The 72,089-nt window shown below is 41.0% G+C and overlaps 1 protein-coding gene across 1 annotated transcript; it reads right to left on the minus strand.

The window, feature by feature from the left end:
• Positions 1-15,225: 15,225 nt before the first annotated feature.
• On the minus strand, positions 15,226-40,286 carry LOC148511436 (sterile alpha motif domain-containing protein 9-like). The gene is made up of 2 exons (XM_088442226.1): positions 39,995-40,286; positions 15,226-20,073 (listed from the first exon to the last, which is right to left on the minus strand). The coding sequence occupies exon 2, from the start codon at positions 20,046-20,048 to the stop codon at positions 15,297-15,299; it is 4,752 nt and encodes a 1,583-aa protein (XP_088298352.1). The 5' UTR covers positions 20,049-20,073; positions 39,995-40,286; the 3' UTR covers positions 15,226-15,296.
• Positions 40,287-72,089: the final 31,803 nt, after the last annotated feature.

Consider the following 72,089-nt stretch of genomic DNA (forward strand, 5'->3'; position numbering starts at 1 on the left):
TTTAGATTAAGCATTCATTACAATAAGAAGAGTATTCATCGGTGGCAGGTTTAGATACAGAGGTACAATGTTTTTGTTCCGTTCATTCATGTTTTCCATTAAACCTTGTGAATGCCCTTTAGATAAGATAATTATTTTCCTATTTCCATGCACCCGATTTCCTGAGTTTTGCTGACTGTTAATCCTGCTGCTTGCAGTTCATCACAAGAAAAGATAAAGAAAGTACTAGGGAACAATAAAGATGTGCACTACAGGAGACGAACACCTACCAAGAGCAATACACAGTACAAGGTTACGATTCTTCATTTTTCTCTTCCCCTGTAGGTAGCATCATGTAAAGTTTTGTAATCAATGTGCTCTACAAATAAATGAGTCTGACTTGCTTTTATATCGATGTAGGCAGTGTACCGTATTCTTTATTTTTTAGAATGAGACAAGAAATTGCTATGAAATTATAATTTTGTAGAAAAGTAAACGTAATCGTTTTCATCGAACTTGTACTATTGACCATTGCAGTGCATAAAAATCTGAAACAGCTAATTACTGCCATCAAGTGGTAAAGATGTAGAATGCATGCACTTGAAACTTTACCTTGACCTTCATGTATGCAAGTATATGGATAAATAAATATATATATAAATGTGTACATGCAATGTTTATGAAAGCAGGGTTCCTAATGAAAAACATGAATATGTTTTCTCTACACAGGAAATAAAATGTGCTGTTTAAAGTTCAACCAATCATAAAAGAAATGAAATATAGGATGTAGCTCTAAGTTTTAATCAGACCCAATGAATTATTAATCTGCATACCAAGTTATTTGATATCATACAATGCAAACTAGATTTTCTTTCAGAATGAAATATTAAACATTTGGTTTCCATAAAACATATGCAGCATCTATAGAGGAATAATCACAATATTTGAAGCTTAAGGCCTTTTGATTAAAGGCAGCAAATAAAATAATGTGATCAAAGAATACATAGTTTGGGGCTATACAGCAGGATAATATAAATGCTAAACATTATCATGTTAAACTATTTCCATACAATGTTCTGAGCATATTTAGAAATAAAGTTGTTTGGGCTTTTTTTTTACTTTCCTTCTGTATGATGATAAATGATAAAGTATGTGAGTATAGGTTATTCCAAACAAGGAACATTATTTATTTGCATATTTGTTTGTCACTTTATCTCCTCATTCCACTCCACTTGGTGTTACAGATAGGTAGCAGTATAACATTTATTAATATTATTACTGATGGCTGATATAATGATGGGTCTAACATGAGCAGGGCCGAATTAAGGGGGGGGGGGGCGGTCGTCCAGGGGGCCCCCACACACAGGAGGGCCCCCACACACATACCCGGCTGGTGACGTGGGGACTAGGGGCACATGCAGACTGCTGCCTGCGCTGCTGCATGATCAGCAGGGCGCAGGCAGATACCTGTAAGGGGACAGGACAGTCCGGGGGATCCGCATCGCTTAGTAACTTTATTGAACCGGCAGTGCCAGTGGCCGGTGCAATAAAGTTTTTTTTGTTTAATCAGTGCAGCGCTGCACCCATTGAAAGAGCAGGCATCCGAGGAGCTGTGCTGCAGTGAGCAGCCGACAAACAAATAAGGTAAGTGTGGGAGTGTGGGAGCTAGGCGCTGGGGAGGGAGACGCAGTGTGCCGAAGAGACAGACAGGGTCTGTCAGAGTGTCATCAGGGGGAAGAGGCACTGTGGCTGTATTGGAGGGGGACAAGGGCCCCCACAATTTAGTTGCCCCGAGGCCCCCACATGACTTAATCCGGCCCTGAACATGACTTCATAGACTCTAGTGAACCCGTAAGACTAAATCAAAGTTAAAGGACCGCTAAAGCTATCCTACAAGTTGGCGGACATAAGAGAGCTACAGATCACAGTCATGTACACCTTCCTACCCTCGCGGAATGGCCAGAGGCTCCCAAAAATCGGATGGCACTACTGGCTGCCCAGAATAGCAAGGAAACCACCTGCACCCCCGCGACCCACTTACAGAGCACAAGTGGGCGGTCCAGGGGGGGGGGGAGCATGCTGTGATTTGTGCTGAATCATGCCAGTCTAGCCCATGCCCCCCCCCCACTATATGGTGCTTGTTTTCTCAGCACTATTTAGAGATGCGATTGTGCCACCACACAGCCCACTTTTGCGGCCGCCCATGCCCCATCTGTGCCGATCTGGCAGCAAAGTCGACAAGCATACAGTCATATGTATAAAAAGTTGAGAAAGGTGTTGGAGGGAATATTTTGCCCAACTCATGGCCAAATCGTCCCTTTCAGAAATCACATTGAAGGACACTGCAGGACGTCACTCTTCTTATTTTAACTTGTTGATAAGATAGAGCAATAGTTTGAAATCATTTGCACATCAAGGGCCTGATTCTGAGCCGTACAAAAAAACGCCCTCAAGTGCAGATGGGCATGGAGCCCGATTCACCACCTTATGCTGCTACAAGTATCCATCTGTCTTCAAGCTGCACTGTGTTTCCTTTCACAGACACAACCATCATCGCTGATATCAGCACTTACATCGACCCCGGGCTGGGTGCAAGAGATGGTCAGAAACAGGGGTCCCTCTGCTGTATGCGCGACTCAGACTAGCACAGAAATCTGGCTACACCACATACTTACCAACTCTCCCGGAAGTTACGGGAGACTCCGGATTTCTTGGGCAGTCCCCCATAACCACCGGACGAGTGGCCGGATCTCCTGCTATCCTTGTGAAGTGGGCAGGATGGGGAGAAAATACCGGGAGTCGCAGGTCCGTATGGGGGACGGGGCTAAAATAAAGCAACCACAGGTCCTACTGACGTAAATAGCTCAGCACCACCCCCTAAATGTTCAGCTGCATCTCCTCTCCAGACACTTCCATGACACTGCCATGGGCAGGGGCGCATCCAGGGGGTGTTGATCAGTTTGATGATCTCCCCCATAAGACTTCTCCCCTACCCACTGGCTGCTGTATAACATCAGCAAAGAGGCACAGCTTGTAGGGTGAGAGAGAAGATTGCCGCAGTCTCCTCGGACCTCCCGCAGACCAGACCAGCACACAGCAGCAGGTGATGGGCTGGGTAGGGAGGTAGCTGCAGTCTCCTCTCACTCCCTGAAATTTGTGCCGCAGCGCTGCTATACAGCGGCCAACGGTAGCTGGCAGGGGAGAGGTGTTACGGATGGGAGATACAACACTGCCCACTGAACGGATCTCTTGTGTGTTCCCACAATTCTCTATTTGATGCTGTATACAAAGTTGAGTGCAGAATCAGGCCCCAAATGTACAAGAGATGTATAACACAGTGTATTGCACTACACATCCAGCTGGCTTCATGTGTGGGGTTTACAGCCATAAAAAATCTTTCCCCATTTGGATGCATGTTGTCCTAATTTGAAAACTGTAGTAAACGACTCATGAAACAGTTGGCAGTAATAAGATTTATGAGGGTCGCCAAGTATGTGTTTGTTTGTATATAATTTATTTAAAACATTATGGGTAAATATCAAGAATCTTGTATATTTCTAATAAATATCGTAAAAATAATAGTGATAAATGCAGCTAATCACAACAAATAATCTATTTAATAGTGACACAAAATAAATCACAACTTTAAAATCCAACAATATACACGGAGAGTTTAAAATGTAAAGATCCTCCACTTATCCTACCAAACAAACACCCTATACTTTTATAATGGTGCAATAAATAATGGGCTTCTTAAAAAAATCATATACAGTCCGGTTCTGCAGAAGTATCATCTGAAAAGGTGTTTGCTTGTTTAATATCTGTGACAAAAAAAGAAATTCCCACAGCCGTGTGAAATTTGGGCCTGGTTCAGCACATACTTGCCGACATTCAGCTCCCTTCTTCCGGGAGGGAGCTGAATACCTGCATATAGCGGGGGGCGTGGCCGGGCAATGACTCCGTATTGGGGTGGGGCCATGGGCGTGACTGCACTATACTGTCTTTGTGTCCCCGCCCCCTCTTCACAATGGTGAAAATAAAGGCATTGTGAAGCAGGGGGCGGAGCCACGATGACATCATCGGTCCCCCCGCTGCGGGGGTTTCTAATAGTAGTTGGGGGGGGCTTGCCTGCCTTTCCGGGGTTTGGGAGGCTCCTGACCAAATCGGGAGGGTAGGCAAGCCTGATTCAGCATGGATCGCTATTGCAATAGCATACGCATGCGTACTGCGCATGCGTATGCACCACAGTGTGCGTGAGTGAGTTAGCATTTCGATTGCTCTGCGTTCACCTACGCAGGTACAAAGCCATCGCAGACAGAAGGACGGGACGTCAGTATTTGGGGGTGGTGACGGGGGTGTGGTCGGAGAAATGCAGGCATTCCAATCCATTTGAACACTGTAATAGGGGCGTGCATAAATTAGCCACTGTGACGGCATATGCAGCTTGTGTACTGCGTGCGAGGAGGTTAGCAATTTCTGAGTAAGGTCAGACCTGCTGTAATTGTACGTGATGGCCCAAAGTTACTCAATGTTCCCGATGTATACGCAGGACTGCTGAGGTATTACGGATGTGTGATAGTGGTAGTGGTGTTTGGGGGTGGTGACGGGAGGGTGGTCGGCAGGGGCATACATAAATTATCCACTGCGAAGCCGTACCCAGTTTGAGCTTTCACTCCGTGCGATGAGGTTAGCAATTCCTGTGTAAGTGTGCGTGAGGCTGCGATGGTACTCGATGTTACCAATGGTTTTGCCGACTTGCTCAGTTTTACGGATGTGTGTAAGGTAAAGTGGTGTCCTTATGTTAGGCTGCGTATGGCATTGCGATTGCAGTCATTAGCATATCTTCGCAGTGAGACTGCGTGCGTATTCCCTATTGCGGTTGCAGTTGCGATCCGTACTGATTCAGGCCCTTAGATCGGAAAGAAAATTTGGTACTTGTGTACTTTACGGACTCATTGCAGAGAGAAACCAATTAATGTTTTAAATGGTACTTGGTACTTGATGTCAGGGTCCTCTCCATGAAAGGGATTTAGACATTACCATGATTGATAATAATGAAGAGGACCCTGACGTCATCAGCCAGTGTCCAGCGTCATTCCCTATCATCCAAGTGGGCATAAAGGGGGAATATAACCTTGTGGTGAGCGTAGCGAGCCACCGAGCCCGAAGCGTAGCGAGCACAGCGAGCCCACGAGGGGACAACTTTCTTCTTTAGGTGGGGACAACTTTCGGTAGTTGTGTTAAAATTTTTAAATCCTGGATAATATTACTTGAGATACGGTAGGTGCGGCGGTGTACATGACATGTTGGAGTGCCCATGTGGCCTCCAGTATGTTGTCCACACCATCCAAAACTTGAGCATTAGATGGGCGGAACATATCCAAAATATTAAAAGAAGATTAGTCACCCATAGCGTATCTAACCTGTATGCTTTAGCTCATAATGGAGATCCCTTCCTTCTGAAATGTATAGGCATACAAGTAGTACCAAGAAATTGGAGGGGAGGAGATTATATATGGCCTTCATCTCTAAAGAAGAGGCAAGATGGATATACTGGCTGAAACCTCTGCAACCCCAATGCTTGAATCTGGATTTCGATTTGGGCTATTTCATCTGATTATTCACGACAATGATTACTATTCATTTATCTAGCCTACTTCCCTGCTTATGGACTCTCAGGGACTGATTCATTAAGGATCGCAACTACAATAGCGCTCGCAGTTGGCCGATTTTTGTGTACTGCGCATGCGTATACACCGCAGTGCATGTGCGTGAAGGCACCACTGTGATCATGGAGACCATGCAGAGTGATTGACAGGCAGTGAACGTTTGGGGGTGGTGATAGGAGGGTCGTCGGAGAAACACATGCGCGCCTGGCCGTTTGAACGCCGTTGCACGGACGTGCATAAATTAGCCATTGCAATGGCATACGCAGCCTGAGTACTCACTGCATGCGAGGAGGTTAGCAATTTCTAAGTAAGGTCAGGGCTTCTGTAATTCTGGGGCCGATGTAATCGAGGGGCCGATGTTACTCGGTGTTACCGATGTGTACGCAGGGCTGCAAGGGATTACGGATGTGAGATAGCGGTAGTGGAAGTCAGTGGGTGTCTCTGTGCTGGCAGAGCGACGGCAGTGTGATAACAATCATTAGCATATTTTTGCAGCAGACCTATGTGCGATTACGGAGCTGCAATCGCATTAGCGATCCATGATGAATCAGACCCTCAATCCCCCTTCTAATATTCAGAATCTTCTATCCCCACACACACACACTTTTCCATACTATATGACAGAAGGATGTACATGCATCCATATGTCACTATAGATTTACCGTAGAATGTAATATACACTGTAGCTCCTACTGGCATTTAAGGTTGTTTAAGTTATGTTTTTTCTTAAAAAAATTAAATAATGTATTATATCCTGCCTAGCTATATGGATATATCTTAATATATATTTTGAGAAATTGTTTTATTGTTTTATTTAAGAAAGGTTATATATAATTATTATATCTATACAACATGCTCCTTCCTCCGTTTACCCCATCTGTGTCACGCCTGTTTGTCTGCCCCTCCCCTTTAGAATGTAAGCTCTTATGAGCAGAGCCTCTACCCTCTTGTGCTTCTCCTTACTTTACTTTCACCTACTTCTTACCCCCCACCAGGGCACCTAACACTTGGTTGCTTACGCTCTGTTGCATATCTAGGTGTTATGGTCACTTATGTATCAATGTACATTATCCATGTCCTTGTCCTATTTTTTACTGTAAGTCCGTTGTCAAATTATTTGTTTATGTACTTTGTAAGGCGCTGCGGAACACTTGTGGCGCCATATAAATAAAGTATAATAATAATATACATATATAAGTGGTTTTATAAATCGGGGTTCATATAATTCTGAATATTTTGAAAAGAGCTCCAATTGCTCCGTTTTTAAAGAAGAAGGTTCTATAAGATATATACCTGTATATAGGGATAACTAAATAAAGAAACAAGATATTTTTTATTGACTGCACAAAGTAATTGAATCATCAATGTCCACCAATGATAACAAGGGGTTAAAGTCAAGAGAAGGATTTTAAGCGAGCCTCTGAGAACACTCCTACATTCTCTGACGAAGCCCAGTATGTGTGAAACGCAATATGAGCATGTAGAATTGATTTACGTGGATACACAGGAGGAGTCCTTTGTTACATCACAAAGAGCCCCCACTCATGTGACGAAACATCGCCGCACAGAAGAACACAAGGGTAAGCTGGAGAGACACAGGGGGATGGCGTTGGAGTGAAGACATGGTAATGACACTGGTGAAATACAGGGGGTGCTGATGCTTGTGAAACACAAGAAGATGGTGCTTAAGAGTTGGTGGGAGGATGGCAGTGTAGAGATTCAGGGAATGAAGCTGGTGAGACGCGGGGGGGGATGAAGCTGGTGAGACGCAGGGGGATGAAGCTAGTGAAACACAAGGGGGAAGCCGCTGATGAGTAGCAGGGGGGGGCACTTTGGAGATGCAGGGGGATAACGCTGGAGAGACATAGGAGGATGTTCTCTCTTCAGGGTGTTTGATCAGGGAAGTTCACATTTTGCCCTACCCCAAAATTTCTATTACTATGTATTACTATGTATTATCTGGTTGAACCTCTTGTACAAAGAAGAAATATCATTACTACCCAAACAGAAACCAGCATATAGGTAAAAAAAAGACTCAAGCGCAGACGTTACATAGGGATTGCAAAAAACATGGGGAACCCAAGTGACATAGACTTGTTTGTGGGGACCCCATAAAAAAACTCAGGCATGGCAGACATATAATAAAGAGTTACACTGATGACTTTTTTTTCTTTTTAAGTGACATAACATTGTAGTCTCAGGTGATGGCAGGAGTGCTAAAAAAGCATCTAAAATGTATTTTACATGGTCATAGCCCCCAAAGTTTCTGGGGATTAGGGTTAGGGCCCCCGGCCATTCACTTTAAAGTTTCCTATACACAACAGTGTGTGTTTAAGTGTAAAGAACAGTTTTCACAGTTGTTCTGGCCTCTCAGAGTAGCTCCGCCTAGCGTGGAGGGGGAGGGATGAGTTCCAGCACCTCTCCATGACCACTTTAAGCCCTGGGTCCAAGGTGAAGGCCCTATCCTATCCTAAGATCTGGTTTATGTAGCAGATGGATAGAAGGTCATATAAAGACCTGCCATACCCAGGATATGCCTGTAACATACCACCCTGGTTATCGAGCTAGTGAGAAGACCCAATTGAGAAGGATTAACAAAATGTGGTCCATTTTCCTTATATTAATTGTAGGGGTCAAACCACTATTTCCTAATGAAACGTCCACCGGCCGTGGCGTGAATCCGGTGATGTGAGTACAGAGACGCACCATCGGACACTGCACCTGCCTATGTCAGTGCAGAATGTCTGCAGGTCTATGGTCATCGGTGTCAGTGAAACATGCCTCCCTCCATTATCCACACCACAGTTACCGCACAGGATTGCTCATTGAAATTGCATGTTCCCCTCGGTGGTAACCATCGAGACACATGCGCAGTGCATCTTGGACGCTTGCACAGAAGTAAAACATCTAACTCTAAATCAGGTCCTTAGTCTCACAACCTTACTCCAGCTTATAGTGTCCTGTTACATTGATCTCCTTCTGTGAATGATCCTTGGCTGTATTTGGGACCTCTTCTGCATTATCCCTGTGGCACATCTGATATTTCTCTAATGTACAAAACTTTGGCCCTCATTCAGAGCCGTACGCTCTGAGCAGAGCGCACGCTCTGAATGAGGGCCGCCCTCCATGAAAATGGAGCGTCCTCCTGGATGCTCGTATAGCTGTGGGTCACCACCCACAGCCTATACGAGCGTGCAGTTTGATGGCCGCGATGGTCTTGACCATCGCGACCATCGAAACTGCGAGCCGGAGCCTGTGGTTGAGGTTTTCAACCGCAAGCCCCGGAGTGATTTTGGCTCTATCAGAGCCAAAATCACTCCCACTGACATCACTAGTGATGTCAGTGGGCCGGCTTCTGGCGGGAGGCGTTCCTGTGGGAACGCCCCCGTCAGGGAGGCACGCCCCCGGCACGCCCACCAAAGGGGGCGTGCTGTCAATCAACATCGACAGCACGCCCCCTTTGATCAGACACAACGAACGAAGGACTTTCCTTCGCTCGTCGCGTCTGGCGCATGCGCACGACGGAGCTCCCTCCGTCATGCGCATGCTCAGTGCAGAACATCGACCCACTTGCGAGCGGACAGCCGCTCGCGAGTGGGTCTGAATCGGGGCCTTCCTGACACTGCTTTGCATAGCCCCTATAGCAATCCATGACCTCTCTGTGTATGACCTCTGGCTTGAACCTGATCTTCCTCTGAGGTAACTGTTATAGCTGTGAACTCTAATGTACCAGAACCCAGGTTGCTGACTTCCCTCATAGTTTAATAATCATGCTAGGAACCAGTGCAGAGGGCCGTGACCTAAGTACAGAGAGCAGAGAAGTCCAAACCTCCTTTCAGGGTTACCTGGAGAAAATCACTGGTGCACTTCTGATACAGGTAGCCAGTGCTTAAAGTGGTCCAAGAGACGTGGTGGAACTCCCCCCCTCTCCCATACTCTGCGCTTTTCAATAAAGGGACAGTACACGCGCCACAAAAAAAGGGGTGTGGTCTCAAAAGAAAGGGGCGAGGTCAAACAATAGTATCCCCAATTCAAATTATGCCACACAGTAGCACAATCTTGCCCCTGATTCACATTACACCACATAGTAGTGTCCCTTATTCATGTTATGACACAAGGTAGTGCCCCTTTTACACAATGCCCATATTAGTGCCCCTTATACACAATACCCACAGTAGTAGTGCCCCAATACAAATAATGTCCACAGTAGTAGTGGCCCTAATACACATAATGTCCACAGGAATAGTGTCCTTTACACATAATGCCAACTGTAGTGGTGCCCCTTATGCAGCGCTCCCAGTAGTGGTGCCTCTTATGCAGTGCCCCATTAGTGGTACCCCTTTTGCAGATCCCCCTATGCAATGCCCCCCATTAGCAGTGCCCCCAGTAGTAATGTCCCCAGTAGTAGTGCCCCTAGTAGTAATGCCCCGTGTACTAGTGCCCCCAGTAGTAATGCCCCATTAACAGTGCACCCAGTAGTAATGTCCCTAGTAGTAATGCCCCAGTAGTAGTGCCCCCAGTAGTAATGACCGTACTAATTGTTTCAAATTCACATTGACAATAACTTTATACGTGAAAAACACCCATTAATTGGGCTAAAATTGATGTTTCGTTCGTTTTATGTTTTCATTGCCTCATAGCCCCTAAAAAGTATTGCATTGTGATGATTTATGTACATCACAAAAGATATTTGTCATTTAGAGTAGATCAACAAGTCCAAAAGTCTGGCCACCCCTGGCATATGGTAATCTGTACTTTCTTGTCCAGATAAATTATATTCCGCCCTATGCCGGCCCAGACCAGGAAGAAGCTGAGCGCACTGGGGTCTATGTACTAAGCTGTGGAGAGAGAGAGAGATAAAGTGGACGGAGATAAAGTGCCAACCAATCAGCTCCTAATTGTCACGTTACAGGCTGTGTTTACAGTTAGGAGCTGATAGGTTGGTACTTTATCTCTGTCCATTATATCTCTATCCAAGGCTTGGTACATAGACCCTTTTGCGCCATACCTCCTTCTTCAAGATGTTCTGTAACATTGCTTTTGTTTTGCAATAAATTGGGTACATAGGATTCTCCCAGCATCTACAGAGATTTAGGGGGATTGTATCAAGCCTTGGAGAGAGAAAAAGGAGAAAAGTTGAGCAAGGTAACCAATCAGCTTCTTACTGTCATTTATCCGATTCATCTCTCACATCTTCCTTTTGATCTTACACTGAACATAATCGGAAAAATTGATCATTCTATTTTCACATTTCTGTAGCAATAATATCAAAATAAATTGAAAATAGTATCAACATTTGTTAGTTAAGAGCTGTATTGCAACATATTTTAATGTATGGAGATGTTATGTTACAATTTTGTTAAAAGACAGTTGGAATCCCCCCAATTAGAATTTTACTATTGTTCAAGGTCATGATCCCTCCTCCCAGGGGCGTTTTAAGAGAGGAGGGGGACAGTGTGCAGACTCGGTGCCTGATTCAGCAAGGATCGCAGTTGCTAATACGTGCACAACGGAGGATTGTTGCGTTCTGTGCATGGGAGTGCATCACAGTACGCGAACCAGTCACTGCAATCGGGACTGCGATCGCAAAGGCTACGCAGACCCACCGCAAGGTGATTGACAGGAAGTGCCATTTGTAGGTGGTGATGGGGGGGGGGTCGGCCGAACGCAGGCGTGCCAGTGCGTTCGCATGCAGTTTCAGGGGCGTGCATAAATTAGCCACTGCTACAGCCTACACAGCCTGAGGTCTCATAGCGTGCGTGGCTGTTAGCAATTTCTGAGTGAGTTCAGGGCTTGTGCAAGTGTGCGTATGGGTCCGATGTTACTCAGTGTTACCCATTATTTTGCTACATTGCTAAAGTATACGGATGTGAGTAAGGGGAAGTGGGCATCCTTATGTTAGGCTGCGATCACAATGCGAATGCAATCATTTGCATATCACCGCTGATATTAGCAACTGCGTTGCATGCGTATTAGCATAATAGCGATCCTTGCTGAATCAGGCCCTCTGTGCAGGCCCCCTCCTCTCTCCGGAGGTGCACTGGGTGCAGCAGATTCTGGCTTAGTGCCAGAATCTACTGTGCATGCGCCGGTCTCCATTTTCTCGGGGACAGCAATACTGCCCGTGCATGAGTCACCCGAAAAATGGCCACCGCACTACCGACACGTAAGTATAAGACTGTATGGGTGCAGGGTGTGCGGTGAGGGCCCCCTTGGACCCAGAGGCCCATGTGCACCGCACACCCTGCATCCATTATAGATACGCCCATGCCTTCTCCTCTTTCTCTGTGCCCGCATGTACCTTCCGCCACATCTAAATAGTTTAGGGACAGGTCATACCTTCATGGCCTGGTCCTTTACTAAAAATATACGGTGGGGGGAGTTAATGGGGGGGACAGGCCAAAAAGCTTGTTGGCAAGGGGAGAAGTGGGGTCGTGGGGGGTTAGTTTTGGGCTGTTCCGGGAAATGGCTGACAGCACATTAAGCAGTCATTTACACAGGGTGAATTTTGGAAATATTTACAGAGGGGTACATTGTAAGAAAAGGGTTTTGAAACCTTTGTATATAACATGGACTTTTTATTATGTAATGAATATGCAATCAAAATCATGCGAGAGCCATAAGTGCAGCCAAGTGCCGAATCTGAACCTGATGGGATAAAACTAGGGATGTGCAGGCTCGGATTAGTTCAGATTTTCCTGCCAAGTTCGGATTTTTCCAGCCAAAAATTGGGTCTCAGAAAGAGGCAAAACGTCATCTTTCATGGACAAACATCATCTTTCATGGACTTTTGTCCAGGAATGATGATGTTTGAATTTGGCGGGAAAATCCAAACTAATCTGAGCCTGCCCATCTCTAGATAAAACCAAGCAAGAACTGAGCCACTCATCTCTAGTTTATAATAATATATTTGTAACTACAACTATTGGTGATTTGAAGAATTGGCTCACATGTACTATAAAACAAATCATTTTGTATCTTATATTTACATGGTACCACAGGAGTGCGCCGTACATAGGGGTAAACATACAACAAGATTACATAGATATATAATTACAACTCACAAATTATATAATTATGTAGAGAAGACAAAAAGAGGGAGGGACCCGCTCTACGGACATAACATGAGGTTGCCATTAGAAAAGGGCTTCCTGATCTTGATGCTGGGGAAACAATGGAAGGTTTTTTTTGTATTCAGTAGTATTTTATTGATTTTTAAAAATATACATATATATATCAATACAAGAAATAAAATAAAATAAACATAGAGAAAAACTTGTAGCATCGCCAACTTGTAATCCAGTGTCGATTGACCAAGGATGTTCACAGAGGAAGTTCACAGTATTTACAATGAATTTGAATGAGCACACTACAAAAGTGTTTCACTGTAACAATAACAGACCTATCAGAAATGTACCACTGTGCCTGACAGGAAAACAAGCTCACTCCTATCTTGGTAAAGAGCTGGCTTAACTAATCTTGACCTTACCATGGTCTGACTCCTGACCAGACTGAGTACAAATGGTGAATCTGTTCATCAGGATCACACACGTTCAAAATTTATTGGGCGATTTCTACTGGTAAAAACAAATACAATAAACAATAGCCTGACCATAGGGAGCCACACAGACCATGGCTAACATTAGTAACTTGGTAAGGTAAAAACGGGTAGTTGTATTCATCTGATCTTCCAGCTCAAGACCAAACATATGTGGCCGGTGAAGGAACTGAAAACAAAATACCTGTTAGAGCAATATATTGCTGAAGTTTAATCCAAAAAGAGAACTGCCATACCAGAAATTCCCAGTTGTCTCCCCATATACACATAAACATAGTTTGAAGAATCCTGAATTCCTCCCTAAGATGCTCAAAAGGTGGGAAAACCTGAATACAATTGTCCCAGAGAAGAGACATTTGAGAAGATGCATCGAGTCTAACTGTCATTTCAAAGGCTGTGCTAGAAAAGGACAGAAGTCGATTGGATGCTTTGGCCAACTTCTCCTCTTTATCTCTGTTCTAGGCTTGATACATCTCCCTCATTATATCGTAACCATAAGTCAGATCTCATCATAGACAGCATTTCTCACAAACCAACATGATCCCACAAAAGAGAACTAGGAATAACACCGCCTCCTACCATGTTATGAACAACTTGCACACCTTCACCGTCTGCTTGCACAATGAGGGGGAACCCAGCCGAAGCCTTATCCACTATGTAGGAGGAAAAAAGTGTGCAGGACACTACCCCATGCTCAACCAGACCATGCCCACTTCCTATAGTAGTTTACAGGACTAGTGATACATTTAAATATGTAAACTGTGTTGAAGTGAAAGCAACATCTCAACATAGGGCCATAGTATGGCGCATTGAACCTTCACAAGATAGGTCTCACTGATGCACAGGTGCTCACTGGTTGGGGGTTCCCATTGCCCAGCACCCACTTTATGTTTTTAGTTCTGAAAGCAAGCATTTGGAAAACCATGGGCCTGATTCAGAGCCGTTCGCTATTTGCGGTCGTTCGTTCAAAAACAAGGGGTGGTTATTCAAATGATCAGTTCGCAAATTGCAGTCTGTTCACACCTCTAAGTCTGAATGAGCGAGCAAAACATACGCTCGTTTATTTGTTAAAAACGCCCCCTGGCCGCACGCACCATACGTCATGTCCGCTATTTATTAGATTAATCGAGTACATCGACCAGCGTATGAACTGCTCGCTATTCTTGTGGTTGGTTTTTGCTACCACAATCTTGCGAGCAGTTCTGGCTATAAAATAACCCAGTGACGTGGTCAATGACGCTGCTGTATTAATTATGCACACCCATAAAACGCCCGTTTTGACCTTTAAGCACGCCTGCGTTCGGATCTCCACTCCCCATTTTCAAGCACCTTCCCCTGTTACCACCCACATACGCCTCATTCTGTCACTCAAAATAGCAGGCATTCGCTATATTGCGAGCACATGAATTTCGGCCGCACTGACTGGTTCGCGCATGCGTATAACGATCCGTACGCATGCGCAGATGTGCAAACATCGCTCGGAACGAGCGTACTGCCGCTAGCGAGTGGCTCTGAATGAGGGCCCATATCCCTTGGGGGATCCAGCATTTGCTCCTGTGTATGGTTAGGCTGGAGGGTCAATTGACCAGATGAACCAGATAGGCTCACCACGAGCAAGAAAACATTATATTCAATGTTAACATAGTGAGCTCCACCAATTTCAAGGTTTTATATTTTGTGTGGAATACTTCTTTGTCTAAGTGAACATCCTTGGCGTGTTCATATTCATTGGCTTGCAAAATAAGCTGGTACATTTGAAAAGCTAAATATATTTATTTAGTAGATACAATATACAATGCATGCCAAATGTCAATGGTACAGCAGTAATATAATAATTCATAACATCCTTTTGATAAATTGTTAAAATTCAATGCAAACCCATGCAAATCATGGGTTTAATATACTTTTATAATGTTCAACTTCTCATGTCTTTTACCACCACATTTCCTATTTTCTTCTATATACTTTGTATATCATTAATGATTTGTTCTCTCTGTATTATCTAAAATTTCTTTAGTGTTTAGATTATAATCCCTACACACCCCAAACAACGACTCTAGGTCCATATTAGTCCAATCAGGTGAAAGATTTTATAGGCTTTCGATGTTATAAGCAATTGGACCTCCCATGGAAAACCCCAAGAAAAAAGACACTCGCTCGATACTTTTTCCACTTCTCAGTTGTCCAAGGTAAACAGGTCTTACTGAAATCTTGGTTTCATTTTCACACTCTACATAGATTAGGCCATTTTCAGCTCTGCCATTTAAAGATAACAGTGAATTTCTGGTTTCTGCTTCTTTCCATATCTCCCCACTTTGCCAGAGAGAATTTAAAACTGACGCTTGAACTACAGAAAAGCTCTTGTCAAGTTTCCCTTTGTGAATTAGTCTCTTCAGGCCAGCATTTTTGCCGAGATAGAAATGAGCTATGGGATGTTTGGAACGGCACATGTGCCGATACTCATTTTTAAAAGATTTTCTCATAGAGTTGACATATTTTTCTATATTTTTAGAATCCGGATCCAGTTGGTGAATGTTTTGGGGCCAGAAGAGTAATGAGGCTAAGAAATAAGGTTCTGGGTACTTGTGATCAAAACCACAGATCTGTAAAATCTCTCGCAGATACTGTTTCAGTGACTCAACTGGTACAATGTGGGTAGAACTTGGAGAAATACAATGAAGCACAATATTGGCCAAAATTAAATTTTGTTTATCTCTAAGAATGAATTTGTCTGTGCGATTCTGTAATAAAAACGTGTAGGCTTTGACAATGGCTTCTAGTCTTTCAATATCTTTTCCATGACCTGTGAGGTATTCCAGGATTCCTGAGAACTTGTCAGCTTTGTATGACTCCAGACATAGCCTGAATTCCTCTGTACGTAGTGAAGGGCTCTTCTTTTGTGCTACCGTCTCATCTGTTATTTGCAATAGATCATATTTGCAGAACAACTGCATATATTTTTTGTAATACTCTGAAACTTTTTCACGTGCTTTATATTCTGTGCTCTCCTTCAACATGTTCCTTTGTTTTAAGTACACAAAATAGTCTTGGAAGAAATCAAAAGCCTTCTTTAAATATTTTTTTAAGTTGGTTAGAAAAATTCTAGAATCTTTAAGAACTTGATAAAACTCTTCATAGTTTTTGCTATTGTTATCGACTGAGATGTCCCATTTACCAGACAAGTACTGTGTCAAGTGTCTTTTAGAGATCTTATCTTTTGAACTGAACCACGGTATCTGTAGAAGTATATCTATTGTATAAAGACAGACTTCAATCTGACCCATGTATCCTGCTGTATTGTACACATGATAGCGTCTGGCCTTTGTTATCTCATATTCCTCTCTCTCAGATTCTGACTTTTCTGTTTGTTCTTGACATTCCCTAAAGGCCATTGATGCAGAGTTAGCAGTTTCTAGAAGGGTGTTTAATTCCTCTGCTGATAAAGGATGTTCTTTGTTGAATTTGTCCATCATAGTCTTTAACTGAGTCTTATAGATCTGACCCAAAGTATCTAATACAAATGAATTTTTTGGCGCAATTCGCTTTGCCTCCTTTGCCCAATGAAAAGCAGAAGGGAATTTTTTCTCTCTGATATAGAAGTGTCTTGCTAAAGCCTGGCAGATGTAAGGATTCTGCCTGAATCTAACTGTACCCTCATTCAGAACTTTTTCCACACTTGCTTTACCCTCCTCTTTTTGAATTTCCTCTATTAAAGGAGAAAAGAGAGTGTCTGTTTGGTCACCATATTGTTTTCGATGTCTTGTGACCAGCATACTTTGCATATTCTGAGTTAAAATCTCTCTGCCAATTCCACTGTCATGGAAAACATTGTCCTGCAACAAGTCCAACATGATACTACTCTGCTGTGTATCATATGTGCTCTTTAACTCCTTTATGCATTGACATGCAATCAGTGGGTGGATTATGCGTAGCCCTTCATATCTACCATATTCTTCCACTTCTGTACGAAGCATTAATGTAAAATAAGAGCCCATTGTATCTTCTATGCTCTCATTGCCCCAGAAAGTTTTTTTCACTGTTATGCCGAGGAACTGCTCGCACATTGAAGCAGAAATTGTTGAATCTTTTACATATTTGTTTAGAAGAGCCAGAAAAGAGATGAGCTGAGCTTGTTTGCTTGCGTTGTTTAAGCCTTTTAGTATATTTTGTACAACATTTTCAATATATTTCTCATCAAAATTGCTTTTCATGATCATAAATGAATAGAAATCCTCTGGCTTTTCATACTTCTCTTCAATCTCCTTAAGTTTTGTTTCAAAAGCTCTTTGCTCCTGCACAGAAAGTTTATATGTTAAAGCGACACTGTCCATGCAATTTGATTTCGAGCTTTGCTCTGGGTTCTGAGATCTCATGCAATTTAAAATGATCACCACTGGCTTCTCAAATCGTATATACCGTTCTGCGATGGCTAACTGGATGTCGTTCTGTAAAATGGATACAGTTTCCTCCTCTTCATAATCATCCACTAAGAGCAAGACAGGATAATAATCTGTGCAAGTAGATGATCCATGAACAGCCAGATTGATAACTTCTGTTGAGATATCTTTGAAGCCATCTGTCTTTCTCTTTAAAGTTGCACATCTGAATGTATTTCGCAGTTCCCAGAGGACATGCATTGCAGTAGTAGAACCTCCACACCCAGGGTGATGAAAGAATGTAATTACTTTTACACTTATTTGCTTGTCATATTCAAACCAAGATGTTATTTGTTCTTCTAATTTTTTTTGGATTTCTCTTTTTATAAAAGGTCCTGCATGGCCTTTGAATGAGAAGTAGAAATTCCACCATGTTGCTTTGCCTCCTCGGTAGAAATTTTCTTCCTGAGTTTTCATGAATGTATTAAACTTAGATTTATTGCTTTCGATTTCTGTATCATGACATTCATTTACACAAACAATATCTAGAGATGTCAATAGATCCTCATCTTTCCTGCACAGAATGGTAGAAGAACCACCATGAGATGGCAGGAAGCGATTAGAGGACTGAGTATTAGATTTCAGTTTAAGAATTGTACCATTTATATTCTCAATACCCAAGTAATAAATACATCTTTCTTCCATTTCCTCTTCATTTATAATTCTACTTTGTAAATCTCTCCATCTCTGAAAAGTTTGTTCACTTTCACAAACACATAAGATGTCAGTCATACCACTGAGTTCCTGGTAAAATGCAGTGAACATTTCATTCATAGGATCCAAACTGTCTTCAACGGGGGAAAGCAATAAAAACAGAACAAGGAATTTCCCTTGTTCCAATATATCCTTCCTGGAAAGGAAAGACACGAGCCGTCTAACTTCAGCGGCTTTCTCTTTCTGCCAAAACTTGTTATTTAATGGTTTATACTCTTCACTGTTAAGATCCAACCTCCCGTTGCAGAAGATCCAGCTTGGCTGTTGATATAGTTTAAGTTCTTCAATCTTTTCATTTGTGACATTATCCATATTTCTGTATTGACTTGGAAAATGCAAATTCGGTTTCCGTTTTTCCTGGTAAGCTTTACATAAACCATTTGTGGCTGACTCTGGATCAAAATCCAAAATGGCAAACCAGTTTATTTCATGCATGAATTGTAGATGGCTTGTATGGTTTGTCTGGCATTTATTAGCAACCAAAATGTACCATTTATAGTAGGAATTGTCCAGTGTGTCTCGGTTTCCAGTTATTAAACTCACAAGTTTGGAACCATGTTCTTGGGGTTCCCTTTGCTTTGCTTTTTGATTGTGTTCTGCTTTTTTTCTAGCATCATCTCTGTCTTTTGTTTGAGTATAAAACAATTTTAAATCAGTGTCATTGTGTTGTACATTTGCTAAAATATTTCTTGAGCTCGCCCCATCTCGAAAGAAGCAATGTGGATCTTTACTCTTTTTCCAAGTATTGTCAGTGAGAATAAACTGGTATGTATGGAATATCTCTGATTCACAGTAAGCGTGTTCAGGAACCACATCCACTTCTATAACCACTAAATCAGACTTTACGTTTTCTTGAGACAGTACACTGACAAAACGAGGTGGACGAATGCATTGTTTTGCTACTTGTGCTTCTTTTTCCTTAAAGTATTTGTTCATCATTTGATCAATATGCCGGACATAGGTTTCAGTGTCGTCTATGTGAATTCCAATAATTTCACCATGTGGTTTGTCACGCACTCCAAAATGAATGGTGCCATTTGTACGGGTATTCATGCATGCTGCTGCAAATCTGAAGACTTCATTGCAAAACTTCATTTTTTTACCTTCTTCTGTGGCATTTGCTATGTTGGAAAACTCCTTGTACTCATGCACTGGGTCAATATAATTGGATGTACCGGATTCAGGCTGAAGAAGATGGTGTTGTGTATAACATTTGCTTTCATGAGTGCTATCAAAAGGGTAAGGTGTTACTCTTACATGACCATAATCAGTCTCAGAGCAGGTTGCTTCTAGATTCTCTAATTCTTTGGGTAGATTTTCTACTGTATTAGCTTTAGTCGTGTCTGTTTTATCTTGTGGTGTGACACAACTGTTCTGGGCTTTTTGAGATTTATTTTTTTTTGTCTTTGCACTTGTTTCACTAATGCTTGTAGGGTCTTGTTGGAGATTCTGGGTGCTGGGTGCACTCATTTTTTTAAAGGAATGAGCCAATATAGCTGCCGGTCCATATTTAATTCCCATTTCCACAAAGTCATTTTTGGACAATAGTTGCAGACTCTCCCCTGTCACTTCTTGATTGTATAATATGTTTCCAATGGTTGAGTCAAGTTTAAGTTGTACGGTCACCCAAAGTTTTACGTGATCTTTTGTCCATTCATCAACATTTGGAGGCAAATTCAATGGATTTTCCATTTTAAAGATGTATTCTTTTAGATATCTAAAAAACAAAAACAAAAATATTTTGTTAAAAATATTCCATAATAAAGGATTTTTTCTTAAAGGCCATGGCCCCAGCCTCTGTTAAAAATATTTAGTGATAATGATGATCCCTTGCAGTGTTCTCCCAATTGGTATCCCCAGGGACAAATCCTGTCTCTCTATAGGAGTGTTTGCAAATGCTTGATTTTAGAGTGAATGTGAACAGCCCATTAAGAGGCATAATTAACTATAGCCTACCACATATAATGTATAATATATGTAATACTTTAAACATATCCAGGGTCAGCAATCACAGTAAGTCATTGGATGCAGCTCTATGGCCAGCAGGAACTAAATGTTCTTGTTTTCCGGATGTGGGTTCCATTCCACAATCCAAGTATCTTGTTCTGCATAGTGTATGTAATACAGTATTAATAATTAACACTATAGATGGTCTTTAATATAGACTGTGGTGGAGAGAGTATAAAAAATAATTTTATCAATCATATTTATCTTAAATAACTAACATAAGTGGTCTCAAAAATGTTAAACATCATATAATAAATGTACAGTACATTAATAATATAACCAGTAAGAGACAGAACTGAGATCTCTAAATCCACCTCATGGTAAGATGCCTGTCTCTTATTGCTGCCAGCTGCTCTCTAGTCTGGTGCACTGATTAAGTGCTGAGATCCACACACAGCAGACAACAGGAGAAGCTGCTACCACAGGGCATGTGCAGAGGCTCCTCTCTGTCCTTTATACTGCATGTTGTGGACATAGTTTAAGTAAAATCATATTTGTCATTCCATGTCAAGTCAAGTGATCCAGTGCAAATTACCTTACCATTTACTATTTGTGTTGGTCTCTGCACACATTTAATGCTATAACAGAGTGTCTAAAAAAAAACACCAAGGTAGGTTTTAAGTTATAAGGGTTTGAAAATGTTATAAATCCACAAATGTTTTCACTTGTAAGCACAAAAAAACCTAATTTTCTTAGTTACATGTTTAAAAAAATAATAATAATTAAAAAAAACATTTTGTTCAGAACTGTGAAAGACTAATTTACAAGAAACATATTTACCTAATTCCATATTTACATATGCTGTATGCTTTATAATGAAACAGTTCATGAAATTCAATATGCCTTTGCACATCCATTTTGCTTTGTGCAAACTCACATTTAAATGGAGAAATTAGGTAAGGTGTCTTTAAGGCTGCTCCCAAGGAAAACTGTTTATCTGTAAGAGCGTACAAGAGCTTGTCCATTTATTTATAATTTTGTCTGAGAGAAACATTCAAACCAAATATAGGGATGCAGAACACCATGAGCATCTCATAAAGGAATTTACTTTCTATTCTGATTGCCAAGGAAGGGCTAACAAGAACAAACTTTGTCTATCTGATAATGTCAGTGGGTGTACAGGGGGCGTAGTACCTGAAAACTGTAATAGAGGGTATAAGTACTCTGTAACAATGTCAATGGGTGTCGATTGCTGCATTAACCCTGGGAGACATGTTCTCCCAGTTAAAGGGCTAGATTTATTTATTTAATTAATTAATAAAATGACAAATTCTTAAGTATACTGGATTGGACTTTATTACTATATGCAACAATGGAACATCTGATAAAAGGCAGACTTCAACAGCTGGATGCACTTGCTATTTCTTTACGACATCTACCTATGCACCTGTCAGGTTTCTTCACTACCTTAACAAGGGGAGAGGAGTGGCTGTACCTGCTGTCTGGCCAGCAGCTGGGACATCCAATCTCCAAAATCTTCGTGAGTATCAGAAATAATTATATATATACAGTATGTGTATATTTATGTATGTTTCTGTACTCCGAGATATTATGTAGAAGTGAGCGAAGACAGGTGACCAGTGGGTGTAGCTAAAGTTGAACTCAGAGATGATTTTACATTGTGTGTTGTTGCATTTAAGTAATATTGCTAAAAATAGAGTTAATTGTATTGAGATGCTGTAATAATTTTAGACTGTGGACTGATCACCCACAGTTCAGGTTAAAAAGAAAAAAAAATATTTAGAAGTTTTGTATTTAATATTTGTGTAGTGAAGAATATATGATTATGAATATAAGAAATGTGGAGATGTACCTGTATTTCGTTAGACAGACGTGTCGCAAGAGGTAATACAGGCTGTAAAAATCAGTGCTGGTATTTGCTTGGATAAAAACAGGTGATCATAGAAAGCATATTCTGACTATGTGCGTTTCTCTATGATGAGTGTTAAAATGACAAGAGATGATAAAATGTGTATTCCAGTGGATAGAAATAATTTAACTAGGGTAGAATAAATAATAATAAAGATAAATAACAGTTACATCTTTTAAAAAAATGCGCAGCGTAAAGTGTGAATTTGTAATGTTTACATAATTGGTATAAGTAATTCTAAATTAAATGCAGAGATCAGCCCGCGCGCTTGCGTAATTCATGTCCTTAAACTCTACACTTTCTTAAACAAATGCATGGTGTTGGGAAGGGCACAGCAGACTGCGGGCTGCTGCTGCTATTCCTATGATTGTGTTTGTAATGTTTAAAAACAGTCTTAAAATCTTTAAAATAGTGTTTAGTATCTGTGAAAACACTCTGTCACAGGGGCCTATTCATTAAACATTAAAATTCTCTGGAGATAATTAGCTTTAGAACTTTCATGGAGTTCTAGCTAATTATAGGTGGAATTCATCATTCCACCTCTCCATAAGTATCTATTCCGAAAAGCTGTCATTTTTGCGATGACAGCTTTTCGGGAAATAGATACTTTTCCCTGCCTACACTACCTTATCGCATCTGGAAACAGTGCTGCGCATGCGCTGTTACATCTGTAAAACCAGCGCATGCGCAGCACTGCCTAAAGATTAGGGGTGTGCACCGGCCACTTTTCGTGTTTTGTGTTTTGGTTTTGGATCTGGATCTTTCTTCGTGTTTTGGATCTGGATTGGTTTTGCCAAAACCACCCTTCCGTGTTTTGGGTTCTGGGTTTTGTGTTTTGGATCTGTATTTTTTTGAAAAAAAGCATAAAAACAGCTAAAATCACAGAATTTGTAGGTTTTTCTGCTCCTATGCTATTATTAACCTCAATAACCTTAATTTCCACTCATTTCCAGTCTATTCTGAACACCTCACACCTCACACCTCACAATAGTGTTTTTATGTCCAAAAGGTTGCACCGAGGTAGCTGGATGACTATGCTAAGCGACACGAGTGGGCGGCACAAACACGTGACCCATCTAGGCGTGAAACTGCAGTGGCAGACAGGATGGCAGTTTGAAAAACTAGGCCCCAAACTGTACATAATGCAAAGAAAAAAAAGAGGTGCAAGATGGAATTGTCCTTGGGCCCTCCCACCCACCCTTATGTTGTATAAACAGGACATGCACACTTTAACAAACCAAACATTTCAGCGCCAGGATCTGCCACACAACTGTGGCTGAAATGATTGGTTCGTTTGGGCCCCCACAAAACAAGCTGGCAATTAATCTGTCCCTGCACAAACTGGCTCTACGGAGGCAAGATGTCATCCTCATCCTCCTCATCCACCGATTCCTCACCCTCTTCAGTGTGTACATCCTCATCCTCACAGAGTATTAATTCGTCCCCGCTGGAACCACAGGTCCCTCTGTACGTTCTGGAGGCTGGTCTCCCTGGAAGAGTTGATAATTCATTTTATGAACATCATCTTCTCCACATTTTGTGGAAGCAACCTCCTACGCCTTTCGCTGACAAGGTTCCCGGCTGCACTAAACACTCTTTCGGAGTACACACTGGAGGGGGGGCAACTCAGGTAAAATAGAGCCAGTTTGTACACGGACCTCCAAATTGCTTCTTTTTCCTGCCAGTACAGGTACGGACTGTCTGAAATGCCTACTTGGATGCTGTCACCGATGTAATCCTTTAACAGACAGACGCACGCTTGTCGCTGCTGCTTTGAGGATGCAAGTGCGGCTACAGCCCACACAATTCACAAAGACAGAAAAAAAAAAAAGAATATTTTTATTGTTTGTGGAGCGCACTTTGAGGGTTACACCACCCTTTAACAGACAGACGCATGCTTGTCGCTGCTGCTTTGAGGATGCAAGTGCGGCTACAGCCCACACAATTCACAAAGACAGAAAAAAGAAGAAGAATATTTTTATTGTTTGTGTAGCACACTTTGGGGGTGTCACCACCCTTTAACAGACAGACGCACGCTTCTCGCTGCTGCTTTAAGGATGCAGGTGCGGCTACAGCCCACACATTTCACAAACACCGGAAAAAAAAGAACAATATTTTTATTGTTTGTGTAGCACACTTTGAGGGTGTCACCACCCTTTAACAGACAGACGCACGCTTGTCGCTGCTGCTTTGAGGATGCAAGTTCGGCTACAGCCCACACAATTCACAAAGACAGAAAAAAAAAAGAATATTTTTATTGTTTGTGGAGCGCACTTTGAGGGTTACACCACCCTTTAACAGACAGATGCACGCTTGTCGCTGCTGCTTTGAGGATGCAAGTGCGGCTACAGCCCACACAATTCACAAAGACAAAAAAAAGAAGAAGAATATTTTTATTGTTTGTGTAGCACACTTTGAGGGTGTCACCACCTTTTAACAGACAGACGTACGCTTGTCGCTGCTGCTTTAAGGATGCAGGTGCGGCTACAGCCCACACAATTCACAAAGACAGAAAAAAGAAGAAGAATATTTTTAGTTTGTGTAGCACACTTTGAGGGTGTCACCACCCTTTAACAGACAGACGCACGCTTGTCGCTGCTGCTTTGAGGATGCAAGTGCAGCTACATTGCACACAAGTCACAAACACATTAAAAAAATAGTTTTTTATTTTTTGGAGCACTTTGAGAGTTACACCACCCTTTAACAGACAGACGCACGCTTGTCGCTGCTGCTTTAAGGATGCAGGTGCGGCTACAGCCCACACATTTCACAAAGACAGAAAAAAAAGAACAATATTTTAATTGTTTGTGTAGCACACTTTGAGGGTGTCACCACCCTTTAACAGACAGACGCACGCTTGTCGCTGCTGCTTTAAGGATGCAGGTGCGGCTACAGCCCACACATTTCACAAAGACCAAAAAAAAAAGAACAATATTTTAATTGTTTGTGTAGCACACTTTGAGGGTGTCACCACCCTTTAACAGACAGACGCACGCTTGTCGCTGCTGCTTTGAGGATGCAGGTGGAATCTAGACGGGATTTGGAACCGGGGACACACTACCTCCATCAATTGTCTAAATCCCACTGCACTAATGGCGGATACCGGACGCACGTCTAACACCAACATAGCAGTCAAGGCATCAGTTATACGTTTTGCTTCAGGATGACTGCTGTCGTACTTCATCCTCATCGCTGGGGACTGTTGGAGGGTCAATTGTTTAATAAAAGTAGTGATGTTCCTACTTCATCTCTGGGATGATGAACAACTCCCAGCAGCAGCAATAGCACTAGGAGGAAGTGGTTCTTGATCTTTCCCTATTTTATTTTTATCGGAGAAAGTTTGGTCCTCCATTTATGTTATATTGATATATACGTGCGGCTAAAGCGCACACAAACACAGAAAATATTTTTTTATTTTTGCTGGAGAGTAGTGCACTTTGTGGGTTACACCACCCTTTAAGAAATGAGCCAGCCGGCTCTTTACTTATGGGACACAGGCGCACGCTTGGCGCTGCTCCTTTGTTGATGCACGTGCAGCCACAGTGCACACAAGTCACAAACACAGAAAATATTTTTTTTTTTGGTTTGGAGTGTACTTTGGGGGTTACAGCACCCTTTAACGGTCAAGCCAGCTGGCCCTTTACTTATGACACAGGCACACGCTTGGCACTACTTTGTTGATGCACGTGCGGCTACTGCGCACACAATTCACAAACACACAAAAAATATAATTTTTTTAGCACTTGGGGTGAGCACCCCTGATGGACAGAGCACCCCCTGACAACACTACAGCACCCCTTTAGGACTGGGACACTGCACAGGACTTTGGAGTGGACACAGCCCCTATGGAGAACTGACTGCACAACACAGTCCAGCCAGCCCCTATGGACTTTGAAGTAGTGGACACAGCCCCTATTAACAACAGCAGCACAGCACAACACAGCCAGCCCCTATGGACTTTGAAGTAGTGGACAACAGCAGCACAGCGCAGCACAGCACAGCACAACACTACTCTGCACTACACTACACTACACAGCCCAGCCAGCCCTAACTCCCACCCTCCCTCTTCACTGTCCACAGCCGAGTGAGAAAATAGCGCCGACGCGGATACCTTATATAGGATCCAAAACCCGCGAGACTCGGAAGGCGGGATGATGACGTTTTGCCTCGATTTCAGATCCGAGTCAGGCGGGAAAAGTCGAGCCTGACTTGGATCGGCCTCGGATCGGGGGGGCTCGGGGGGGTTCGGATTTCAGAAATCCGAACCCGCTCACCCCTACTAAAGATGCGTTAAGTTTCGTACCCCCCCACCCCCCTCCCCCCTCCGCTCACCTTCTCCCCCCTCCGACTTACCTGTCCACGCAGCAGCCTCCGGCTCCGTCCTGCTGGTCTGTCATGTGGTTTCCCAGCAGACCACATGACAGATTAGAAAAAATTATATATTTTTTTTCTTTTTCTTAACTTTCTTGTGCTCTGCTGGGGAGCACACATGACAGACCAGCCTCTGGAGCCTGAGGACGGAGCAGAGCGCCGGAGGGACTCGTCAGGGGACCTGCACACGCTGATACAGGTAAGTGGATTCTGCTATTCGCCACCTCACAGTGGCGAATAGTAACTGCATCAAATTCCGAAAATTTATAATTTTCGGAATTTGATGAATACCACAATTTCCACATCCCCATACTAATGTATGGGGAGTGTGGAAATTACCGCAGGGGAACTTAGCAAGGAGATATCTGTGATATCTCCTGTGTTAAGCCTGTTCATGAATACCAAAATAACGTTATTTAAGGAAAATGTCCTTAAAAACGTTATTTTAGTGTTGATGAATAGGCCCCACAGTATCTGCGTCACTGTAAATTAAAGTTTACATGGTTAAATAGAAGATGTTGAGGAGGGAGAATATGCAGGCTGAATTTACGTTATTGTTGCCAAGAGGAAAAAAAATGTTTAGAAGTTCAAAAGGCCCCAAACAAATGACAGAGTTTACAAAAGCAAGAGAACTATAAATGCTTATAGATTTGTTACATTGTCATTGTTACTTGAACCTAAGAAAGTTTGGAAACAGCTAATTTTTAGAAATGTGATTTTTTAGATAAATAGTGTTGATATTATTACTGACCATAAATCAAATGTTTAATGCTACGTTATACCAGACTAAATAAGAAATGTTTGAGACAGTTGCTGATAATCATAAAGGATTCAACAGCTGGAGAACGAAGAGATTATTAGAAAATCTTAAAGATGACATAGGTTGCTTATATGATTAAGGGACTTTTTAAGGATAGGTTGAATGATGCATAACGTAATAGGGTGGTAATTTAATATCTAGAGTGAGAAGAACAATCCTTTAACATAATTGTTAACTTTAAAAGGGGGATGACAGATGCAGATCTTGTGCAGAGCGGAGATGTCGGGTTGGAAGATATTTTAAGATAAGTGAAGAGATGTATGTTGGTGTGGTTTGGTTAATAGCTTTATGTGTGAGTGTAAGTATTTTAAATTGAATACGGTAGAAGACAGGCAGCCAATAAAGGGACTGACAGAGTGGATTAGCAGACACTGAACATTAGGTGAGAAAGATTAACCGAGCAGCTGCTTTCAAAATGCCGTATAGTGGGGACAGCCTGTTTTTGGGAAGACCAATAAGCAGACTATTGGAAAAGTCAATGCTGGAAATAATGAGTGCATGGATTAGATTTGTTGCAGTGTCTTGTGTAAGATTTGGTCGAATTTTGGCTATGTTTTTAGATGTATGTAACAGGATTTAAAGACAGATTGAATGTGGGGAGCAAAAGACAGTTCAGAGTCAAGGATGACACCTAGGCAGCGAGCTTGTGGGGTGGGGTTGATTGTCGAGTTGTCAATAGTTATAGAGATATCAGGTTGGTAACTACTATTGGCTGGTAGATATATCATTAATTCTGTTTTGGATACATTAAGTTTGAGGTGGTGAGATGACATTCCAAAATGAAAAGGCAGAGAGAAATTCAGTGGCACAGACGAGCATATATGGTGACAAATCTGGGGAGGATAGGTAAATTTGAGTATTGTCCACATACAGATGATACTGAAAACCAAAAGAGCTAATTAGTTTGCTAAGAGTGGAAGTAGAATCAGAAAAGCGAACAGTGTAAGAGCGATTAAATAGGTAGGATGAGAATCAAGAAAAGGCTGTGTCTTGAAAACCTAGGGATTGTGATGTTTGTATGAGAAGAGAGTGTTTAACAATGTCAAAGGCAGCAGAAAGATATAGAAGAATTAGAAGTAATTTCCTTTAACCTTGGCAGTGACCAGATCATTTACTACCTTAGTCAGTGCTGTCTCTGTGGAGTGTTGGGAACGAAAGTCTGACTGAAGTAAGTCCAGTAAGTTGTGGGTGTTAAGAAATTGTGTGAAGCGGGTGTAAGCAAGTCTCTCCAGTAACTTGCAGGGGCAAAGGAAGCTGGAAGATAGGATGGTAATTTAAGAGAGAGTTAGTGGGGTCAAATAAATATCATCCTATATACTTCTTATGTACAGAGCAGGATTGCTAATGTAACTGAAATGATAACTGTTTAACTTGTGCTTTCAAAATTTTCGGAGTAAGACTGTATGCTCATTATGTCAGAGCGAATGTGAGTTTATCACTCTCTCTGTATACCCCTCCCAGATCGAAGAGCTGCACCGAAAAGGAGAAAAAAAAAAAAGTTTTGTTTCAAGTAGATGAAATGCTGTAACTATCTCAGAGCATGAGATTGTGCCTGTATTCTTACATTATAGGTTTCTTGTATACCTGAGCCAAGAGTACTGATAAAAGAAGGTTATGAAATAGACTTTTTAGTAGATACGCTGTATCTATATAGTGTCTTAAAAAGACAGGGGTGTTATTCTAGGGAAAAAAGTCACAGAGAGTTTAGAATATTTGATGAATAATCTTATTTTTTTTTGTTCTTACAGATGGCTCAGTCCTTATCTAACAATGATCTGTGGTTATATTCAACGTTATTTTAGACTTCACTAAGAAATACTAAACAATTGTGTTTTCTTTTGCAGAAACAAGTTAAAAGTTTAATGAGACAAAATCCAACTGTATACTGATAATTTTAAATATACAGGACGTTGTTTTCCAGCAGGTTGAAGACATTTATATCCTTAAAGGATGGCATTAATTATTAAGTTGAATTGCATCTATTTGTTTTACATACTGTTATTCAGATATTTGATAATGCTAAACTTAAACATGTTCCTACAGACAGATTTTCTCGATGGGGAATAATATTTTAGACTCCTATCAATTTTACAGATGTCATATTTTGGATTGTGCTACATTGATCTTCTTTATCCTCAACAGGGGAGAATATGGTTGATTATGGATGGTGAGGAAAAAGGAAGACAATGAATATGTTTGCAATAATGAAATATAAAAATATTTTTCAGTAATGGAAAGTTTCATTAGATAATCCTGACTTAGTTCTCTTTACTGATGATAGCTGTTTCAGACAGATACATAATGTTTTTGATGACAGGGTATGCATTACAGTAACTACCACATTCAACGTAGTTAGCTGAATGTAATGTACAGCATTGATTATAGCAATTGGAAGCATAGGGGTTACCGCATAGTTTGAGGAACTCTCATTTTACATGCATAAACAGTTAAAGAAGCAATATGTTCACTAAAAATAAGTTGCAGTAATTAAGTGTCGGGCACATACTAAAGAAACTGATATAATTTCCATGGGTAACATATTAACGGACAGGGTAATATGAAAGGTAATTTTAAGTACATATGATGAGCCAGCTATAGAAACTCAGTTGATGTTGTTTAAGGATATCACAATTTGACCAATTGAGACAATATCAGGAAAATACTTCTCAGAATGAGGTCAATGTTTGGAAATTAAAGCATTGTTACAAGAGAAGATGGTAATGGGTATTTCAGTGAAATTAAAATTATTACAAGCCTTATAGAGGTTGTTCATGGGTTAGTACATTTAAGAGCAGACAATATGAATCGCATTGTACAATCATACTGGTATGCTCGAGCCAGAAATAAAGTGAAAATGTGAATGTTTATGTAATTTGGTTGATAAACAATGTAGAGAAAATGGTACCTACTAAAACATTTTCAAAGTACTATTGATAATTGATTTTATTCAGTTACCAATGAAGAAAAAAGAAGGATTGAAGTATGTTGATTAAAAAGAGGATTAAAGTATGTTCTTGTTAAGGTTTCAGGATGTTTTAAAATATAGTGTAAGCATGTTTTTAGATATTGCAGAGTTTATTGAATTTACAGCTCCGTAATGCTAAGAGAAAAGATTTTGGAGGAATTTGTATTTAAGGTATAGTTTACTTACTGTAAGTGTTATTGAAAGTTACAGGGAGAGTTTTTCAAATAAGTGAAATGATGGAAATAGAATCAAAGTTACACACAATGGTGTTATAAGAAATGGATTAGTTAAACTTACAAAAGAGACAGGAATGTCATTGTTTGAAGGCCTACATATGGTGCTTCATAGTAATAGAATCACACCTGAGCCTTATCTCACTCTCTCCTTATTAATTGTTTTTTTGAAGTACAATCAAGATGTGTTACTAAACCAAAGACTGATTTGAAATGACAACATGATTTGATTGTTCAATATTTTATACAATTGTCTAAGCAGCTACAACAAGAAGACTTTCGGGAAAGCTCAACAGGATATTCAACCAAGACCAGCATTTGGTCCAGCAGATGAAATGCAGTCTAGAGACTATGATGGTATGATGAGAAGTTTGTTACATTCTGGTTCCCTTACAGATCAATGGGATGGTCCTTGGCATGGCAAAGTAATGTTGACAACAAATAAAGCTATAAAGGTTGCTGAGAAGGACACCTGGATCCATGGCTCGCATTGAAAAAGGTCAGAAAAAGATCCGAGCTTAAAGGGGACTAAAGACTCAGGAGCTCATTCAGAGTCAGTCGTGAGTGCTGAGCGCTCACGACCGACTCGATGTTGCCCCACAGCGCATGCGCACGACGGAGCCGGCTCCGTCGTGCGCATGCGCGAGACCCGGCTAACGGCGGGTGATCCATCGTTAGGGGTCTCATCGTAGACGGGGCGAGCTGTCGATGTTGAGTGACAGCTCACCCCATTTTCTGGGCGGGCCGGGGGCGGGCCTGGCCAAACGGAGGCGTTCCAGTAGGAACGCTTGCCGTTTGGGGGTGGCCCCACTGACATCATCAGTGATGTCAGTGGGGAGCTTCCTGCTCGATCAGAGCAGGAAGCTCCCTGGGGCTTAAGGTTGACGAGACCCTACCTTAGGGTCTCGTCGTAAGCCTGATGGTCGCGGTGGTCTTGGCCATCGCGACCATCACCCTTGTCGGTAGTTAGAGCTGTGGGTGTTAACCCGCAGCCTAACGACCGTCATGGAGGCGGCCGTTCAGGATGCAAGCGGCCGCCCTCTTTCAGAGCGACCGCTTGCATCCTACGACCGCCTCTGAATGAGGCCCTCAGACTCAAGTGCTGAGATATAAAGACTGAGATATAAAGTGCTGATATAAAGACTGAGATATAAAGACTAATAGGGGAATTCAATATGGAGCGAAAACTCAGTTTTTGCGTCAATTTCGCACCTATGACGTCATTATCGCAGGTTTTAGTTTTACACCGTATTCAATTTCAAAGACTTTTCACAGGTTTGAAAAGTCTTTGATAAAAGAAAGGGGATAACTTTTCACCATTGAATAGGTGTCGAAAAAAAGTGCAGAATTGGGGTTTAGGGGTGATGGCTTAAAAAAAATAGCCTGCACCCCTGGGAATGTCATTTTAAAAATAACTGTGTCAAAAAAAGTTTTTCAAAAAAATAGGGACACCCCAAAAAATGTATTAAAAAATTGGGGTGAAAAAAAAATGGGAAGAAATTGTTTAAAACTAGAGAAATAGGTTCAGGGCTATTCTGCAAGTATGCAGCAGGTGTATTCTAGAATAGATTTATAGCGGCAGGTGCACAATTGCAGAATTTTAAAAATCTTACTTTAGGGACATAAAAATATGCTAGTACCCATTTTCATGTAACCCAAATTTGATGGGACCACTTAAAAAAATGAAAAAAAAAACCTAATTCCTCTTCTGCATCACTATTTCAATATCGGGAAAAAAGCACCTGCCGCAGCTATTTAAATCCCCGACTTTCATTTGCAGGCTAAAACGGGGGTACCCATAGTGATCCCCCATGTTTTTACAACTTTAGGGGGTCTTACAATTTTTTGCAGGTAAATTTCATTTTTTTACGCAAATCCCACTTCGCAGGTTCCCGTTTTCTGAGGTTTTATATTGAATACGGGGATAAAGCGGGCGCGCGCCCGAAACTTTATCCCAGAAAAATCTCTGATGTGGAGCGAAAAGTCCAGAACTGACTTTTCGCTCCCATATTGGATACACCTCTTTGTTGCATTTATGAGAACTCTTCAATCAAGATGGAGATTATTGCTTAAATTAAACTATGATATAGACTGATGACAAAGAAAACTTTTAATTTTTCTTAGCTGCTTGATGGAAATAATCGTGTTTATTGCAACATTGAGATTTATTTATTTTTTTGGAGAGAGTGCGAGCGAGGGTTCATGGTCTGGTATGATTACACATCCAGTAGTGTGGATGATGGGGTTATTCTAATAAGTCCTTTCCTTCCTCTTTTCTAAGCAGGTTAAATGATCAGAAATCTGATTTATCATCTATTGAAAAGTACATTTGCATTTACTGTACTAAGGTGTATGGATATTATTCAAAACATTATCCAATTCTACAAAAATATTCATTGATGGGTAAAGTATTAAATGCTACTAATTGTTGAATTTGTGCCAGAAAAATTGTTGTGTTGAAATATACTGAAATTACTAAGATAATTAACATAAAGACATGTGAGAATTGTGTAATTAAAAGTTGAAAAAAAAAGGAAAAATGGGTTACTGATAACTATAACTTGACAAAGCCGCTAATAATTGTGTTATTTTCATATGTAAGTGAACGCATTCCATTTTGTTTTTATAAGAAAGTATATGAAATGAAGCAGACTACCTCAGACACCTCAGATTTGAATAACTACAGGAATGTTTCCTAGTCCAACACAAGTAGAAAATGTTGAGTCAGAATATTGTAATAAGATCTTTAATGTGTACAAATTTAATGTTCCTTGCTATAATGAACAATGTAAGGAAGATTTTAAAAGGACTAAATGCTAAATGTACAATGTATTTTTACAATGAGGCATTTAACTATACACTGCATGGGGCTCTATTTATTAACATTATTTTTACTAAAATAAAGTGAAAAAGGGTGTTTTTACACCCTTTTCACATCATTTTAGTTTCACCTGTAGATATTACAGGGCAATTGGAGTAGAATTAGTAAAATTCTACTCCAACCCCTAAGTATCACTTATTTTTAGTAAAGCAGATCGCATTTCCCATAATTGTAATGGGAAATGTGTTCCGACCAGAGTTACTAAAAATAAATTGTAAAAAAATACCGGGAGAAGCCCTGTGATAATAACGCCACCTGGAGGTGGCGTTATCCAGGGTCTACCCCGGTTACCGGGCTCCCACTCTGCTCTAATGGGGAGAGCAGAGGCGGGAGCCAGTACCAGTAATCAGCTGTGTGGTCTAAACAGACCGCAAGCTGATTGCTGTAAAAAAAAGAAAAAAAAAATTGAAACATTTTTTTTTTACTTACCTGAATCCAGGAACCGGTGATCGGGCCTCTGGTGATGGCTCTTCTAGGATCAGCTGGTCTCCCATAGTGCACTGCGGCCCGGTCATCAGGTGATCGGGTCCCAGTGCAGTATGGGAGATCACCTGATCGGGAAGCCCGGAGAAGATCACCGGAGGCCAGAAGGATGCAGGTAAGTGTAAAGAAGGGAGGGGGGGGTCGCGGGGGTCTGTGATAGCAGGGGGCGGGGCTTATCATCGGTGGGGGGTAGCAGCAACGGTGGGTCGGCGCATGCGCGGGCTCTTAGTCGCGGTATTTTTTCCGAAAATACTGCGACTAGAGTGCGGATGGGATCCACAGGGACAGAGCTTTATCACAAGCTCTGTCCCTGCAAGGGATTTATAGTAAATCCCTGTGATATTGCCTGAATTCGCAATGCGAATTCACTCGGTAATATCACACTACAATCCGCATTCAATATGCGGATTGTAGTAAATAGAGCACTAGGGATTAGTTCCAATAGTGAGTGTTCCAAATAGTGATACAGATCATATAGTTCAGACATGTTAGGAATGTTAGATACTACCATGATATTTAGGATTTGATGTTCTTTTCTTGTTACCAAATGATCTTTATTACCTATGTGGAAAGTATGCTTACAAATTATTGCCAATTAATTCAGAAGATATTTGCTCTTTAGGCAAACTGATACTAACGTTTTATGTTATAACTAATAGTAATTTGTGATAAGTTATTTTGCAGGATGCCAGACGTTTTACAAGAGATATTGATCCAGTGAAATAAAAAAAAATTTCCCTGATTGATACTTCAGTGAGACATCATGTTAACATTTGCTAACAAGTTACGTATGATAATTGGGGATAATTGGATAATCAACATAAAATTATTGAACTGGACAAATTTATTGACAATGATACTGGACTTTATATGATAAGACATTCATATATGTTGGACATTTATTAAAAATATTCCGGAATGAACTATTACTACAACACCGCCCATAATTGATTGCTTAATTGTACAGACTGGAGGATATTGTCGAACTTTTTATACAAATCTTGCAATTCACTGTTGAAGTTATTTGTCAATTAATACTACAGATGAAGAAGCCATTATTATCAATTACATAAATGAGGCTTATACTATAAAAGAAGAATTTCTATTAATACATTATGATAAAGACTCTAAAGTGATTTATGATGGTCATGATTAGATACTAGTTTTTGATTTTCAGTTTTAGAAAAGTTTTTAACATATTTTATGTACAGACAAAGTTTATTCTTGAAATCTTAATCCTGATTTTTTTTGAATTCTATAGAGTTGGCCTATGCTGTATTCAGATGGCTACTTTAAAAAAATGAAAACATACAAGAGATGGAGATGAGATATAGCACATGTATGTTATAATGTGCTTATCTAAGGGTGGACTGTGAAAGACTAATTTACAAGAAACATATATACATAATTCCATATTTACATATGCTGTATGCTTTATAATGAAACAGTTCATGAAATTCAATATGCCTTTGCACATCCATGTTGCTTTGTGCAAACTCACATTTAAATGGAGAAATTAGGTAAGGTATCTTTAAGGCTGCTCCCAAGGAAAACTGTTTATCTGTAAGAGCGTACAAGATCTAGTCCATTTATGTATAATTTTGTCTGAGAGAAACATTCAAACCAAATATAGGGATGCAGAACACCATGAGCATCTCATAAAGGAATTTACTTTCTATTCTGATTGCCAAGGAAGGGCTAACAAGAACAAACTTTGTCTATCTGATAATGTCAGTGGGTGTACAGGGGGCGTAGTACCTGAAAACTGTAATAGAGGGTATAAGTACTCTATAACAATGTCAATGGGTGTTGATTGCTGCATTAACCCATGGGAGACATGTTCTCCCAGTTAAAGGGATAGATTTATTTATTTAATTAATTAATAAAATAACAAATTCTTAAGTATACTGGATTGGACTTTATTACTATATGCAATAATGGAACACCTGATAAAAGGTAGACTTCAACAGCACATAAAAGCCTTTACTTTTATATACAACAAGACTAGGTTTAAGGAAGCCAATATGTCATGATTAAAGGACATGTTTCAGAGCCTCACACAATTCCAATGTTCACGTAGTTGAGTGATTATTTGCAACTGTGCATGCATGAAAATGTCTGAAAACCCTACGGCACAAATGCATTACACAGAGTGTATGCACAAAGATGCTGTTGCGATCAATTCAGACAGTATCAGAAAGGGGGATGCAGTCGGGAAGCCGACGGACAGAGTCCCGACCGCCGACTTCCCGACTGTCTAATCCCGGCAAGGGTTAAATGACAGGCGTCGATATCCCGACACCTGTCATTTTACCTATGCCGGGAGCCCGACACCCGGTTTGCCGATTGAAGGTTAGCCGGGCGCCGGGTGCAGACAGCTGCGGGGGGGGAGGGTTAGGTTTAGGGTTCCCGGGGGGGGCTTAGGGTTAGGCACCCCCTCGGGAGGTTAGGTTTAGGCTAGGGGAAGGGGGGGTTACTGTTAGGCACCCCTGGGGGGAGGTTAGGGTTAGGCACCCCCCCAGGGGACTTAGGTTTAGGTGGCGGGAAAGAGGGTTTAGGTTTAGGCACTTAGAGGGGGGGTTTAGGTTTAGGCACTTAGAGGGGGGATTAGGGTTAGGCACTTGGGGGGGAGGTTAGGGTTAGGCACCCCTTAGGGAGGGTTAGGGTTAGGGGGTAGAATTAGGTTAGTTTATATTTTCCTTAAGATGCTCAGGATTTCCACCTCTTCCGGGCTGCCGCTGTCGGGATTTGAACCGCTGGCCATACAGCCAGCGGTAAATCATATGTATTCCCAGAAAGGTGGGGTAAAAGGGATGGGTGGTGACTGGGAGGTGGCCAGTAGTGCATGCACATAGAAGGCCATACTGAAAGGAGAAACAGCCATAGGGCTGGTACAATTATTGATTGAGTGGACAGACGGTGGCGTATAAGGATGCACCAATCAGTATTATAGTACAGTGTGCATGGGCGCTAAAAGTGGACATCTCAGTCCTTGCACATTCGGCCGCACAGATGTACACAATGGAGTTTGTGGGCCATTTGCATAAACTCGCAGACTGGCAGCCGGCAATAGACACTTTTGCGTATGACTCAGAATCAGGCACTAAACACTGTCATATCAAAGGTAACCAAATCTTCTATGCCACTGTTTTAGTGACTGTGACTCAGTTGTCATCATTGCGTAATAGTGCTGGGTATTAAGGACGTACAATTATTGACACCTATAGCTATGACTGCCCCTCTTCTGCTTCTCACAATGCACTTTCTTTTAGCGAAGTGCATGTGGTCTGTCTGTTCAGGGACAACTGATGGCAATAAGATTTGTTTCCATGTCTGATACAGTACATAAAGCACATCTTGGATCTCTGTGACTTTTGTTCTTGTTCCAATTTTCAAGTGAGCTTTAATTGTCCCAACTTTAGTTGCTATAAGCCTTATAGCATTAGCCCTGGATTGCCAATTCCTTTGAAAGTTATAAGGTCACATTTGATTAACTTGGTGAACCATTCCTCCTTGCTGCTGAAATTCCTTGTTGCACCTAAATCTATATACAAGTAATCCTTTCTGTGGCTATATGCATCACTCTGGGCTAACTCATCTCTCCCTTTGCATTTCTTGCTTTTCATAGGATTCACATTCTTTTGTTTGCACTCAATTGCTTTGTGACCTATTTTGTGACAATTCTAACACTTGAATTTAAATTTTCTGTATTTTTCACTCTTTGTATGCAATACAGTTGTCACAGCATTCAAACCACAGGGCACACGTTCCTGAAACTGTAATAACTTTGCTCTGAATGTGTCTGCTTTTAACTTTGCTGTGTTTGCCTCCAACTCCACAACCAGGAAGTCAAACTCAGGCATCAAGTTATGCAGCATTGCCGTAGCAAACTTATCATTCACTTGCACTCCAACAGATGTTAGTTGCTGAGAGACAGACACCACTTTGTTTATGTAACTACTCATACTGCTGCATTCATTCTATTTGGCTTTATACATTACACATGTCAAATGTATCCTCTCCATGAGACCTCCTTCTTGATATACTGCCTGCAGTGCTGTCCACATGTCCTTTGCTGACTCTTTCCCATGTATTATAGAGCACATGTGTTGCTCTACACTTAAGCATATGGTTCCCATGACTCTTTCTATATAATCTGGGCTTGAATCTGCATCTGGTTCTAGAGTGACATTCCACAACCTTTCACGCTTTAATTGCATTTCCATAGCAAACGTCCAGGTTGTATAATTTTCTGCACCTTTTAGCTTTATAAACCCCATTATGGGTGTGTATTTGGAAGGAAACAAAAAGGCACTCCACTAGGTCTGAGTAGCCTGTATTTTACACCAAAGTCAATCCCGAAGGACCCAAATGTAACAGATTTGGTAAGGATGGTGTAAAAGAATAGAGCTTTCTTAATAGCCACAAAGACTGTGAAAATAAAAGGTGAAAATAAGTAAATATATAACAACACTTCAGTTGCTCTTCACAGAAGTGAAGATATGCAAAATAAAAACAATATGCAATATAGTGTGATACATTAAGGAACAGCCCTTAATTCTCTAAGCCAGCAATAGTGAATGTAATTAGCAATAAGTACATTTTGTATGCAATGTTAACTTAGGTTTTGCTTTATCATTAGTAATCACATATGTTTATTTAACCTTAGAAGGTGAAAATTATCAAGGAAGGGAAAGGAAAGAAAACTCTTTTTGTTGGGGGCACAAACTTATCAAAAACGTATAAAAATAAACTTTAATATTATCAATGGAAAAAATGCGACAATACATGGACATAACACACAAATCACACAAATTGCACGTGTCTGGACGTTAATTGGTCTCCACCAACTTGGCACATCAAGATGGATTCCATCCAGTAACACCTAAACGTCTAAACTCTGTAAAAATGCCGTAATAAAGGGCGAACATATATAGAATATTTATTCATGCATATTCTTATAAACTGCTCATGGCCTGTAATATAAGGTGGTATAAATGTCAAGAAAAATGACAAAATAGATAGTATGGTTAAAAGAACTGCTCAGATCGTGGAGTGAGATACTGCTGTTAATTCATCTGCTAAATAGCATCGAATGATCTTAATGAGTGTTCCCCTCCTTGGTGGCAGTTTCATTAGTAAGAAAAAATACAGATGAGTAGCAGGTATTATGAAAAGAGAGAATAGGTAAAGCCAAGCATCTGCTTTCAAATCTCATTGCTTCTAAGCATCGTGCAGAGGAGAATTTGATGAGAGTACATGTGAATGACAGTAGTCAATTCTCTTTTAATAGTGCTTCTGCTTTCTGTCAAACTGCCCTGGCTCCTGCAGGTCAGTACCGATGAGAGTACGAAGAAAGAAAATAAACACCACCACAGACTTGATGCAGTTACAAATGATCATGCAAATAATTAAGTGGTAATCCAAAACATTGTTTCAATGGATGGGCTATTACATATGAAAAAAACCTGGTGCTTCAAGTGAAGGAACTTTGCAGCATGTCTATATGTGTGTAAGTCACAATTCTCATACACTGAAACAATTGTCCCTCTACAATCCAATGGACACCCTTGGAAGCTAGTATGAAATATCAGGTGTCTAAGGTGAAGGGACTTTGCAGCATGTATATATCTATATAGACACACATAAGTGAATCACAATTTACATATAATTATATTATTGTCCTTCTACACTTTAATTAAAGACCCTTTAGTGGCTAATACATTTCAATGGTCTGTGTCCCAGAAAAATTGTTATGTTTCATATAGGAAAAATGACACAGAATAATACAGTAAGATGATTAAACTGACAGCCAGCCAGAGTTAGTTCTGCGTCTGTAACTAGAAACTTACTGTGCACACCCCAATTGAATCTAATAGGGAAACATGGTCCGTAGTTGCTTGTTTATGTAAAAAAAGGTGTGAGACCTGCAGCGGTCAGTCATAGCTGCATATCGTGAGACAGTCTGAGGTATTGACTGATAAAGCCAAAAGGGGAATGTGAGTCACCTGAATAAGTGCTGCCCGCTGTGCGCACAATGGGGAGAGCAATGCGCCCACCTCCAACACCGACGATATCGTTTCACCTAGTCCGGCTTGTTCATGGTTCATACTTGGGTTAGGAGATTAGACCCTCCTATATTCTAGAAGTGGTTGTCCCGTCAGCCGCGCCCCTCCACTTCTCAAAGTCTGGTCATGTGAGTAAGTGCGGGGCTCCGTAGGAAGCTGACGTCTTTTGTTTACAACTGCACGTGTGTTGATCACTGTCAGTTGTAATTCATTGAAACTGAAAGAGCAGTTTCTAATATCCTCTATAGGTACAAGGGAAAAAATTATTATTTTGAGTTCAGTAATGTTATCACGGACATTAGACAGACTTCATACTAGAACACCAATGTATTTGGTAATATATGATGTCTATCAGCATTGACCCATCAGGTGAATCCTATAAGTTAACCAATATAACTCAATAAATACAATATTGCAGTTGGTATAAATCAGACATATATCATAATTCATTTGGTTAATTTAAGATTTGCAATTTATAATATATTCTCTGATATAACAAAAAGGAAAGATATATGGTGCAGTTATAACCTCTGTCCATAGGAACATTAATAGGCAACAGGGCACCATATTGTCTGAATAGAAAAATCAAAAATCAAATAAAGAAACAGAATGCAGAACTACAATTAGGAATAAATAGTCATGAAAAAATTCTATTCATATTATATTCATAGAAAGGAAACAGTACAACTATGATCAAAGACTACTGTTGAGTAAAAGGTCATATTTCTAGAAAAAAGGAAATAATTATCAATCATAAAAGAAAAAAGGGGGGGAGGGCGGCTTCGGATCATATGTAGAATTGACATGCGGAGAGAGGAATAAAACACCCATGAGAAAAGGGGGAGAAGATATAAACATCACCATGACCAAATCTACAAATATATATATATAATTATACATATAGAAACCAAAAATCGGCTGGTAGAGATGACTGATGTATCTTAATCAAGGAAAGCTCTGTTGTATTCACTCAGGCCATTTGGTGTCAAGGTGCCGAGTTTGAAAATCCAATGGCTTTCTTTTCTCAGTAAAGCTTTGAAAAGATCTCCACCCCGAATACCGAGTCTAATCCTTTCCAAACCAAATGCTTGTCGATACTCATCAAACACAATCTCTTAATATTAGAGGAGATAGAAAAAGACGTGGAGACCCTTGGGAAACAACTTGAGGATTGGGAGACAGATATACATTTCCAAAAACCTTCTCTGAAAACAAAAATCATTTGGTCAAATATGAGCAGAACATAGTGGCCCGCAAGAAAAATAAATTTCTGAGGGATAAAAGAGACTTTGCAACAGGGTTGGCCTACAAGTGGAGACGTAGAACAAGATAGGAGACTAAACAAGTCTTTCAACAACATAGTTCCTCAGAATTGGATTCTTCAGAAACAGAGGATCTGCAGGAATTGGTACACAATTCAGGCTACAATACCAGATCCAATACATTTTTCAACTCTGCTCCTTTTTTAGGGGACACCAGAGGTGGGAGGGACAACTATCGAAATCCCAGAGGAAGACGGGGCGGAGCTGCAAAAAACAGAGTAGACCAAGGAGTATGAGATATTCCAGCCCCACAGCGACAATCGGTAGTCATTTCAGACTCACTACAAGTGATCAACCTTACAAGGAGGACACTTACAGAGATACAACAATCTGTACTCAGTAAGGTACTCTCTTTCTCTTCGGTCTGTCATTTTGACAGATTTACATGGGAGAAAGATTTGAATCTATTTTGTAGGAAACTACTACTCATCAAATATCATAGTAGAAAAGAAGAAACAACATCCATTATCAGGTTGGAGGAAACCGCCAGTTAAAGTATGTTAGATAACAGACATGAGGAGATGACACTTGATATACTGGATGAGGAGGACACAATGGTGGATACCCTGGAAGAACTTATGGACCAAATAGGAGTCAATAACACACCCTTGGTGTCACAGGTAAGGCCAACCTGTGCTAAAAAGTCAACTTTCTTTCCTCAAGAGTCTATATGCCCAGAAGTAGGGGTTGTCAAACAAATGGTGTCTAAGGAACTTGATAAGCTATATCTTAGTAGAGGTAAGACACCCAGGTTCAGGGATAACCTAACCATAATGGAAAGACAAGATCTTGATGAAATAAGCTCCTGGGATGACATGGTGGTCAAACAATCAGACAAGGGTGGCAATGTGGTCCTTTGGCCAAAAGAGATGTATTTGGAAGAAGCAGAAAGACAACTATCTGATAATAGATGTTATAAACGTCTACTTTTTAATCCAACAGATAACTTTCTTACCAAATACAGAAGATTAATCGATCAGGCTTTTAAAAATGGGACCATTAATAAACGAGAATATGGTTTCCTGGGGGTAACTAATCCTAAACTTCCAACCTTTTACATGCTACCAAAAGTGCATAAGAATAAGGACAAACCCCCAGGAAGACCAATAGTCTCAGGTATGGAAGGTCTTTCGGAGCAGGCCAGTAAATTTCTGGACCTTCATCTCCGTAAACATGTCACAGGCTTACCATCCTACTTACAAGACATGGCGGATGTGCTTCGTAAGATAATGGGTATCAGAGTAGGGATGGATGACCTCCTTGTGTCAATGGATGTTGAGTCTTTGTACACCAGTATAAGTCATGATAAAGGTGTTCAAGCAGTGCACTATTTTTTGAGGATGGAAGGTACTGGTGATTTTCACATTTTTTTGCTTGACCTTCTGGATTTTGTTCTCAGAAATAACTATTTCTCATTTGCAGGTCAGTTCTTTTTACAAATGCAGGGCACAGCGATGGGCTCATCCTGTGCCCCCACCTATGCTAATATCTATTTGGGGTGGTGGGAACGGGAAGTTGTTTTCAGTGAAGTTAATGAAGTACATACACAATATGTCAGTTTGTGGTTACGATATATAGATGATTTATTTATGATATGGACTGGAACTGAGAGACAACTTGAGATATTTGTTAATACACTTAATGAGTTCAATTTGAGATTAACCGTGGATATGGATAACCATCGGATGACAATCTTGGACCTTACAATCTCAAAGGATGAGAACTGTGAACTCAGTACAGATCTTCATAGAAAAAAGACAGCGACCAACAGTCTTTTACATTGTGATAGTTCTCATTTTCCCCCTACCATTCGCAATATTCCCAAAGGGGAATTTCTCCGCCTTAGACGGAATTGCTCCAACAATGCGGATTTTAAGGTTAGGTGTCAAGAACTGACAACAAGACTTCGGGAAAGAGGATACAGTCACAGAAGTGTTAAAAAAGAATTGTATTATACGAAGAATATCAACAGGGATACCCTTATATACTCACAAAATTAAACAAAGGATAAGGGACAGGAAATGGTAAGATTCATTGGCAATTTCTGCCAAGAATGGCAAGCCATTAGTAGAATTATCCAGGATAAGTGGCCAATAGTCCTTACGGATGTGGATCTAGGCCAAAAATTACAACCTAATATACTGATGGGATGGGGAAGATCGACCAAACTGAAGGACATGTTGGTGAGAAGTCATTTTGAGGGGAGTAATAAATGTCAACCTAAGCTGTTAGGATCTCATGCCTGTGGTTCATGCAAGGCATGTACTTACATGGCCAGAAGGAAGACAACAGAGGACCGATATGGGAAAATCATTAAACTTAAGGATTATATCAACTGTAACACAGTAGAAACTATCTACTGCCTGGAGTGTAGGTGTGGTAAACGATATGTGGACATGATGACAAGACCTTTGAAGACCCGCATCTTAGAACATATCGGTAACATACATAATGCCACAAAGGACCTGCAAAGGCTAAAAAAACTCACGTTGGTTGCAAGACATTTTCATATAACCCATAATGGAGAATATTCCGGGATCAAAGCGTTTGGTTTGGAAAGGATTAGACTCGGTATTCGGGGTGGAGATCTTTCCAAAGCTTTACTGAGTAAAGAAAAACTTTTGCTATTGGCGCTAACAATAATATACTGCAAATTTATTTGTCATGACAAAATCCCTTTTGTTTTATTTGCTGCACACACATAAATTTGCAGTATATTATTGTTAGCGCCGATAGCAAAAGTTTTTCTGTTTTGTATACATTTATGGCATTAATATTGCCATGCTGCTGGTACCATGTATGATATGGGTAAAACCGAGCGCGGGCATATTTCTATTCTGTTTTGTTTCAAAATGTTGCCTTGTGCTATCATGGCAGCTTTCAATTAAGGCTATAAAAGGCCTAGTTGGATGTGGCTAACAGCCAGCCCCTGTATAGATGTATCCCTCTGTATCTAGGAGGTGAGTACATTTAACTGCCATGTAATGATGTGCTGGGCATATATGCTAGTGTAGGGACCTGCAGAAAAATGGGTCCCTTGATGCTGGGCTGCAGGCTTAAATGCTTTGATCAAATCATGACAAAATCTCCTTTGTTTTATTTGCTGCACACACATAAATTTGCAGCATATTATTGTTAGCGCCGATAGCAAAAGTTTTTCTGTTTTGTATACATTTATGGCATTAATATTGCCATGCTGCTGGTACCATGTATGATATGGGTAAAACCTAGCGTGGGCATATTTCTTTTCTGTTTTGTTTCATAATAATATGGATGTAAAGACAGGTTGGCAACTGTACCACAGTTCAATGTATTGTGAGCAGTGGATTAAATATGGGCTCCGGAACTCTGTGTCCCTCCTGGGCCGACACGTTCCAGATAGTTGTCTCTTTATTAAGGCATGGAGGTTACTTGTGTTGGTCCCTGGTTAAATAGCGCTGTCGTAAGTGACTTCTGGTTTTCGTTGACTGGAAACCAGAACTTGTGATCAGGATTGTGAACTAGTGAATATCCTTTGGAATATAGGAGACAATCGAGATGAGGCGGTAAGAATCATTCCTATTGATGGGTTACACAGGGTGTGTGAGGGCTCTGCTAGGATCTTAGATATTGAGTGACAATGCCAGTAGTGACGTGGTGTCCTGCCGTGGCTGAGATGCATAGTTGCTGATATAACCGGAAGTGAAATGACTTTCCCATGGAACGTGGTTGATTTTGGAAGGAATTGTAGATATGTTGCTTAGTAACGGTTCTCCTGTGATATCTTTGAAAGTTGAGGATGTTTTGGATGGTTAGCTTCTTCTGTAATTGTTGGTTTAGATTCCTTCAGGTTTAAATTGAGGAGTGGTCATATTGAATAAAGAGAATTACAAGAACAAAATTCATAGACAACTAATTATTAAGGGACATAACATAAATGTAACACTTATCCAATTATCCGCATTAAAAACAACTTCTATAAACTGTTAAAAAAACACGTTTTGCCAAAATTGTACAAAAGCACAACCGATCTTCCGGGAAGACCGATCATCTAACAGTTTAACCTCAAATCTTTTGGCATTAATCAACCATATTTTACAGCCCATAGTAATCACCAATTTGTCTTGCACAGAGGACATTCTCATCAAGACATTGAATGGGACGTCAACATAACACTAGTCACAGCAGACGTAACATTGCTGTATACATATATCCAAAACGATAAGGGAATTAAAGCTATCTCCTGGTTCTTAAATGGCACAGAACATTCCACACAAAAGAAGGAATCATCACTGAAGCCATCAAATTCATTCTGGAAAATAACTTTTTCTACTTTGAAGGGGAGTATTACCTTCAGAAAACAGGAACTGCGATTGGGACTAAATTTGTCCCAAATTATGTCAACCATTTCAGGGCCTTTTGGGAAAAGAACCACAGTTATGGAGTTGGGGCACCCATCTTTTAAAACGGTATCAATCCATAGATGATATCTTGTTTATTTGGACCAGCACAGAAGAGCATTTAAAGGAGTCTAGCATAACCCTCAACAACAATTATCTAAACACTGCCCTCCCATTTTCACATAGCAAAGAAAACAGAAACATTCTGAATCTCACTATATAGATAAAAATTTTAATGATTCAGACCATGACGTACAATAAATCTAATGTCAACACCTACAAACCCATGGACAGCCAACATCATAGTAATTGGTTCAAGTGTGTACCAAGAAGTAAACTTTTATGAGAAAGAAGAAACTGCACCAAGAACACCACACAACAAATGCTAAAGATGAAAGAAAACTTCACCATGAAAGAACATAATAAATACCACCTAACAACTGTGCTGAAAGAAACTCTCACAAAAGAAAGATCATTTTGGACCCTAAGAGTTATAAAAAAATAAAAACAAATCAGAAAACACCAACAACCAATGGGCCTTCACCACAAAATATGATTCTCAACATAAACATGTTGAAAGGATCATTAATAAACACTGTGCTGAGATCCTGTTGTAAAATAATTAATTCCCTCTAGACCCAACTTCATCTATTAAAGAGCTCCAAACCTCAAAGACCATCACGTGAGGAGCTAACTACATCAGCCACCATGAAACCCAACATGTACAAAAGGCTTTCATGTCTGTGGATCCTGTTTGGTATGCAGACAAATTAAAATAATGCAACCAAACTCACTGAAATTACCATAAATAACACATAGAATAAAATCAATGACTTTCCACTAAGGTGGTGTATCTAGTGGAGTGTAAGTATGCCTTAGCATATATCGGAAGAAGCACCAGGTCACTCAAAATCGCTAAATATTTGAGGAATATAAAGAAGGAACTTCAAACCCATAATCTTCCTGATCACTTTAGACTTCAACACAATTGTTCAACTGAACAAATCACATTTATGGGAATATAAACATTAAAACCACTTTGAAATACAGAAATGTTGGAAAAAAATCTAGCACATGCTGAAAGCCACAGGGACTTAATCAAGACTTCAAGCTTAAATGGTTCTTGTAACTCATAGTTGATCATGAATCATCACCCCACTGTATTCATCTCTATAAACAAATCCCTATCTTTTCTACAATTCACCCCTATAGTTCTTAGTATTTAACACATAACATCAGTAAAAGGTGTACACATAATGTGTTTTTTAAGGATTATGTTATTTGTTTAGGCATTGTTTATATCCACAAATGCACAAAGTCAAATTAAACATGAAGGATCTGAACCAACAATTACAGAAGAAGCTACCCTTCCAAAACATTCTCATCTTCCAATGACATCACATGTGGACCGTTGCATACCTCCCAACATGACCCTATCCAGGAGGGACATAATGCTCTGGTCCTGGACTTCCCTGGGGAGAGGCGGGGCTGCAGCGCAGTCCAAAATTCAAATAGGGGAGTCACACCAACTGACATTTCAAATGCTGCCAAACATCACTGGCTGGGACTCATTGGCAGTTGGTGTGACTCCCCTATTTGAATTTAGGACTGTACTGCAGCCCCACCCCTGGAGCCACCACCAATTATAAATGACCAGGGAAGTCCAGGACCAGAGCATTGTTTCCCTCCTGGAGAGGGTCATGTTGGGAGGTATGCCGTTGCTAAGCAACATATCTACAATGCAACCATGTTCCTTAGCAACCACACAAACATCACGTCACTTCTGATTAAGTCAGCGACTATGCATCTCAGCCATGGCGGGACTCCACGTCACTTCCGGCTTTGTCAATCAGGATCTAATATCACACACCCTATGTAACCCCCAATAGGAAGGCTTCTTACCGCCTCATCTTGATTGTCTCCTATAATCCAAAGGAGAACATTCGGTATAAAGCTTACCTCACTAGTTTACAATCCTGATCGCAACTTCTGGTTTCTGGTCAGCGAAAACCGGAAGTCACTTACCACTGTGCTATTTAACCAGGGACCAACACAAGTAATCTCCATGCCATGATACAAAGACAACTGTCTCGAAATGCGTCAGTTCAGGAGGGACATATCCAGAAGCAGCTATTCCAGACTCCAATGCCTGCTAAACCTTTGGGAGTTCCAGAGTCCCATATTTATACCATCGCTCACGATACATTGAACTCTGGTACAATTGCCAAACTGTAATTGCATCCATATTATTCGGGCACCTTTCGGGCATGTTTTGTTTCATGATTTATTTCATGTTTTATTATATTTAATTAAATGTTTTTTTCACCATACATTTTACCAGAGTGTATTATGCTTGACATTTTACCAATATATATATATGCCATCGTTTTCACCGTCCAAGGTTAAGTAAACCTATGTGATTACTAATGATGCAGCAAAATTTATAAGCTAACATTGCATGCCAAATGCACTTATTGCTAATTGCATTCACTTCTTTGTTTACTTATTTCACCTTTTCTTTTCACTCACCTTGTGGCTACTAAGGGAGTCCCATTATGGATGTAGCTCCTCTATTTATGCTTCTTTCAGACTTGACTGTGCAGCTTCTGTTCTTTAATCAGTTTCACTGCTGCTATACTGTGCTGGAAACACTCTGTGCTGTCTTCACATGTGTGCTCCTATGTAGTCTGCACTAAACATGTGCCTAAGATGGCATGTGTATGCTGCTCTTGGTGTCTCTAATAGCTTGAATGTCTGGGTACTTTACACCTGTGTGCCTGTGTCAGGGCCATAACTAGAGGTGTGCAAGCGGTGCCACCACACAGAACGCAGAGCCCTGTGGGCAGCACTGCCACTCACCCATGACTCCTGCATCTAACTAGCAGGGTGCCTATCCAGTCACCATGCAGCCAGAGTCTCTGCTGCAGTGCCGCCTGGAGCATCCCTAGGACACTTCAGACATGCTCTCCGCTGACCTTACAGCCCCCTCATTGCGTATTTGGCCTTGTTCTGCTTGCAGCAATGCCCAGCTGCAGCTCTTCGCTGATGCTTCTGGGTCCACTGGTTAAAGTGCATATATTAATGGCACTTGGTCGGACGATTGGATTAAGGAAGTTCTAACAAAGATCACGGTGGTGTTTGAGATCTTTCCAATTGTGGCATTACAACTTGCGTAATACCAGCATTTTATTTGGTATGACAATCTTGGCACAGTGCAAGCGATCAATCGTCAAAATGCTTCTCTGCCGCTGCTTCATCTGTTGTCCAGGCTTGTGCTATGCTGCCTTATCCTTAATGTTCAATTTGTGGCAAGGCATGTGCCTGGAGTTCAGAATTCCATCGTAGATGCACTGTCACATTTTCACTGGCCTTGGTTTAGGGACTCCTAAGGCTGAGGTAATCAGTGACCCATGACCTCCTTATGTTTGGTAGGTCATCATGCCGGCATTGAAGAATCAGCAAAAAGAGCCACTGCCCCGAAGACATTGTGCTGCTACCAATCGAATGGGAGATGTTCCGAGCTTGCGTTCGTATGGAGTTTTTATAAATAAGGCTGTTTCTTAGCTAGCATGAGATGCAATCACACCAAGCTGTGCATTTCTTGACACAATTGCATCTGATGTGACCGTATCAGAGGAGCTTGCCGAAAGCAGCCAGAAAGTATTCTTCTGGCAGCCACTGGAATCAGCCCACCTGGCCGGCCCTTCGGTTGCCCTCTAATCCTGCCAGGCTACAGGAGAGGGGGCAGTCCTAAAAGAATCAACCACCCAGAGCTGCAGGAAGACAGTCTTCCTGCAGCACAGGTTCAGGGAAGCTGTGGCTTCCATATTCTCCCCTGGCCTGATAAGGATCACCAACCAGCCTGGGCTGACCGCAGTGCAGCTGCCCCACCTTGCCTTTCCTCTCTCTCTCTCCCAGCCAGCAGTGAGTCATGGGTGATCGCCGCTGGCTGATTTTTTTCCAGGACTGTGAAGTACTGTAACAAGTGTAAGGAAAATTATGTTTTGTAATTTAAAAAAGTTAATAGTGTGTGTGTGTGTATATATATTATAAAGGCATGGGCGTGCCCTTATATTAAGGCTGTCTGAATCGGATAAACGGAATTCTTCCATAGGGAATTCCTGAGATGGGGGCAGGGTGTTTGAGGGGTTACATCTCAAAATCGTACTGAGCTGAAATTTAGCATGGGCGCGTAGAACTTTCGCTCGGTGCTGTATGCCAAATTTCCAGGCAAAAAAATAAAAATTAGTAATTGGGAGTAATCTAAAGTTTAAACTGTCAGTGTTTTTCTTCCAATGCCTGTTTGGTCAAAACTAACACTTTTCTGGTTTAGTCTACTGGGGTTTTTGGAAAGGCATAACTCAGAGTAAAGGGCAAATTAAGACTTGGGGCCAAATGTAATAGGTAGTGAGTTTTAGTAACAGTACAAACTCACACTTTCTCGCTCTTTTAAAAAGTGCGAGTTTGTACTGAAACTCGCAAATTCAATAGCCTGCGAACTTTTCAGCTCGAGGCTACTGCATTTGCGAGTTTAGGCGAGTTTAGGACTATGTAAACTGACACCTTTTAATGTGAGTAGCATTAAAAGGTGTGAGTTTTAGAGAAGCCATCTCAGATCAGTAAGATCCGTGATGGCTTCTGTGTGTGTTTTAAAAAAAAAACATGTGCACCCCCTCCACAAAAGCATAACCAGCCCTGGGCTTTATAAGGCGTGTTCTGGTTCTAAAAATACAGGGGCCAAAATGCGTAGGGGGCCCTGTATATTAAGAACCAGCACAGGGCTTTGTCGAGCTGGTCCTGGTTCTGGAAAATCAGGGGACAAAACGAGTAGGGGTCCCCTGAAAGTTCCCAAACCAGCACCGAACTCTGTCTAGCAGGGGGATAATGCCACAGCCAGGGAAAACTTTCACCGGTTTCCCCGGCCAAAGCATTATCCCTGACCGCTAGTCAGTCCAGGCCGGGGATCCCTGGGGAGTTGGGTACCCCCCCAATAAAGGGGTACCCCTCTCCAGGGCACCCCAGGCCTATCCCCGGCACCCTATGGCCGTGAGTGCCGGGTTGATAGTGTTAGTGTAAAGTGTAAAATGAAAGTTTCCATATTGTCTTTAGTTGTAGAACCACAAGTACCAGCAAGCCTCCCCTGCATGCTGGTATTTGGAGAACCACAAATACCAGCATGTGGGGCATTACAGGCCCGTTGGCACTTGTAGTTCCACAACTAAAGAAATACGTAAATAAACAAACATACACCGTGAAAGTAAAATTTTAATAAAACATACATGCACACTCACACTCACACATACTCACCTAGTATCCGAAGTAATCCATAGGGGTACCTGGAAAAAAAAATCCATACTCACCTCTCCTATGCGTAGATCACGTCCACTTGTCCAAGTAGGTTACAAAAAAAAACATTGCAAAAAAACTGATCCATGCGGACACAGCAAAGGTAGTGTGTACACATACCTTTGCTCTGCGTAAATGACCGGGGCACACGTGTGCCCCATCATTGAAGAGGCCGCCAGCCAATCAGGGAGCATCTCCGTCAGAGCAGCTCCCTGATTAGCTGAATGCGGCCAGCCTGTGTTTCCCATAGACTTCTATGGTGAGAAATCCCCATCTACACTTTTATAGTGTAGATAACTATTGGTGTCTACATTCTTGATGAAGTTTTTAGTAGACATATTTCTTTCTTCACCGATTAAGACCAGATCTAAAAACTCAATGGTCCTCTTGTTGAAGTTAGATGTAAACTTCAAATTCATGTTGTTATTCGATACCAATGATAAAAACTGGTTAAAAGATTCTTCTAGTCCATGCCAAATGATAAGAATATAGTCTATATATCTTTTATAAAAAATTATATTGTCTTTATATGGATTATTATTATAGACATAGTTTTTCTCCCAGCATCCCATAAAAAGATTAGCAAAACTGGGTGCAAAGGTAGTCCCCATTGCAGTTCCATAGATCCGTCTAAAAAATTGGTCTAAAAATGTAAAATAATTATGATTAAGTATAAAAGACATAAGATCGCATAAAAACGCCTTATGACGTTCTCCAGACTCAAATCCAAGTCTAAAAAATCTCTTGTTGCATTAACGCCTTTTGTATGTTCGATACAAGTATAAAGAGACTGGACATCGATGGTGACCCAGTTATATCCCTCTCTCCACTCAATGTTTTCTAAGCATTGTAAAACATTGGTGGTATCTTTCAAGTATGAATCCAGTTCTTTCACATACTTCTGTAGGAAAATGTCCACGTACTTTGAGAGATGAGAAGTTATTGACTCTATTCCAGCTATGATTGGTCTACCAGGCAGTGTTTCCAATGATTTATGTATTTTGGGTAAAAAATAAAATATGGGGGTTGTGGGGTTGGTTTTCATTAAAAACTGGAACTCCTCCTTTGTGATTATTTTATTATGGAGTGTACTAAAAGTGATCTTAATTCATCAGTGTATTCCTCAACCGGGTCTTTGTCTAATTTCTCATATGATTCCACATAATTGAGGAGTCTATTAGCTTCTTTTATATAGTATGCATGATCCATGATGACCAGCCCCCCCCCCCCCTTTGTCAGCCGGTTTTAACACAATAGCTTGGTTGCTTTTTAATTCCAAGCAAAAAATATGGTAGTTGCTCAATCAGCTTAATATACTACAGGTGCTTGTAAAGGGCGGGGTTTACACTGAACACAGAAAAAAAGAGAAAATTGCCCTCCAGCACACTGCAGATAAATCAAAAATACTTGAATCCTACATGATAATAGAAATTCAGAGGTATTGGTTAACATACATTTGCAAATATATGAATAAGCGCTGGGCCGTCGTCAAGGCTCCTCTATACCAGGGTCCCTAAAATTAAGGGGTTCACGTCCGAGAAGTAAGGCACCCAAAAAAATTCCAGCCAAGGACCACCCCCAGGGCATCACACGAAAAGGGGAAAAAAGGTGATAGTGAAGTGTTAAAGGATAGGTGTGTAAAGATAAATCAATAAGTGTTAATGAGATGTAAAAGAATTAAAATGACATAAATAATACACAAACGCATAGAAAAGTGAAAAAATATTCTATGTGAATTAAGTGGTGATGCCATGAGCAGGGTCCAGCCAGAACAATCCCGGGGGCCCCACTCCCAAACGCTCACCCCAAAATAATTATTGTTACATAATAGTAGCACCCACTCTGGGTCATATAATAACAAATTGATGTACTGCATGATAACAGTACATGTATGAACTGAGAGCTAACTTACCTTGGAGGTACCCCAAAAAACCTCCACATGGCACTATAAGATTCAGCACCTCCTCCTAATGCTGACTCCTTTCATGCCTCCAAACTGCAAGCAAAAAATATGGTAGTTGCTCAATCAGCTTAATATACTACAGGTGCTTGTAAAGGGCGGGGTTTACACTGAACACAGAAAAAAAGAAAATTGTCCTCCAGCACACTGCAGATAAATCAAAAATACTTGAATCCTACATGATAATAGAAATTCAGAGGTATTGGTTTACATACATTTGCAAATATATGAATAAGCGCTGGGCCGTTTGTCAAGGTCAAGTCCGAAAGGATGAAATGCGTTGGTGTTCACAACCCGATTGACGTCACCAGTCAGTGAGCGTGGAGATTGGACTCCCCCAGGAGAGTGGTGGTTAGCAAACAGACGGTCACAGGGACACTGCAGAAGAACGCTGCCCCGACGAACCATTCATATTTCAAGCGGCAAATGGAGCAGGTGCACAGTTGATTTAACAGCAGCAGCCCGGACCAAGCGAGCCCCGCACGAAGGGACATAGGGAAAGGTAGGGTCAGTTTATACACCCTGTCTTCACCGCCGCGTCAGTCACAGGTTTTCACTGATTTCCAGGACATTTTTATCTTTTCACAGAAAGCGCTTTAAACATCTATTGTTGCATATTATATGTATTGAGTGTTGTTTGTCTGTTTCACCTCTGCTGGTATATTTTAAACATATTCCGTTATTTATATATATATAGAGCGCTTCTTTCACATAAGTTATCATTTGGCATGGAGAAGAAGAATCTTTTAACCAGTTTTTATCATTGGTATCGAATAACAACATGAATTTGAAGTTTACATCTAACTTCAACAAGAGGACCATTGAGTTTTTAGATCTGGTCTTAATCGGTGAAGAAAGAAATATCTCTAATAAAAACTTAATCAAGAATGTAGACACCAATAGTTATCTACACTATAAAAGTTGCTAGTTGAATAGATGGAAGGAAAATATACCATATTCTCAATTTTACAGGATAAAATGTAACTGCAGCGATCAAAAAACATGTAACGAACAACTGGAACAATACGCTGACAGAGTCAGGGAGAAAGAATACCCAGAAGAGATCCTGTAGAGAGCACTGGAAAAAACTGAGGCATTGGATAGAAAGAATCTACTTAAATATAACAACAAAAATGAAAAGAAAGAAATTCTTCCCTTTGTGACCACATTCAATAGTCAAGAAAAGAAGATTAAGGCATCTCTTAATAAGAACTGGAATGTACTTCTAATGGACCCAGTTCTGAAAGAGGTACTACCTCCCAAGCCACAGATCGTTTTTAGGAAAACTAGAAATCTAAAAGACATTTTAGCACCAAGTCTTCTGCGGAAAGAAAAGAAGGGAAGCACGAGTGGAACCTTGAGCTGCAAGGGGAGTTATAAATGTGGACATTGCAATATATGTAAACATTTGCATCCCAAGAGAAAAACTTTCACAGGCTCAGATGGAACAAAGGAATTTGCCATCAAAAGTTTTATGAACTGTAATTCTTCATCGTTTATTTATCTGTTGGAGTGCACTTGTGGAATTAAGTATGTTGGAAAGACAAAAAGACTATTAAAACTTTGTATTCAAGAACACATCAGAAACATCAAAAATAAAGTAGAAGCTCATGCAGTGTCTAAGCACTTTATAACCAAACATAATTCAAACCCGGATGATTTAATGTTCAAAGCCATCGAACATGTGACCCTTAGAGAAAGAGGAGGTGATCTGGGGAATCTTCTAGCCAGACGGGAAATGTACTGGATCTTTGAACTCAACACCATGGCTCCAAAAGGTTTCAACAAGAGCTATGAAATTGCTCCATTCCTCTGAGGATACAACAAGATGATCAACAGAATGGTTATTACTACTATACCAATATGAAAAGCCCATTTTGTGGGCACCCTGGTGGGGTGATTCATGTTTTGGGCCTGACAAGTATCTGGGAGGGAGACCCCCAGAGAATATCAGGTGTAGTAATAATTCCTATTGGTAAGAAGGTATCGGTGATGGGGTTAAGGTGAAAAGTGGACTCAAGAGTATCTACAGTCATACCAGTATGCGTGTGCCCAAAATTGTCCAATCTCGGAAGCTATACATGACTGGGCCAGGTCAGTACCTGGATGGGAGACCTCCTGGGAAGATCTGGTATTTTAGCTACTAGAGTCAAAAAGGGCGAGCGCATTACCCCTAACATACATCATCTGAAGTACCCATGCAAGGCATCGTAGAAGAGGCTAGTCCAAGCAAGAAGTTTGATACCTCCTTTGAATCAGAATATGTTTAAACAAGTTAACAAACTATCCACTTTCAAGTTATTTTCTGAACCAATTCTGTAGGACTATACCATAACCCAATCACCTACCTCATCATCATTCATTGAGAATAAATACTCAAATAATTTACCTTCAAGTTATTTATTGAACAAATTTTGGAGGACTACATTGTAACCTAATCACCTACTTCATCCTAAATTTTCATACACTGAGAATAAATACTTATATCTATGGAATTTGCAATTTTGAACTTTGAACTATTCATATCAAACTATTTTTTTCTTTATTTTTATAAATTATTTATTTACTTATTGATTAATTTATCACACATACATATTTTGTCTCCTTTTATTGAATTACATTCTCAATGCACACACTGTTATGAAAACCAAGTGTGCGTTTTATAAGTTCCTAATATTGATAAACTATGCATCTAATCTCGTTTTATTATTGATGCATCATATATTTATAATGAATTCTGTTTAATTATAGGTACTTTGAATAATATATTTAGATGCCGTCTCTATACACTCCCGTGAGTGGTATACTAAGGGCGATAGCCAATCGCATGGAACAGCGCTGTAAGGGCGGAAGTCATTGTCACTTAAGCAGATGCCAGGCAAGAGCAACAGTCCGGAATGGAGTAGCTAGACATGGTTGCTGGGATACATCTGATGGAAGCACACGCAAGGTTTCTGGAGAGGGCGGAAACACTCGCGCGATACCCGGAAGGGCGGAAGTGACGAATCGCTTATGATTACGGATGGAACTATATCAGCAGAGGAACAATGTTTTTAAATTATACATGCATCTTATTAATTACATGATCTTTTAATTAGTATTTATATATACCCCTTATGGGAGTTTTGCCTTTGTAGGCATAATTAACGAATGCCGGGTTTAACCCTGACCCGGAAGTGATCAGTCCCTATTGATAGAAAGGGGGTATAAACAGGTGAACAGTACACCTCAACCCCTATCCCCATGAAGAAGTCCATAAGACGAAAAGCGTTGGGACCCTATCTCTTGTCCTAGGAAAAGTGTTTTCCTCTGATTCATGACTCAGATAAGTTATTACTTTTTACAAACTATGCAATTTTTGATTCTATTTTTTTTAAATGGCTGTTTTAATCTCCAAATTGAGCATCCCCATTTTTATTTGTTATCCATTCATCTCATATTTTAATTTCTGAAATAAATTGTGTATCGTCTTTTAACTTTATTTATTGGTATATTTATTGCACTGATGTTATGTGTTACACTGCTTAGCACAATTTGCAATTTAATTAGCACTTTATATATGACTATTTGCACTAAAATTTTATTTTTTGCACTTACTAGCGGATTTGTTGCTCATGGTCAATTCCCCCATTTTTATGTACTAGGTAGTATATCACCAATACTACTTAATATTGACAGGGAGCTGACGCCCACTTACTAGTCTAGGGCATATCCGCATCTTATATCAAAGGAGGTATTTGTTATTTGATTTAAACATATTTACTGGCGCCTAATCTACAAAAAATTATATATATATATATATTACCTCATAAATTGTACATTTATCAATATTACATAGATTTATAAGTACAGTACTTATTTTAACCCTTAACCAGGGTTACATATATACATGCATATAAATATATTATAAAGGCACGGTCGTGCCCTTATATTAAGGCTAAATCGAATAAACTGAATTCTCCCATAGGGAATTCCTGAGACAAGGGGCATGGTGTTTAAGGGGCTACACCTCAAAAGTTATTGGATGTACTGAGCTGAAATTTCAGGTAAAAAATATTTAAAATTAGTCAGTCGGAACAATCTAAAGTTAATAATGACAGCGCTTTTCTTACACTTCCTGTCTGGTTAAAAACTGCCACTTTTCTGCTTTAGTCTATGAGAGATTTTTTGGGAAGACATAACTCAGAGTAGAGGACAAATTAAGACTTGGGGTTTGTTTTGTTAGGTAGCTCTTGTTCCAGTTTAGGGCGTTTTTTAACAATTGGCCAAAATATGCCCCATTTTAGAGATAGGGAGCTTCGACTTGCTGCGCATGCTCAGCCTACTGCAGGGGGTGTACAGTGGCTTCACTTGGGTGCACAAACATAGCTGCCTTTTAGCCCACATCCCGTTTTTACTATGTCCTTCAGGGCAGTGGGAGAGCTATAATTGCTGCCGCTGAGCGCTTAAGGTAGTGGTGCCGGTAAGGGTAGTAGGCGGGAAGAGATGCTGCAGTGACTTGCGTTTACCTCCCAAGGTGGTGCGGAGAGCCGGAGTTGACAGAGCGGGTCTGACATAGCCGAGGTCATCAGGTGACGGACGATTGCTTGCATGGCATGCTGGGTAGTGGACAGACACACACATGAGGTGCAGACGTCACAGCAGGTAAGCGAGTGGATTTCAGTGATATGTCCATGCATCTTAATGATGCTGAGTGGCGGCCATGAAAAAGAACTTAAAGGCTGCCACCCAACAGGTGAAGACACCGGAAGCCCTGGGTAGGAGGCAGCCTCCTAGGTGAAGACGCCAGGAGCCCTGGGTGGGCGGCAGCCATGAAAAAGAGCTTAAAGGCTGCTGTTCCCCAGGTGAAGATGCCGGAAGTTCTGGGAAGGCGGCGGTCCCCAGGTGAAGACCCTGGAAGCCATGGGGAGGTGGCGGCCCACCAGGTGAAGACACCAAAAGCCCTAGAGAGGCGGCGGACCCCAGGTGAAGACACCGGAAGCCCTGGGTGGGTGGCGGCCATGAAAAAGAGCTTAAAGGCCATTGTCCCACAGGTGATGATGCAGTATAATAAACTTTTGTTAAAAAATTAGTGTATTGTGTTTATTTTAATAATTTCTTTACAGACGGACTACAGGTGCCAGTGGATCCATAATGCCCCACATACTGGTACTTGTGGTTCTCCAAATACCAGCATGCGGAAGATGCTTGCTGGAGCCTGTAGTTCATCTGCAAAAGACAATATTAGTATATCTATTTTTTACACTACACTTTACACAATCAACCCAGCACCCACTGCCCAGGGATGCCAGGGATAGCCCTGGGCTATCAGCCCAGGCCTTGGGGTGCTCTCGAGGCGGTCCCTGGCCTGGGCTGACTAGTGGTCAGGGGTAATGCTTTGGCCGGGGGACCAATAAGATCACAACTGATTCATATGCAAAGTAAAAGTCTCAGAAAATAATGAAGGGCCTGTAATTAAGTGTAGATTAGGTTTGTGCAAGCTTTAGTTTATAACTGGTCCAGTTCAATAGTACACCATGGGGAAATTACACAGTTCAGCTGCTGCAGCTTATTGGCTAAGGCCTGTATAAAGGATCTATTCTCCATTGATCTGTGAGGCATTTTTACAAGATCCAGTGTGATCACATATGAACTGATTGTGATCCTATTTGATTACCCCTGATGAAGTCCCCAAGAGGATGAAATGCGTATGTTTATGTGAAAGCTAATGACTACATTTTAAAAATAGTGTCAAGTTCAAAGAATCACAAATTTCGATAATCTACAAAGTGACATTGAGCTTGATATAATTTTATGTAAGAACAATTATTGTTGTATTAAAAATATTTTACACTGGAAGAAGTTTTATTGGCGTTTATTAATATTTGGCCATTTGGCCTCATTTTCTGGGTGAATTATTTTTGGTGAGTGGGTATAATTACAGATGCCCGTGAAGTAATAAAGCTCATCCTTCCGGAGGTGATTGATGGTATCAAGGGAATTAAACAACCCACATTGTGTACAAACAAAAATATAATATTTTCAATACTGTTCTAGCGCCCTCTGAGATTATTGGTTTTATATTGTTTTGTAGGGTTCGGCTAACAGAGGCCAGTCGTCGTGTTGGTTGTTATAAATGTGCAGATTGCACTACCTGTCGTGGCATGCTGACAGGAACCCATTTTGCTCATCCACACAACGGTAGGAGGATAGCGATCCAACATCGACTATACTGCACCCTTGATTATGCCGTGTATATATTGACATGCCCTTGCAGTCTCTACTATGTCGGTATGACAACAAGATCATTTAGAGACCGCGTGGCGAATCATAGCTCCATGATACGTGCAGCGTTACAATCCAAGTGCTCAGATAAACCAGTAGCTAAGCATTTCGCTGCTATGGGACACTCAGCAGCTACACTAAGGTGTATGCTAATTGACCACATTCCAAAGCTTACCCATGGAGGCGATAGAGGGCTCCTGCTGAAAAAGTGTGAGGCACAATGGATATACAAATTGGACACCGTGGCTCCAAGAGGCCTTAATGAGTACCATCCATATAAGATCTTTCTGCAGTAGAGCCCGCCCTAATTTATTACTTCTAAGTGTGGCATTTATTTAAAGTATTTCTGTTTTTCTGCGGTATAGCTAGCAATGTTGGCACCCTTCACTTATGCTAGATTACAGCAGTTGATAAATATTTAGATTTGAGTAATATGCACCAATATTGTTTTAGGTGCATGTAGTAATATGTAAAGGTGCTATGTATATGGATCTTGTTATATTTATTTAATTTATTTTTGTTTTGGTTTGTTGTTATTATATTTATGTATGGTTAGGGATTCTTACCTAATATATATGTTTACACTGTGTGGTTTGTCCTCTGTAGCTGATTGCACTGGCCGAGCCAGGCTTTGCCGATTTATTTTTTACTTTATTTGTTACCATGACCACTATTGTTACAACAGCAAGGTGTTGTAGCAGTAATGTTTTCCTGGTTGCTATGACTACTTATTATCTTCACTATACACTGTTGGTGCTGTAGTGGCTCTTTGCAGCCATGTCCGGGGTTGGTGTCCTCCACGCTGTGGAACGCTTGGTATTTCCTGATAACACTATTTCTGGGGGTGATGCATTCCACGCAATGAAACGCAAGGCACTTCCGCTTGGCGCTATGATCACACGCCAGTATGCCACATGCTGTTGCTTCATGTGGGTGAGATTTGAGCTGGTTAGTATTATGCATACATGTACTGATGCCCTAGTATAGTGTATATATTGTCCGGTGTGATTTATTAATATCTGTGAGCTTTCTGGTGCCTGTTACTCGGTGATTGGTGGGTGTGGTCTTAGTAATTGGCATGGCTATTTCAGTCGGCTACAGATGATGTGTGACATGGGTTCTCTTGGTGGTAGCTCTGTAAAGGTTGTGCTGTCTTGACAAAGGACCTCCGCAGTCTGAAATGTCGACCATGTAACTATGTCTCTGTGAGTAAACTATCAGCTTTATACTGAATGGTGAGTGCCTATCAAATTCTTCTGCTATATATATATATATATATATATAGATATATACATAATATATATATATATATATATGTAACCCAAAGTGCCTCTTTTGCTTTTTCAGTCAAAGCCATATATTCTGCTTCTGTTGCAGATAAAGCAACTGTTGGTTGTTTCTTACTTGACCAGCTTATCGCTGCGTCTGCTGGTTCAACTATGTATCCAGTACATGGACGTCTGTCATCCTCATCTTTTACCCAATCTGCATTGCAAATAGTTCAAGTTTTAAGTCTTAGTCCTTGAAAACACAAGTTTTAATGAGCTAGTACCCTTTAGGTATCTCAAGATCCTCTTAACCGCTAACCAATGCTGTTTTCCAGGATTCAGTAAAAACTGTACAATGCGGCTTACTGCATGTGTGATGTCCGGGGATAGCTCTCATCTTCTCTATTTCAGATTCTGTAGTTGGCGACATGCTTCTAGTTTTGTACTTTTGTTAACAGAACTATACACTTGGTTTTGCGGGATGTAGTTTGGAAGCCGACGGTCTAAATCCTGACCGTTGGCTTCCAGACGTTCTAATCCCGGGGTGGTATTAATGACAGGCATCTAAATCTAGACGCTTGTCATTTTACCAACGCCGGAAGACTGACGCCCGGCATCCCGATTGAAGTGATGCTGGGCGCTGGGTGCGGACAGCCGTGGGGGGAGGGTTAGGTTTAGGGTTCCTGGGGGGGTCTTAAGATTAGGCACCCCCCGTCAGGGCTAGGGTCAGGCTAGGGGAAGGGAGGGTTAGGGTTAGGCACCCTCGGGGGGAGGTTAGGGTTAAGCACCTCCCCGGGGGACTTAGGTTAATGTGGTGGGGAAGGGGGGGTTAGGTTTAGGCACTTAGAGGGAGGATTAGGGTTAGGAACTTGGGGGGAAGGTTAGGGTTAGGCACCCCTAAGGAGGGTTAGGGTTAGAATTAGGTTAGAACATACTTACCTGGGGACGATCGGGATTTTCACCCTTGCCGGGCTGCCGCTGTCGGGATTTGAACCGCCGGGCATGCGTCCAGTGGTAATACCTACTACACCCTGGTTTTGCATCTGACATACCATATTTCAGTAATGCAGTTTTAATATATATTTGCTGATCTATACTGATAGTTCCAGCTTTTAGATTTTGCTAAATCCTTATACCCAGCCTGTGAGGTTCTGAATTTGTTGTGGACCCGGGGTGGTGATAGGAGCAGACACAGAAGCAGACTTAAATGAAAAAGTGGAGTTTTTAATAAGTGACTTAGAAGACATGGGAATGGCAAAACAAAAGTCCAGGTATAGCACTAAAGTGCACTTGATAACTGTAGTGGGGGTTAATGAGAAAATGTCCAGATAGTGACAGGCAGGAACAGTCCAGTATACAAGTATGGTGAGCTGAAACAGAATGCAGGTATGATGAGTGATGAGCTGTAACTGAATACAGGTATGATGAGCTGTAACTGAATGCAGGTTTGGTGAGCTGTAACTGATGCAGGCAGAGGTAATGAAGTCCAGCTGGGAGTGAAATCAGGCAAGGTGCAGGGAAACAGCAGGTTCAGGTACTTAGGCAGGTGGGAAGGTATATGGAGGGTGCAGGGTAAGTCCAGCAGGTTGGAGCAGGCAAGGTTCAGGCTAGAAGCGTATAACAAGCAGGCAGGTAAGGCACAGGTACTCTCTCTCAGCCGCAGCTAAGAAACACGTTGCACTGGCAAAGAAGGAAGGCTCTGGACCTTCCTAAATACTCAGTGCTGCACTGTGACTGGCTGGAATGAGCACGACCTACCGGACAGCCGGAATCACATGGCCGCAGGCAAGATGGCGGCGCCCATGCCAACGGAACGGAAACACTGCCAGAACTCACCAGGTCTAGTAACAATGTGCCCGCACAGAACCACGCACAGCCAATGACCCTCACCAAACACCAGCACCGCTGCCAGAGACCCCCGCCGCAATACCCTGTGACTACCATGCCGAGAAACCCTGGCCGTGACAGAGCCGGTGATTTGCGGGACCTAGGTATTTCAATTTAAATGTTTCTCCTAAAAGTCTCTTACATTTTCAATGTGACTTTCTTGACTAGCTAGCAGCAAGTCATCCACGTACAGAATGATAAGGAATAGCTTTCCTTCTAAAATTTTGTGGTATAGGCAATGATCTGTTTCTGATCTTTCAAAGTCCATTTCTAGCAACACATTGTCTAATTTGATGTACCAACATATTCCACTTTATTTTAAACTATATAATGATTTCTTAAGTGGGCATACTTTTCTTTCTGGAAACAAAGTTTTATAATAGTGCTCTGGTGACTTCATAAAGTTTTCTTCAGCTAGTTCATCATTAAGAAATGTAGAAACAATATCACACTGTATTCTTCCATCCCCCATCCCACACTGTGCTCTCCCATCCCCCATCCCACACTGTGCTCTCCCATCCCCCACTGTGCTATACCATCCTACACTGCTTCCCCATCCCCCACTGTGCTATACCATCCTACACTGCTCTCCCATCCCCCACTGTGCTATACCATCCGACACTGCTCTCCCAACCCCCACTGTGCTATACCATCCTACACTGCTCTCCCATCCCCCACTGTGCTTCCAAACCCTATCCCCCCTCCCCCCAGACTGCACTTAACTGCTGGAGCTTCCTGGGCAACTTCTCTTCTGCAGTGCTGAGTCCTCTTTTCCTGACTGGCTGCTGCTGGGCAGGGCTGGAGAGACAGAGCACTGTGGCAGGGGTGGGGCTGCTTGATGACAGCTTCTATCTCTCAGCCAGTGATCTGAGGAGACAGTACCACTGACATCAGACTCCTCAGATCACTGGCTGAGAGATACGAGGAGTCATCAGATAACCCCGCCCCAACCCCAGTGCTGACTAAGCAGCTTCTCCAAGCTCCGGCAGCCAGCACTGACTCAGACAGACTTCATGAGTGACACAGACCAGCTGGGTAGCCAGCCCTGCTGCCATGTGTATATGCAGCATGCAGGCCGGATGACAGATGCGGTATACTCGGGGGCTCGGTACAGTTGTACCCTTGGGCTGTTGCCAGGCCTGCTTGTAACGGGCAATTGATCCATCTGTATTTAGCTTTCTACAGAACATCCATTTGTTTTGAATTGTTTTCCAGTGGGCCGTTCTATTCACAAAAGACCAAGTTCCATTTTAATCTAAAGATGCCATTTACTTATTTACAGCAGACTTCCATTTGGACCACTCATTACTTACTTTTGCTTCTTCTAAACTTTGTGGCTCTGTGAATGCAATATTGACACATTTCTCACTATACTGTATCTCTTTGGGGATTTTCCTTTGTTAGGTCTTGTTGAAATCCTTGTTTGCTGTGAGCTTTCAAGGTTTAAAGCCTTTGGTTATAACTAGTACTGGTATTCACAGGTAGATCTAGCATTACACATTTTTCAGGCAGTTACTTCACAGTTTGACTTATGAAATATGACATCTCGTGCCCTGCAGGCAGGGCCGCCAACAGCCGTGTCGGGCCCAGGTGATAGGGGGCATGGCGTAATCGCAGGAGGCGTGACCACAGCCCCTTAGAAAAAAAAAGAAAAATATATTTTTATAGCGCCGCGAAGCAGCGCTGCGTGCTGGGGAGGGGGGCGCTGTGTGCCCTCTGCCCGGCGCACAGCCAATGGGGGCGCCATCAGCGTGATCACTCTTCCCATAGACATAGGAGACTGCTCGGCTGCTGCTTTAGCAGCCGCTAGCAGTCTCCCAGTGCAGCCCAGCACAGAGGGAGGGGGAGCGGTGCCGGACCCAGGCCCCCGCCGGGCCCCTCCAGCAAGCCCGGGTAATTAGTACCCATTTCCCCCGTAAACTTAGAGGTAAAAATGCCATTAAACGTGTTAAACATTTGGAAGACTGCCGAGGTACCCATTTTTCGAATCCCAGTGATATTGCAAACCAGTTTACAGCCTATTATTATCAACTGTATAACATGATAATTCGACCCACCAGCCCACAGATTTATCTATTGCTTCCTATTTGGCCTCTCTTGACCTTCCTAAGCTATCTACTGCTGTCTCTCTGGCACTTTGCGCAGAGTGGAGTGCTGAGGAGGTCCAGAGTGCCATTTCATCCTTACCAAAAGATAAGGCGCCAGGACCAGATGGTTTTACAAATAATTTTCATATTAATTTTCAGTCAGGTACTGTAGTTCACAAACTATAACAGTAAGTTTATGATATATGTTCACTTAAAAAGCGAACAATAAATGGAACATGTCACCCGTTCCCCGGACCGTAAAGGTATAATAAAGCATATACTCCTGTACATTAATTGGAGGATCGCCCTCTACCATTCTCATTCCATAGCAAGATGTCAGACGTAAGCAGTTGTGAATCATTCTCTGCATAGAAAGAGGCAGGGATCTAATGTAACTTTCCCAAATGTAAAAAAAAACAGCCACTCGTTTTTCTTTCTCAAACATAGTCTCCACCCAGTCCATCCTGAAGATGTAGTAGAGCTTCTCTTTGTATAAATTAAATACAAGTGGGCCTGGGTTTACACAATTTTGAAGTATGGTTTTCTTGGCTGCGGAGCTTATAGCCAACAATAGTTTTCTACCTCCCTTATACCTCTTTTCCACCAAAAACTCGGGTCCGACCTCGGTTTTCAGACATGGTTCCAACCCAGGTCAGACACCGTTCACACAGCACCATCGATCTGGGTTATTCTCAGATCAACCCCGAACCTGGGTCTGCCTTGCTAAACTTGTGAGGTCATAAAGTGGGAGGTGACTGCTCCACAATGACCAATAAGCTCATTTTAGGCATGACCCAGGTTGGATAACCCAGGTTGCGCCGTTTACACTGCACCATTACCCAGGTCCATCCTGGGTCCGACCCTGGTAGCTACCTGGGTTAGATTGCCGGGTCACTTGACCTGGGTTCTTTTTATCAGGGACCCTTTTACACTGAGCTGCGACCCGGGTAGACCCAGCAATAACCCAGGTTTTTGCTTTGGTGTAAAAGGGGTGTTAGAGACACGCTGGGATTTAGGAGGAAATCCAAATATGGCCCATTCTAGCGTAAAGGGGACATAATTAATCAGCATTCTCTCTGCGTCTTGCTTCACCTTCAACCAGATTTCTCTAATTATTGGGCAATCCCAGGAGGAATGATAAAAGTCCGCCATAGAATTATGACATTTGGGACAACTATACAAGGAAGTCAGACTCTTCTTGTAGTCCAAAGAAGAGGATTATTCTGGAGTTTCCCTGTTATGTCTTCTGGGGAACATGATCATTTTGATCAAATTCGCCCGCCTGAGATACAAAAGTATCAAATGATCCCATCCCTTGAGCTCCTCAGTTATGTGTTGGACCGCTCGAGTTATATTATGACTATAAAGATCAGTAGGATTCTTGGTAAGGGTAATACCCAAATAAGTCAAAGAAGAGGTGGCCCATTGTATAGGGACAGAGTCTCCCCACTGAGGAATGGAGCGACCTGGACCCAACTACATTTCCTCAGACGCTGCCATAAACACCAATTTTATCCATAATAAGTGGTAAAGAACTCTGAGGATTACTGACAAAAAGCAGTAAGTTATCAGCAAAAGCTGAGATTTTAATTCATGTGAGCCAATCTTGATCCCGTGAAAATTAGGCCAATTTTGGAGGATTCTTAATAATGGGTCCAGTGACAAATTAAAGAGTAGTGGAGAGAGTGGACAGCCCTGGCGTGTCCCTCTATGCATAGCCAATTTACCACCCCTTAGACCGTTGATTAATAGCGCAGTAGTTGGGGAACTATAAAAAAAAGATATTAGCCTAATAAAATCAAACGCTCTTATGTTCCAGAATGGAAAATAAATGGGGCCAAAGTACCGTAACGAATGCTTTGTGTGTATCTAGACTTGGCAACAAGTTATCTGAATGTAAGGATTGCATTGAAGACACCGTCGTTGCAATTGCCGATCAAATAGCCCAAACTGAGTGTCTCCCGGTTACAAATCCCAACTGGGATCCATAAGCAGACCCAGCAAGATTGTTTGTAAGTGATTGGCCATAACTTTAGATACAGCAGTATTTTGAAGTCCACATTCAGTAATGTGATTGGCATATATGACCCTAAGAGTTGGGGATCCATTCCCGGCTTGGGTGACAAAATAGTATGCAATTCATTGAAAGTAGGATATTGGGGGGAATCTTTATATATTGTTAGATAGAGTTCTTGCAAAGCCGGAAGGACATTCTCATGTAATATTTTATAATACGCCCCAGACAGACCATCAGGATCTGGTGCTTTTCGAGAGGCAAGTCCATTAATTACCTGGGAAATTTCTTCCAATGTAACCTCACCACTTAGTTGATCTCTCTGATCTTGGGATAACTGTGGAAGATGGACCTCCCGCAGTATACTATTTTGGATTTTGGGATCTACCGGTTGGCCTGTATATAAATTTTCAAAATAATCCTGGAAAAGATCCAAGATGCATCTTGAGTCAGTTACCAAATTACAAGTAATAGGATTTCTAATGGCCGTAATATGAGTCTTAGTCTTCCATGGGCGAGACATAGACGCCAGTAGTCTTCCGGCCTTGTTCCCCCACCTACATTATTTATGTTTTGAAATCTCTAGGGAGTTTTTGGCTTGTGTTAAAAGAAATTTCATTAAAAGTTGTTGTGCCTGCTTATAGGAAGCCAGTGTGAGATCCCCGGAGAAGAGGAATATGCCACAAAAGTTGTATTAACTTCCTCCCTAAGGGAGCGATATGTGGCCTCAGATTCTCTTTTCTTATTGGCAATGTATCCAATTACATGGCCCCTCATGACCGCCTTCGAAGAGCTTATGAATATTCTACTTAAACATAATCTTCTTATACTAGAAGAATTAGACAAAGAAGTAGATGCCCTGGGCAAAACACTTGAACAGTGGGAAAAAGATACCAGATTTCAGAGAACCTTTGAGAAAATTAAAGAGGATCTAAACAATTATGAAGAAACCCTGTTAGAAAGAAAAAGGAAAAAGTTAATCAGAGATAAAAGAGATTTCTCTCAAGGCAACATCTTTAAGTGGAAACAAAACACCACCAATAGGGAATATAAGCATCCCACTGGTTATAGCTCCTCTGAAACAGAGTCCTCCGGTACAGAAGACCCAACATCACCACCTCGGAGAAATACACTCACTTTTTTTAGAAGGAAGCAGGAGTACACAAGGTTTCCGTACAAAAAGAGGAGGACGAGGAGAAGTAATAAGAAGGGGAAGAGACCCAAGGACTTGGGACTCTCCCATACCCCAGAGAACGTCGTCCAGAATCTGCAGCAAGAACTAGAGGTGACTTCTAATTTCAAGGATATCAATCTGTCATCTAGGTGCCTCACCACTACTGAAATGGAGGTGTTAAGTAAGGGACTGTCTTTCTCTCCCAGCAAGTCTTTCAATAGATTTACGTGGGAAAAAGATTTTTTTCTTTTTTTTACGTCTATTTGGACGTAAATTATTATTATTAAAAAAAAATTCCAATAAAGATAAAATTGATTTCATGACAGTTAATACACATACCCAAGAGTTACCTCCTGTTGATACTCTTTCACCCTTCCACACAGAGGAAGAAGTACAAGCTCTATTAGACTTAGAGGAACTAATGGAGGCAAATTAATCCCCCGACAACTCCACAGAAGTGCTACTTACACAAAGTAACATCTGTAAAAAGAAGAGTACGTTTACACCATCCGAGACTATATGCCCAGAGGTTAAGGTCTTTCTGGACCTAATCTCCTGTGATATGGACAAAGCATACAGTGACAAAAGTACTCTTCACTCGAGTGATAATCTAAATCAGGATGAAAGACAAGCACTTAATGCGATAAACCAATGGGATGATGTACTCATCAAACCTTCAGACAAAGGGGGAAACATAGTCCTCTGGCCAAAGGATATGTGTTTAAAGGAAGCCTATAGGCAACTATATGACAAAACCTGTTACAAACAAATGATCTTTAACCCCACAGAATTGTTCAATTTATTATATCACAAACTTGTCAATGGAGCTTTCAAAAAAGGCGTCATTACCAAACAGGAACACGCTTTTTTACTTGTGGACAAACCCACAACACCTACTTCTACATGCTACCCAAAGTCCACAAGAACATTAACAACCCTCCTGGATGACCAATTGTCTCCGGAATTGGGGGACTATCAGAACAAGCCAGTATCTTCTTAGACCAACAACTACGACATCATGTCGATACCTTACCATCCTATGTCCAGGACACTAGGGATGTCCTTAGAAAGCTACATGATGTACAACTTGAAGATAACCAATTATTGGTCACTCTGGATGTGGAATCCTTGTACACAAGTATTCAACATGACATTGGTATTTCAGCAATTCGATATTTCGTACAAATGGAGGGGTTAGATGAGTTCAAAGAGTTCTTACTGGATCTACTGGAGTTCATCCTCCATAAAAATTTCTTTACATTCGATGACAAATTCTTCCTCCAGATCCGGGGAACGGCGGTGGGTGCAGCATGTGCACCGACATATGTCAACCTGTTCCTCGGATGGTGGGAGAGGGAGATTGTCTTCGAAGAAACCAATGAACGATTTACTAGCCACATAACCACCTGGCTAAGATATATTGATGATATTTTTTTGATATGGCAGGGAGATGAGAACGATCTACTTACCTTTATCCAGGAACTGAATAAGAACTCAATAAACTTAAAATTGACATATACCTTTAGCAAAGATGATGCCACCTTCCTTGACCTTCACCTATTTAAGAATGAGAATGGGCACCTACAAACGGAATTGTTCAGAAAGGAAACAGCTACAAATAGTCTTCTTCATCGTAGCAGCGCCCACTTTCCACCAACCATTAAAAACTTACCTAAGGGTGACTTCCTCAGACTTAGAAGGAACTGTACAACCGATGAGACCTTTTTGCTAAAAAATAAAGATCTAACTGAACGCCTCTTGTGTAGAGGCTATAGTAGGAAAATGATCAAGAATGCCAAACATCAGGCCTTTAAAACCAACAGACAAACCTTGATCTTATCAAACAACAAACCTATAGAAACAAAAAAACAGGTACGTTTTATCAAAAATTTTTGCAATGAGTGGTGAGAACTTCAGAAGATCGTCACACAACATTGGCATATCTTACTCATGGACGATGATTTGAGAAAATCTCTGGAGAACAAACCCACCTTTAGCTGGCGAAGATCCCAAAATCTCAGGGACAAATTGGTTAAGAGCCACTTTGTAGGGAATCCCAGAAGGCAGATGAAATTAAAAGGTACATTCCCATGTGGCAAGTGTAGAGCTTGCTGCTATATTACCAAAAAGCATAGCGTTATCGACAGATATGGCCAGAATATCATGCTAACACAATTTATTAACTGTGATGCTATGGGAGTTATATATTGTTTGGAATGCAGTTGTAATCTCAGATAAATAGGCATGACAAGTCGCGTTTTTTTAAACAGAGAATTTTAGAACATGTGGGGAATATCAAAAATGCAAGAAGTGATCTTACCAAAATGAAGAAACTTACATCTGTCGCCAGACACTTCTTGAAATACCATAATGGAACAACACAAGATCTGAAAGTAGTTTGGTCTGGAACATATCAGATTGGGCGTTAGAGGTGGCAATCTGAATAAAATATTACTTCAGAGGGAAAGCAACTGGACCTTTAGACTCAACACTGTGAGCCCGAATGGACTCAATGAAATGATTAACTACAGTACTTTTCTTTGAGACTTTCAGCAATATCTGTATTATTTATGACCAATTCTCATTTGTAAGCAGCAATGGACGATTTTTGGAGGCATAATTTTGATCCTATCATTACTCTAGTAAAACGGTGACAGAACTTTCAAACCCGATATTTTGAGCTTTACTCATACTCCAAATAACGTTTTACCATGTGATAATTTTCAGTACTCAGTACTGTAGATAGGATTTCTTCCCATTTCCATATATAAATATATTTTTTTAAAGATTATTTAATAGATAAATATATCTATAATTTAGATCTTATCACTTATTATTAATTCTCACAATATTATTTTCAAAAATATTTCTTTTACATATTTTTCAATCTCAATATTTATTATTCATTAATTATTAGTAAATTTACATTAATTCATTAATTTTTTCCATTATCTATATTTGTTTTATTATAAATAATATTTATAATTTTTCAACTTTTATCTATATATTTTATTTTATTTATATACTATATATTTTATAATTTTTATTTTTATTATTAATATTTTCAGTTATTATTATTATCTCATTACCACTTTATTCATTACCTCAAGTCAGCTAATTCCTTCACTTATTACACTTCAGTCCCTGTTTTCTTATACAAAATATTAACCCTTTCATTCATTTACACGTTATTCCTACTCAAATTTTTCCTAATACATATCTGTTTGCTTCACAGCTCTAATGGTTTTCACTTTACACCTCACTCATTAGGTCACCACTCATTATATTTAATTGTTTCACTCATATAATATATAAAATATCATTTATTTATTATTTTTACTCTTATTTTCAATCACATATATCCCCACTTTCTATGTACAATTTTCATAACTTTTGTATTTTTGTCCTTATATATATCCCTTTTTTCTATTTATTTCATCTTATTTATATGCCTCTTTATTCACTATCGTACTTCTGAGACTTATGTTTATTACATGTCATTATTAACAATAACTTTTGCTGCAAGTCAGATTAATTACTTATTTATTAGTCAGATTTTCCAGCTAAGTCTGTAAGTCTGATCGTTATTAGCTCCATCCAATTCTACACCTCCCTCCCCATGGCTCACTCTCTCCTGTTGCTGTGGGCCAATAGAGGAAGTGAGCACTTGGACCTATCAATAAGGGCATTACACTTGCGACACACAGCAGCCGCCCTCTCATTGGTCGCTACACAGGGTAAAGTTCACCTGTGTACTCCAGCCCACCAGCATCTGACTGAGGAAGCGATAGTGAAACAGCGGTCTCAGACCCGCGAATTCGGCTGTGTACAAACTGGATTCTTCATAGCAGCACACTGACAGGCTCTTCTTGTGACAGATCTTTTTCCATCCTACGCCGGCTCCCTGTATGTGAGCACCCAGGTACTTTTTACATATCTCCTTTTCCAGTGCACTTAGCAGCTATGTATTACAGAGATGAGCATATGACCCTGCAATGCCTTACTGGCAACAGAGCTCTACTCACTCTATATTAGCCTAAGTGCAGCTACACTTATTTTCTTTCTTATTATCACTGCATACGTAATCTTGGTTTCCCACCACTCACCACTACCTCAGGGTATATGATTGGCAGCAACACAGATTGCGATCCTATGCTGTGTTATCAAATCTATTTATGGTGCGATCATTATTATTTCTATGAGTACTCTCATTGGGGTCCGACTATTAGAGGCTCCTGCACTATTTATATCAGGACCTTCTTTTGAACGTGGTCCAAAAGCAGATACTCACCATATTTATTCCCTACCCTGGGAGTGCCAAAAAGTACACTCAC

This window comes from Taudactylus pleione, unplaced genomic scaffold (genome assembly GCF_031769625.1).
Source record: "Taudactylus pleione unplaced genomic scaffold, aTauple2 ptg000306l, whole genome shotgun sequence".
Taxonomy (NCBI): domain Eukaryota; kingdom Metazoa; phylum Chordata; class Amphibia; order Anura; family Myobatrachidae; genus Taudactylus; species Taudactylus pleione.

Bases quoted from the DNA above. Each gene is read 5' to 3' on its own strand.
- LOC148511436 (XM_088442226.1), bottom strand. From the start codon at position 20,048: ATGGAAAATCCATTGAATTTGCCTCCAAATGTTGATGAATGGACAAAA.